At 41.7% G+C, this 72,089-nt stretch overlaps 1 non-coding gene across 1 annotated transcript; it reads right to left on the bottom strand.

Moving 5' to 3' along the window:
• Positions 1 to 21,869: 21,869 nt before the first annotated feature.
• On the bottom strand, positions 21,870 to 21,944 carry Trnat-ugu (transfer RNA threonine (anticodon UGU)). The gene has a single exon. It is a non-coding gene; the product is annotated as a tRNA-Thr (tRNA).
• Positions 21,945 to 72,089: the final 50,145 nt, after the last annotated feature.

Below are 72,089 nucleotides of genomic sequence, written 5' to 3'. Positions count from 1 at the left end.
AAAGAAGTCCGCCGTTCCCTTTCAAAGGAATCATCCCAGCATTTGCTTGGAGCGATTCAGGAAAGTTACGGAAAACGTATCAGGATGGCCGGATGCGGATTTAAACGTCATCCTCCCGAATGCGAGTCTAGTGTACTAGTTGACAGCTCGTCGTGTAGAAGCTAGCGTTGCTGGTGATGGGATTCCGGGTTCGATTCACGGCTGGGTTGCGTTCTCCGCCCGGGAAGTAGGTGTCTGTGATGCCATCATTTCATCATCATTCGTGAAGGTGGCGAAACTGGACTGTGTAAAGGTTGGGGCTTTGTACAGGCGCTGATAACCGTGCAGTTAAGCGCCCCAAAAACCAAACATCATCATCATCATCATCATCATCATCATACCATGTACTAACCACTGCGGCAGCTCGTTCGGTATACATTTAAATGAGCAGATTAAGTCAGCATTTTTAGTATTTACATTGACTTCGTTCTTCATAAATGAAAGCAGGAACTACGACAAGACAAAAGAATTGGGATAACGAATGAGAAATACCTGATTGTGCTTCTGTTTGTAGATGACATGATTCACGTTCACGAAATGACCTCCAAAGATCTATATACCACCTGAACGAAATATGCAATGAATACAACTTTAAAATTTCTAGTAATAAAACGAAAATAAATGCACTCCGAGGAAAATAGTCATTTTAAAACTAGTTTTGGATAATCCTGCTTTAGAACTGGTCTCTTAATCTTTCACTTAGGCTACGCTGTAAGATCTGATTTTTACTCTGATACTTAAAATAAATTACACAAATTCTAAGCTGTCTGTGACACTGTTATCTGAATATTGGGCAATAAAGTACAAAAAGATTGTTCCGAAATTCTATAACGTGGTCCCGGTTCCTGTATTATGCTATGAAAGCGAAAACATGGTTTAAAAAAAAGCAAAAAAAAATCACACGGCAGAGATGAGGTTCCTAAGAAATTCGAAGAGCTGCACAACAAGAAATGATTAGGAATGAAGATACTAGAGAAAAATTAAGTATTTTCAACAGAAACTAAAAAATTCAAAAATATCGTGAAGACTGGTGAGAATGCTACGTCCCAGACTTCCCCAAAATATTCTGAACTACAAACGGAATGGAAGACGTGATATTGAAAGGCCTCGGACGTGGGAGCAATTTCGTTTGAGAGACTATCCCGCACGGCGACTACTGAAGTACTTATACATTATAGAATTCTTAAGTTATACAAGCAAAATAAGTAAGTTTTAATGTAGTTTACGTTCACTGATGCAAAAAAAAAATATCTTGCTTTTTAAAGTGGGCTATGTTCTTTCTCAGAGTTCAAACTGTCTCCATGCCAAATTTGAACAATATCTGTTAAGCGGTTTGGACTCGAAAACGAAACAGACTGTGTTACAAAGCAGAAAAGCAACTGAGAGAAAGAAGCGGCGTCGGTTTCTGCAGGAGGCGGACATCATTTTGTAGGACAATGTTCGGGCACGCTCGATTCAAGTCGTGACTGATTTGATCGGTATATGGGGATGGGGAGCGCCGCATCACGCACCACACTCATCTACATCTACATTTATACTCCGCAAGCCACCCAACGGTGTGTGGCGGAGGGCACTTTACGTGCCACTGTCATTACCTCCCTTTCCTGTTCCAGTCGCGTATGGTTCGCGGGAGGAAAGACTGTCTGAAAGCCCCTGTGCTCTCTCTAATCTCTCTAATTTTACATTCGTAATCTCCTCGGGAGGTATAAGTAGGGGGAAGCAATATATTCGATACCTCATCCAGAAACGCACCCTCTCGAAATCTGGCGAGCAAGCTACACCGCGATGAAGAGCGGCTCTCTTGCAGAGTCTGGCACTTGAGTTTGTCAAACATCTCCGTAACGCTATCACGGTTACCAAATAACCCTGTGACGAAACGAGCCGCTCTTCTTTGAATCTTCTCTATCTCCTCCGCAAACCCGATCTGGTACGGATCCCACACCGATGAGCAATACTCAAGTATAGGTCCAACGAGTGTTTTGTAAGCCACCTCCTTTGTTGATGAACTACAGTTTCTAAGGACTCTCGCAATGGATCTCAACCTGGTACGCGCCTTACCAACAGTTAATTTTATATGATCATTCCACTTCAAAAAGTTCCGCACGCATACTCCGAGATATTTTACAAAAGTAACTGAGACCAGTGTTTGATCCGCTATCATATAATCATACAATAAAGGATCCTTCTTTCTATGTATTCGCAATACATTACATTTGTATATGTTAAGGGTCAGTTGCCACTCCCTGCACCAAGGGCCTATCCGCTGCAGATCTTCCGGCATTTCGCTACAATTTTCTAATGCTGCAACTTCTGTGTATGCTACAGAATCATCCGCGAAAAACCGCATGGAACTTCCGACACTATCTACTACATCATTTATATATATTGTGAAAAGTAATGGTCCCATAACACTCCCCTGTGGCACGCCAGAGATTATTTTAACGTCTGTAGACGTCTCTCCAGTGATAACAACATGCTGTGTTCTGTTTGTTAAAACTCTTCAATCCAGCCACAGAGCTTGTCTGATATTCCGTGGGCTCTTACTTTACTTATCAGGCGACAGTGCGGAACTGAATCTAACGCCTTCCGGAAGTCGAGAAAAATAGCATCTACCTGGGAGCCTGTATCTAATATTTTCTGGGTCTCATGAACAAATAAAGTGAGTTGGGTCTCACACGATGGATGTTTCCGGAATCCGTGTTGATTCCTACAGAGTAGATTCTGGGTTTCCAAAAACTACATGATACTCGAGCAAAAAACATGTTCTAAAATTCTACAACAGATCGACGTCAGAGATATAGGTCTATAGTTTTGCGCATCTGCTCTACGACCCTTCTTGCAGACTCGGACTACCTGTGCTCTTTTCCAATCATTTGGAGCCTTCCGTTCCCCTAGAGACTGGCGGTACACGGCTGTTAGAAGGGAGGGCAAGTTCTTTCTCGTACTGTGTAGAATCGAATTGGTACCCCGTCAGGTCCAGTGGACTTTCCTCTGTTGAGTGATTCCAGTTGCTTTTCTACTCCTTGGACACTTATTTCGATGTCAGCCATTTTCTCGTTTGTGCTAGGATTTAGAGAAGGAACTGCAGTGCGGTCTTCCTCTATGAAACATCTTTGGAAAAAGGTGTTTAGTATTTCAGCTTTACGCCTGTCATCCTCTGTTTCAATGCCATCATCACCCCGGAGTGTCTGGACATGCTGTTTCCAACCACTTACTGATTTAACGTGAGACCAGAACTTTCTAGGATATTCTGTCAAGTCGGTACATAGAATTTTACTTTCGAATTCACTGAACGCTTCACGCATAGCCCTCCTTACGCTAACTTTGACATCGTTTAGCTTCTGTTTGTCTGAGAGGTTTTGGCTGCGTTTATACTTGGAGTGAAGCTGTCTTTGCTTTCGCAGTAGTTTCCTAACTTTGTTGTTGAACCACGGTGGGTTTATCCCGTCCCTCACAGTTTTACTCTACACGTACCTGTCTAAAACGCATTTTACGATTGCCTTGAACTTTTTCCATAAATACGCAACATTGTCAGTGTCAGAACAGAAATTTTCGTTTTGATCTGTTAGGTAGACTGAAATCTGCCTTCTATTACTCTTGCTAAACACGTAAGCCTTCCTCCCTCTTTTTATATTCCTATTAACTTCCATATTCAGGGATGTTGCAACAGCCTTATGATCACTGATTCCCTGTTCTGCACATACAGAGTCGAAAAGTTCGGGTCTGTTTGTTATCAGTAGGTCCAAGATGTTATCTCCACGAGTCGGTTCTCTGTTTAATTGCTCGAGGTAATTTTCGAATAGCGCACTCAGTATAATGTCACTCGATGCTCTGTCCCTACGACCCATCCTAAACATCTGAGTGTCCCAGTCTATATCTGGTAAATTGAAATCTCTACCTAAGACTATAACTTGCTGAGAAAATTGATGTGAAATGTATTCCAAATTTTCTCTCAGTTGTTCTGCCACTAATGCTGCTGGATCGGGAGGTCGGTAAAAGGAGCCAATTATTAACCTAGCTCGGCTGTTGCGTGTAACCTCCACCCATAATAATTCACAGGAACTATCCACTTCTAATTCACTACAGGATAAACTTCTACTAACAGCGACTAACTCTCCACCACCGGTTGCATGCAATCTATCCTTTCTACCTGTCTGTACCTTTGTAAAAATTTCGGCAGAATTTCTCTCTGGTTTCAGCCAGCTTTCTGTACCTATAACGATTTCAGCTTCGGTACTTTCTATCAGCGCTTGAAGTTCCGGTACTTTACCAACGCAGCTTCGACAGTTTACCATTACAATACCGATTGCTGCTTGGTCCCCTCATGCCCTGCTTTGCCCCGAACTCGTTGAGGCTGCCGCCCTTTTTGTACTTGCCCAATGCCATCTAACCTAAAAAACCGCCCAGCCCACGCCACACAACCCCTGCTACCCGTGTAGCCGCTTGTTGCGTGTAGTTGACTCCTGACCTATCCAGCGGAACCCGAAACCCCACCACCCTATGACTCAAGTCGAGGAATCTGCAGCCCACACGGTCGCAGAACAATCTCAGCCTCTGATTCAGACCCTTTACTCAGCTCTTTACCAAAGGTCAGCAGTCAGTCCTATCGACGATGCTGCAGATGGTGAGCTCTGCTTTCATCCGGCTAGCGAGACTGGCAGTCTTCACCAAATCAGATAGCCAGGGAGGGTTTCCTCCGATCCATAGCGACACACATCATTGGTGCCGACATGAGCGACCACCTGCAAATGGGTGCAACCTGTACCCTTCATGGCATCCGGAAGGACCCTTTCCACATCTGGAATGACCCACCCCGGTATGCACACGGATTGCACATTGGTTTTCTTCGCCTCTCTTGCTGCCATATCCTTAAGGGGCCCCATTACGCGCCTGACGTTGGAGCTCCCAACTACCAGTAAGACCACCCTCTGCGACTGCTCGGATCTTGCAGACTGAGGGGCAACCCCTGGAACAGGACAAGCAGCCACGTCAGGCCGAAGATCAGTATCAGCCAGAGACAACCCCGGAGTTGCGCCCTTCTGAGCTCAGCTTGATTCCTGACGTGAAGGTAGCGTTCTCGCTTTCCGCGTCTGGGTTCCGGGGTTCGATTCACGGCGGGGTCAGGGATTTTGTCTGCCTCGTGATGGCTGGGTGTTGTGTGATGTCCTTAGGTTAGTTAGGTTTAAGTAGTTCTAAGTTCTAGGGGACTGATGACGATAGATGTTAAGACCCATAGTGCTCAGAGTCATTTGAACCATTTGTCGAACTTTGGGGTATTCGGTTCGGAGCTGTTATGGAGATACGTCAGACAATAGACCGCTCCATTCGAACTACCTATACAACTGCCGTAGTTAGGGGTATCTTGCTCTTTCGACATCACTGGCGATGGCTTATATACATGAGCTATTCAAAAAATATCCGACCTTTTTTAATTGTTGAAATCAACAATGGTATCAGGGCGCGCATGCGCTCATGTTTTCAGGCATATTTAGCACACATACCTGATTTTCTCCACTACTTTGGAACGCTTGCAAGTGGTACACGTTGGATTTAGTATTCTGAGCAAAATGACGTCTTTACATCACATTTGGCTCCAAGCTTGGCAATTCTCAAGTTGAAACCATCGTGTGTTTGTGGACAAAGTAATGGGTACTGCAGGGCTAAAGGAGTGGTACAACCATTTCAAAGGTAGCCGCTAATCAATGAAGACAGAAGGCAGTTAAGGTACGCCCGCAATATCCGCAAATCAGGTCGTTACTGATCCCGCAATATTGCTGGTGAAGCAGAATGGACGAATCACTATCAGAGAAGTTGCAGTCTAATCTAAAAGCCGTGAAGTCAACTAAATAACTAGGTGTTACAATAACTAACGTCCGCCCGCGGTAGCTGAGTGGTCAGCACGACAGACTGTCAATCCTAAAAGACCGGGTTAGATTCCCGGCTGGGTCGGAGATTTTCTCCGCTCAGGGACTGGGTGTTGTGTTGTACTAATCATCATTTCATCCCCATCGACGCGCAAGTCGCCGAAGTGGCGTCAAATCGAAAGACTTGCACCAGGCGAACGGGCTACCCGATGGGAGGCCCTCGTCACACGCCATTATTATTATACAATAACGAACAACTTAAATTGGAAAGAACACATAGAAAATGTTGCGGTTAAGGCTAACCAAAGACTGCGTTTTATTGGCACGACACTTATAAAACGTAACAGACCTACAAAGGAGACTGCCTACACTACGCTTCTCCGTCCTCTTTTAGAATACTGCTGGAAGATGTGGGATCCTTACAAGATAGGACTTACGGAGTAGATCGAAAAAGTCCAAAGAAAGGCAGCACGTTTTCTATTATCGCGAAATATGAGAGAGTGTGTCACACAAATGATACTGGATTTGGGCTGGACATCATTAAAAGAAAAGCGTTTTTCGTTGCGACAGTATCTTCTCACGAAATTCCAATCACCAACTTTTTCCTCCGAATGCGAAAATATTTTGTTGACACCGACCTACGTAGGTAGAAACGACCACAACGATAAAATAAGGGAAGTCAGAGCTCGTATGGAAAGACACAGGTGATCATTCTTTCCGGGTGCTATGCGACATTGGAATAATAGAGACTTGTGAAGGTGGTTCGATGATCAATCTGCCATGCACTTAAATGTGACTTGCAGAGTATCCATGTAGATGCAAGTATAGGTGGTCACATTTTTACTATCCCCTGTATGTGCATATCGCTTCACACAACCTTTGTTACCTCAATGTCGATATCGGCATCATTTTCGAAATATGTGAGCTTACTTATATTATCTGTAATGTTAATATACAACAGGAACAATAAGGCTCCCAACACACTTCCCTCTGGCACAAGTGGTTACTTTTACACGTATTGATGAACTCTCCATTTAGAATGAGATGATGTGTCCCCCCTACAAAAATATTTTATTGGCCGTACTTTATACGATGCAGGCAAACGGTCAACTACAATTGTTGTTTACTGTGCGGTAACCTCTAGCGTATCAGAAGCGGTGTAGGAAAATGTTTTCAAATGAGTATACGCACTCGTATTTCGGCAGGTGCACAGTTTTGCCATTTCAATTTTTGCACGTTTTTACAGATACCTTTTCGAAAATTTCGAGCAAAACAAATCGAAATCTTTATTACATCACGAAACAATGAAGAAGCAAATGCGGGTTTGTTCGCAAGCCCGAAGCATTATCTGGTACAAGAATCATTGATTTTAATAAAGTAGCTGTCGATAGGTTTTTTTCGTTGCTAACAAATGTAACTGACAATCACAAACTAATGACTTCTCAAATAACTAATTGTGATGAAACAGGCGTCTCGGTTAATGCTAAAAACCAATCGAACATCGCAGCTTGCAAAGGGAACCGTCCAGTGCGATCGTTAACCTCTGCAGAAAGGGGCGAAACTGCAACCATCCTCATTAGTACGTCAGCAAGCGGAGCTGACATTCCTCCTACGATTATTTTTCCACTAAAGAAGAAGCAGAAAGAATTTGAGTTAGGACTGACAGCAGGAGGTTGCGCTGAGGTCCACAGCACCGCATGGATGGCCACAGAGTCATTCTTTGTATGGTTTCCACAATTAGTGGTATTTTCTAAGACATCAAAGCACGTCCCAGTTCTCCTTATATCAGATGGCCACTCAGCTCATACCACGAACAATGACGTTATGGACTACGCGAGGGAGAGTGGCGTTTCTTCACCACCACATTGCTCTCACAGACTTCAGCCGCTTGATGTTTGTTTTATAAATCCTCGTTATAGTGATCAGCTTCGAAAATGGCTGCGAAGCCACGCAGGGAAAGTCGTAACTATCTTTCAAATTTCAACGCTTTTTGGTTCAGCTTTCGTCTATAGCGCAACAATGAAAACCGCTATTAAAGGTTTCGAAGCTACTGCAATATGGCCCACGGACCCATCCATATTCAAGACGCACACTTCCTATCGGCACACACAACTGACAGCGGACGTGATAGGCCGTCAGATGAAGGGGTTATTATATCTGAACAATTGGAATTGCCTCCAACTAGCACACCAGCTGAAAAAGACGACTCAAACGGGCTGGATAATCAAGGGGACGAGGTTTCAGCGAATTGTTACAATGAACTGCCGCCTAAGAATAACAAAGTTATTGGGGCTAATTGTTCTAATCTTGGGTGCTCTTGGATGACAACTGACAACACAACCTCCTCATTTCATATTTCACCTGAGATTCTGATTTTCTTGTCAAAAGTTAACGAAAGCAAGAAAAGAGCGAGACTGAAAATGGGGAAGTACGTTGTTTTAACTGATTCGCCGTACAAAAAAGAGTTAAAAGTCATTAATGGGAGAAATAGAAAAAAGAACTTTGACAAAGAAGAAAGAGCAAACAGAAAACTTTTTGCGAAAGAGAATAAAATTAAGAACTCAAAAACGAGAGAAAGAGCCTGAAGGTAAATGGAAGAAAGGAGTAAGAATACTATACTAACGAGAGTGATTATGAGGTAAGTTCTGACTGTCAGTGTGTATATTGTGGTGGGTTATATTCAAAAGCAGTTGGAGGTTGGGTCGCTTGTTCCACCTGCAAAAAACTGACACACGATTCTTGTGCAGGAATAGATAGCGAAGATGATGAGTGTCTCCCCGTGTGTGAATTTTGTAAACAGCCTCAAGAAAAGGATACGATTCATGAAAACTGTAGTTTGACATTAATACTCACTTTAAACTAAAAAAAATAACGAGCAAGCCAATATTTTCTGCATTTCCGATAATTTTATACGTTTTTGTAATCACTTGTATTTACCACCCCATTCTGCCGCGTGCAAATGATATAAATTTCTGTTTTTGAGTGAGAAAATATTGTTGTTTTATTTTATGGCAATGTTCTTATATTTTTGTGATTAATACATCATAATGTGTTCATATAAAAATTTGTAACTCTCTTATTTATCAATTTTGTACATTTAATCAAACTTTTCAACTGTGTACCCCATTATACCTTGGATTCCCCAACGTGTCGGATAAGAAAGATAAAAATACAATCACTACTCGTTTCTTCAACGACAATTTAAGCTGTGTTCTGTGGTTCCTCCCAGAGTTCATCACGATATATTCCAAAAAAAATCATAGTTAACGAACGTTATAAATTGCTCTAGAAACGAAGGCAATCCCAGTTAACATTTAATAAGGCCACTGGTATCCTTCGAAATGCAACTAATCAAAGTAATGCAGAACGTCGTGGGTCACAGCGGATGGGTGTAATCGAAATATGACATTTACCCACGATCGCTTCTTTTTGTCAATTTGTGCCATTAATTTCTCTGCTCCCTAATCTGATTTCGTATCTCCCCATCAGCTATTCGATCAAAACTTTTTTAGCATTCTTCTACACCACCACATTTCGGAAGTTTCTAGTCGTCTCCTGTTTGGGGAACCAGGCATGTTAACTGCTGATTCGCAATATATTTATTCCGAAAGGCAAAAGGAACCCCGAAAACAATGAAAATAATTTTGTTTATTGGTGACTGCACCAGTTTGATCTACACTTAGTGCGAATATGAAAGTATTTTATTCCAAATCCTTATTTGAAGGTACTAAAATGTCGGTTTAAATGGCAGCTTGCTATGTAAGACATGCCCACTTGTTTCTCTGTGCCATCTCTTCTTTGAGATGATAAGCCTAGGGACATTTTACCCGTAGTTTTTGAGCTTTCACCTATTGAATACATTTTTTCTTGTCTCGTAGTCAGTTGTTTGCTACAGTAATAACGTTTCTGAACAAAACAAATGCCAAGATCTACCCACAAAGTTTTCGAGAGAAGTTCTAGAAGACTTGCAAGAAATAAAAAAGTAAATATCATGAAACAAATGTTATGTTTTTGTACAGCATGCATACTATTGGAAAGTGAAAGAAACTATGAATTTAAATGAGTGCATGTACGACGTTAAGTGCAATGCAACTTTAAATTTTCCGTAACTTTTCTAACTAAATGTACCTTTCCTCTCAAACCATTTATCCCAGAACCATGGAATTCTAACGGTCAGTTTTCTTACTCGAGGGCATGAAGAGTCGAGGGATATGAAAGGGAAGCAGTGGTTGGGAAGGGAGTGAGACAGGGTTGTAGCCTATCTCCGATGTTATTCAATCTGTTTGCTGAGCAAGCAGTAAAGAAAACAAAAGAAAACTTCGGAGTAGGAATTAAAAACCATGGAGAAGTTGTATTATAATGAACACTATGGTCTTTTTATTTTTGAAATTTGCCTGCAAAACCTCTCTTTCAAAATTTTTCTAAAAATTTCAGTATTAATATATTATTCATGAAAAATTGTTAGCTTGTTGGAAAACAGTGGAAATGCATGTAAGTAATGTTTAGTGTTTTACCGTTAATATATCACAACTTAGAATAAGGATCATATAAATAGATCAGTTAACATGGTGGAGATGGAAGATACGTTCTCCCCGTGAATATTGTGTTTAAAAACAAATGAATATTTTCAAATCAACAGCTCATTTCATGAAGTCGTAAGTAGAAGTGAATAATCTCCACAAAAATTGGTAAGTTAATTACTTTGGTGCAAGAAAGTCTCCATCATTAAGGAGAACGATGTTTTCAATAACTTGCCGGCAGCCACAAAAAGCTTTACTACTGACAGATTTCAGTTTACGAGGAGCCTAAAGGATTTCTTGCTAACCATCTCTTCCGACACCATTAATGAATTGAATTATTTATTAGAACTAGCGCGCGCGCGCGATTGAGAGAGTGTGTGTGTGTGTGTGTGTGTGTGTGTGTGTGTGTGTGTGTGTGTGTGTGTGTGTGTGTGTGTGTTTTAGAGAGAGAGAGAGAGAGAGAGAGAGAGAGAGAGAGAGAGAGAGAGAGAGAGAGAGAGAGAGAGAGAGAGAGAGAGAGAGAGGGGGGGGGGGGTCAAATAATACGTGTACAATCAGAAGTGTGACTAAATTTTCATTCCTCGTTCATGATCAGTCCATTTGCGGTCTGTGGATAGTAAATTAGCATATTATTTTCCCATTGAGTATCTCCCCATTATGGATCAATTTCAATGGAAAGTACATATAATCTAATCCTCTTGTCTGCCCCACTTCTGTTGAAGGTTACACATCACACAAATACCTTGTTGTTGTTGTTGTTGTCTTCAGTCCACAGACTGGTTTGATGCAGCTCTCCATGCTATTGTATCGTCTGGAAGCTTCATCTCCCAGTACCCACTGCAACCTACATCCTTGTGAATCAACTTAGTGTATTCATCTCCTGGACTCCCTCCTCGATTTTTACCCTCCACGCTGCCCTCCAATATTAAATTCGTGATCCCTTAATGCCTCAGAACGTGTCCTACTATCCGACCCCATCTTCTAGTCAAGTTGTGCCACAAAGTTCTCTTCTCCCGTATCCTATTCATTACCTCCACATTAGTTATGTGATCTACCCATCTAATCTTCAGCATTCTTCAGTAGCACCACATTTCGAAAGCTTCTATTCCCTTCATGTTCAAACTATTTATTGTCCATTATTCACCTCCATACGTGGCTACACTGCATACAAATACTCGGAGAAAAGACTTCCTGATACCTAAAGCTATACTCGATGTTAGCAAATTTTTCTTCTTTAGAAACACTTTTCTTACCATTGACAGTCGACATTTTATATCCTCTCTACTTCGACCGTCATCAGTTATTTTGCTCCCTAAATAGCAAAACTCCTTTACTACTTTAAATGTCTCATTTCCTAATCTAATTCCCTCAGCATCACCCACCTTAATTCGACTACATTCCATTATCCTCGTTTTGCTTTTATTGATGCTGATCTTATATCATCCCTTCAGGACACTTCATTCTGTTCAGCTACTCTTCTAGGTTCTTTGCTGTCTCTGAATTACAAAGTCATCGGCAAACCTCAAGGTTTTAGTTTCTTATCCATGGATTTTAATTTCTACTCAGAATTTTTCTTTTGTTTCCTTTACTGCTTGCTCAATAAACAGATTGAATAACATTGGAGATAGTCTACAACCCTGTCTCATTCCCTTCCCAACCACTGCTTCAATTTCATATCCCTTGACTCTTATAACTGCCACCTGCTTTCTGTACAAATTGTAGATTGAATTCGCTCCCTGTATTTTACCCCTGCCACCTTAAGAATTTGAAAGAGAGTATTCCAGTCAACATTGTCAAAAGATTTCTCTAAGTCTACAAATGTTAGAAACGTAGGTTTGCCTTTCCTTAATCTACTTAATAAGGTAAGTCGTAGGGTCAGTATTGCCTCACATGATCCAGTATTTCTACGGAATCCTAACTGGTCTTCCCTGAGGTCGGCTTCTACCATTTTTTCCATTCGTCTGTAAAGAATTTGCGTTAGTATTTTGCAGCTGTGACTTATTAAACTGATAGTTCGCTAATTTTCACATCTGTCAACACCTGCTTTCTTTGAAATTGGAATTATTTCATTCTTCTTGAAGTCTGACGGTATTTCGGCTGTCTCATGCATCTTGCTCATCAGACGGTAACGTTCTGTCAGAGTTGGGTCTCCCAAGGCTGTCAGTAGTTCTAATGGAATGTTGCCTACTCCCGGGATCTTGTTTCGATTAAGGTCTTTCAGTGCTCTGTCAAACTCTTCACGCAGTATGTCATCTCCCATTTCATCTTCATCTACATTTTCTTCCATTTCCATTATATTGTCCTGAAGTACACTGCCCTTGTATAGATCCTCTATATACACCTTCCACCTTTCTGCATTCCCTTCTTTGCTGATAACAGGGTTTCCATCTGAGCTCTTGATATGCATACAAGTGAATCTCGTTTCTCTAAAGGTCTCTTTAATTTTCCTGTAGGCAGTATCTATCTTACCCCTAGTGATATGCGCCTCTACATCCTTACGTTTGTCCTCTAGATATCCCTGCTTAGCCATTTTGCACTTCCTGTCGATCTCATTTTGAGACATTAGTATTTCTTTTTGCCCGCTTAATTTACTGCATTTTTGTATTTTCTCCTTTCATAAATTAAATTCAATATATCTTCTGTTACCCTCTTTCTCTGCGCATGTCAAGTTCCGTAGGCCCAAATTGAGGAGCAAATCTTCAAGGTCATGGAACGTGTCAGTATCTACATCTACATCCGTACTCCGCAAGCCGCCTAACGGTGTGTGGCGGAGGGTATCCTGAGTACCTCTATCCGTTCTCCCTTCTATTCCAGTCTCGTATTGTACGTGGAAAGAAGGATTCTCGGTATGCTTCTGTGTGGGCTCTAATCTCTCTGATTTTATCCTCGTGGTCTCTTCGCGAAATATAAGTAGGAGGGAGCAATACACTGTTTGACTCTTCGGTGAAGGTATGTTCTCGAAACTTCAACAAAAGCCCATGCAAAGCTACGGAGCGTCTCTCCTGCAGAGTCTTCCACTGTAGGTTATCTATCATCTCCGTAACGCTTTCGCGATTACTAAATGATCCTGCAACGAAGCGCGCTGCTCTCCGTTGGATCTTCTCTATCTCTTCTATCAAACCTATCTGGTGTGGATCCCACACTGCTGAGCAGTATTCAAGCAGTGGGCGAACAAGCGTACTGTAACCTACTTCCTTTGTTGTCGGATTGCAGTTCCTTAGGATTCTTCCAATGAATCTCAGTCTGGCATCTGCTTTACCGACGATCAACTTTATATGAACATTCCATTTTAAATCACTCCTAATGCGTACTCCCAGATAATTTATGGAATTAACTGCTTCCAGTTGCTGACCTGCTATTTTGTAGCTAAATGATAAGGGACCTATCTTTCTATACATTCGCATCACATTACACTTGTCTACATTGAGATTCAATTGCCATTCCGTGCACCATGCGTCAGTTCGCTGCAGATCCTCCTGCATATCAGTACAATTTTCCATTGTTGCAACCTCTCGATACACCACAGCATCATCTGCAAAAAGCCTCAGAGACTTTCCGATGTCATCAACCAGGTCATTTATGAATATTGTGAATAGCAACGGTCCTATGACACTCCCCTGCGGCACACCTGAAATCACTCTTACTTCGGAAGACTTCTCTCCATTGAGAATGACATGCTGCGTTCTGTTATCTAGGAACTCCTCGATCCAAGCACACAACTGATCTGATAGTCCGTATGCTCTTACTTTGTTCATTAAACGACTGTGGGGAACTGTGTCAAACGCCTTGCGGAAGTCAAGAAACACGGCATCTATTTGTGAACCCGTGTCTAAGGCCCTCTGAGTCTCGTGGACGAATAGCGCGAGCTGGGTTTCACACGGCCGTCTTTTTCGAAACCCATGCTGATTCCTACAGAGTAGATTTCTAGTCTCCAGAAAAGGCATTATACTCGAACATAATACGTGTTCCAAAATTCTACAACTGATCGACGTTAGAGATATAGGTCTATAGTTCTGCACATCCGTTCGACGTCCCTTCTTGAAAACGGGGATGACCTGTGCCCTTTTCCAATCCTTTGGAACGCTTCGCTCTTCTAGAGACCTACGGTACACCGCTGCAAGAAGGGGGCAAGTTCCTTCGCGTATTCTGTGTAAAATCAAACTGGTATCCCATCAGGACCAGAGGCCTTTCCTCTTTTGAGCGATTTTAATTGTTTCTCTATCCCTCTGTCGTCTATTTCGATATCTACCATTTTGTCAACTGTGCGACTTCAAGAGAAGGAAGCACAGTGCAGTCTTCCTCTGTGAAACAGCTTTGGAAGAAGACATTTAGTATTTCGGCCTTTAGTCTGTCATCCTCTGTTTCAGTACCATTTTGGTCACAGAGTGTCTGGACATTTTGTTTTGATCCACCTACCGCTTTGACATAGGACCAAAATTTCTTAGGATTTTCTGCCAAGTCAGTACATAGAACTTTACTTTCGAATTCATTGAAAGCCTCTCGCATAGCCCTCCTTACACTACATTTCGCTTCGCGTAATTTTTGTTTGTCTGCAAGGCTTTGGCTATGTTTATGTTTGCTGTGAAGTTCCCTTTGCTTCCGCAGCAGTTTTCTAACTCGGTTGTTGTACCACGGTGGCTCTTTTCCATTTCTTACGATCTTCCTTGGCACATACTCATCTAACGCATATTGTTCGATGGTTTTGAACTTTGTCCACTGACCCTCAACACTATCTGTACTTGAGACAAAACTTTTGTGTTGAGCCGTCAGGTACTCTGTAATCTGCTTTTTGTCACTTTTGCTAAACAGAAAAATCTTATTACCTTTTTAATATTTCTATTTACGGCTGAAATCGTCGATGCAGTAACCGCTTTATGATCGCTGATTCCCTGTTCTGCATTAACTGATTCAAATAGTTCGGGTCTGTTTGTCACCAGAAGGTCTAATATATTATCGCCACGAGTCGGTTCTCTGTTTAACTGCTCAAGGTAGTTTTCAGATAAAGCACTTAAAAATATTTCAATGGATTCTTTGTCCCTGCCACCCGTTATGAACGTTTGAGTCTCCCAGTCTATATCCAGCAAAATTAAAATCTCCTCCCAGAACTATAACATTTCCCTAAGGGGCTCCATCACTAGCCTAACGTTGGAGCTCCCAATAACTAATAAACCCCTCCCCCCGTGTGCCTGCTCGGACCTTGCTGAAGGAGCAGCCACATGTCCATTCACAGGCAGAGCGGGCGATGCCACACGGCCAGCCTCCACATTGACCCTCCGCCTCGTGCGCCGCGAACGCCACTGAACCCGCCACTCCCCTTGGGGAGAGGGTGGCTCAACCGCGCCCGGTACCCGCGACGATCTCTCGACAGCAGGGACAGTGGGTGAAGCATCTAATACCTGGGGTGCACCATGCGACGCACCAGACTCCCCACTGCCGCTACACTCCGAGGCAGCAGCCTGAAGACGGCTGACCGCGGCCATCAACACGCTCAGCTGTTCGCGAAGAGTGGCCAGCGTCCGTACACAGCAGTCACACATCCTATCCATCCTAAGGAATCAATTTACCGAAGAGACTTAATCAACTTTTAAGTAGACTGCTAATTCACTAAAGGCGATTGATTACTGACTAAACTGTGATTGCTAACCACTTCTTGTGGAAAACAATGAAAATAGCACTACCTGTCTCTGGACTGTATTCAAAACAAACACTAGCACTACTGGCACTATGGCTGACTACAAGGACTCTCTCTGACTGTATTCAAAACAAACACGAAATCTATGTAACACTATTACTAGCACTCGACAATTAAAGCTTCCTAAAAGCAAAAACACACGGAAGAAGAAGTGACAAGTAAGAAAAATAGAGTTAATACTTAAATTAAGGTAGCTCGCTGCACAGCAGACGTGAAGCAGCCGGTGGTTAGGGCGACACATGAACTTACAACAAAAAAGTAATAACAGATAGAAATACATGTTCATGAACCTGAGAGAAAATCAGTCCATAAGTTTAAGCAAACGCTATCAGCAGTACAATGAGAATCAGCTTAATTTTTCAATTAACTCCTCGACAGAATAAAAGGAGTGACCCATGAGGAAACACTCCAGTTTCGATTTGAAAGCGCGTGGATTACTGCTAAGAGTTTTGAATTCGAGTGGCAGCTTATTGAAAATTGATGCAGCAGTATACTGCACACATTTTTGCACATGAGTTAAGGAAGTCCGATCCAAATGGAGGTTTGATTTCTGCCGAGTATTAACCGAGTGAAAGCTGCTTATTGTTGGAAATAAACTAATATTGGTAACAAGAAACGACAATAAGGAATATACATATTGAGAGGCCAATGTCAAAATACCCAGACTCCCTGAACAGAAGTCGACAAGAGGTTCGTGAACTCACACCACTTTTTGCCCGAACCTCCAGTTTCTGAGCCAAAAATATCCTTCTAGAATGGGAAGAGTTACCCAAAAACATAATACCATACGACATAAGTGAATGGAAATAAGCAAAGTAGACTAATTTACTTGTCGAAGTATCACTCACTTTCGGCACCGTTCCAATAGTGAAAATGGCAGTATTAAGTCTTTGAACAAGATCCTGAACGTGGGCTTTCCACGACATCTTACTATTTATTTGAACACCTAGGAATGTGAACCGTTCAGTTTCACCAATCATATGCCCATGCTGTGAAATTAAAACGTCAGGTTTTGTTGAATTGTGTGTTAGAAAATGTAAAAACTGAAGCTTACTGTGATTTAACGTTAGTTTACTTTCTACAAGCCATGGACTGAGGTCATGTACTGCACTACTTGAAACGGAGTCAATGTTGCACCCAACATCCTTTACTACCAAGCTAGTGTCATCAGCAAACAGAAATATTTTAGAGTTACCCGTAATACTTGAGGGCATATCATTTATATAAATAAGGAACTGGAGCGGCCCCAACACTGATCCCTGAGGAACCCCCTCCCCTTGACAGTACACCACTCAGATCCCTCATCACACTGTATTACTTTCCCCCATTCCCGTAGATCGTTCCCTAATGATCTTCCTGAAACACTCTACAACTTCTGATTCTGTCAGTTCTTTCAGGTCCCATCTCCTTAAATTCCCACCTTTTTCCAGTTTCTTCAGTTTAATCTACAGTTCATAATCAATATATTGTGATCAGAGTTCACATTTGCCCCTGGAAATGTCATACAATTTAAAATATGGTTCCTAAATCTCTGTCTTACCATTATATAATCTATATGAAATATTGCAGTATCTCCAGGTCTCTTCCACGTATACAACCTTCTTTCATGATTTTTAAACCAAGTGTTAGTTATGATTAAGTTATGCTCTGGGCAAAAGCCTACCAGGCGGCTTCCTCTTTCATTCTTTACCCCCATTCCATATTCACCTACTACGTTTCCTTTTCTTCCATTTCCTACTGTCGAATTCCAGTCACCCATTAATATTAAATTTTCATCTCCCATCACTATCTGAATGATTTCTTTTATCTCATCACACATTCCATCAATTTCTTCATCATCTGAGGACTACTTTTACGACTTTGGTAGGCGTGGGATTCGTGGCTATCTTGGCCACAACAATGCGTTCACTATGCTGTATGTAGTAGCTTACCCGCATTCCTATTTTTATTAATTATTAGACCTACTCATGCATTAGCTTCATATTAGCCTTCCTAATACTTAAATCTATATCCGATGTTAACAATGACGCCGGTGGATGGACTATCACGAAATTACTGACCGTCGAGAATGTCACAAATATAACCGACAAGCTAATGAGCCCTTCACAGGAAAAGGTTTTTTGCCAGAAAACGGGGAAAACTGAAACCCAGCAAATGAGTAAAAAAGTGTATATTCACTAACAAAAAAAATAGTGTACGCACACAACTTACACAACAATAGTCTGGGATTACTCTATTACGTAATACAGTTTTTGTGATTGTATCTTGCAGCTTTAGTTATTTTTAATTAAAAGAGGCTTTAAAAGGACAGAAAGAACGTGTTGGACTACGCTTGAGATCGTTCTGTTAGCACAGTCTTTACTTTGTAATCACTTTCGTTGACTTCGGCAACTCTCAACAGAAATCTCCAACCTAACCGAGACAATGTGCTACGATACAGCCGAGATCATGACAAGAGAATGGGCTACATCACACTCGAAGTAAATGTATATAGGTAAGGATCCCCATGACCTGTATACGTCTGTTATAAAAAATCTCCAAGCCACTCTCCTCAAATAGACCGCAATCTTCTCTTGACCTTCAACTGTTACTATTTCAGAATTAAAAACCAGATTCAAAGAAAATTTGGCTACAAGGCACAAAACTAGAAAAATAAAAATAATAAAAGTGAGAACGTGAAACATGTTAGCAATAACCATAAACAGGAGATTTACAGAAAATATAATTGAGAAAGGAAATCATTAATATTATCGACCGTTTAGGAACTCTAGGCTACGAAATGGATAAAACCACATATCGAATAAGTGGTGGAAGAGTTAGTGTGTTTTAAGATTAAATCCAAACAAGAATTAGAGAAAAATATATCGAAGCAAGGCCTCTATTACGAAAAATTGCTAAATCTCGAGACAAATTGTGTCCTTCTGTATTAGATGAAATGTTTTGGCCCCTAGTACGGATGAAACAGTATCTGCAGTATCAACAGGAACTTCGGATATGTGTTTCATATTTCATCCAAGCCTGCAGTCTATAAATATTTAAACAAAATACTAAAACAAAATACCACTACAGGGGAATTACTTACGAAGTAGTTCTTGGTAAAGAAACACAGGACACAATTACGTATGTAGGCTTAATACGAACTACAACTGTGTTTATAAATCGCTATAGTTGCCTTGGACTAACGACGAGCAAATATCAATATAACCTGTACGCTTTTCAAAGCTGTTATCCATGAAAAAGCCAAACTACGTATCGTGAACAAAATACAATTTAACACCGAAACAATGACATTAGCTGACAATGGGCACAGACTTTAGTCAATGGGCACTGTTGAAAATTTGTGCCAGACCAGGATTAGCACCCGAGTCCCCTGGTTACGAGGGAGAGGCAATGATCACTGTGTCCGAATTACACAGTGGTCAACAGAATAGCACGAACTGCCCGAGCATGCCGTTCTTTAGATCCAAATTCTCAATTTCTCCATAGACTGCTAATGCACTGCTCCTTGAACATAATCCTCCTCCCTTTAATTATACAGTACATGGCCAAAAAAACAGACACCAAATATATGCAAACTTGGCCTTACGAACATTGCAGACGTCGTCTATGTAACACACGTCAAACTTCAAAGAATTTACCAATTCGTTGCATTGTTTACTATAGACCACAAATCAAGTAACGTAAAAATAGCACTGCGTCTATTGAGATCATGATTCAGAGTTAAAAAAAACTAATAAGTCGCCTACATATTACAGTTGCTGCCGAAAGAGGAGAACCATTATTTTCCCACAAAAGGAAATATAGTTAAAATTACGCTTCTATTTCGGTTAGTTTATGCGGTTACTAAAATTTGCAGTGAAAGTTACATAGTGGACTCTACCCTCCCCCCACCAGAAACGTAGTTATCGTGGCTGTTGTGAGACTTTTGTACACAGTTAGAGAAAGTGTGTTAAATGTGGCGCGGACGGAAACGCTAGGCTACGCTACAGGGCAATCTGCTCGCACAACGTTTAGTCGGCATTCATAATCGTTGGCGTAAACAACTCTCAATCAAATTACCACCTTCCAACCTAACTTAGATCTCGGGCTACACTACCAATCGGCCTGTCATCACAACCAAAAATTCATTGAGGGGGGTGGGGGGATTTCCTGTAGCTCTCTCTAATGTATCTCTAGGCAAAACTGCCAGTTTTGTCAGACTCAACAGCAAGATTTAGCAATGGTAAACACTTTTGAGACGGCTCGTAATTTTAGAATAGTCCTCTTCGTCTTACTTGGCATAAATTGTTCGCTGGCGTCCCAGCAGCTAGCTCCCTCAGTGTCTGCTTCTGCCATCGCACCACGCTAGTCTGCTGTTGTCCTAGCAGACCGAACACACCGCACATCCGATACCTTCGGAACCACTCACTGGCCAGTTAGCAACTGAGCGGAACACTGTTTACATCGTGAAAGGAAAACGATGCAAAGATGTACACTTAAATGGCACGACTGAGTAGCACACACACAGTAATATCTGAGGAATGTCCTTCGACACGCGCAGAACGAAAGTCTTCTCGCGAACGTACAGCGTCTCTGAAAAAAAATCTCGTGACTATATTCCGGCGTTACGGCCAGGTTCTCATACAAATGAGCAAAAAAGGGTACATTTGAAATTCTTTTTGAGACAATGAAAATACATTCGAAAGATCTGTTTGGGAATTACGAGTGATAATACTATGAGCTTAATTTTAGATTTTCAATAAAAAATGGCGCCCGTAATTATGATTTGATCAAGGGCCTGCGAGACTGGAGTACGCAGAGCGCGTGCAGTGTGGCACCTCATATGTTACCTGAATTCAAAAATGGGTAACATCAGTTGATACTACATTATTCCTCTGAAATTGAAAATGGATAACATCAGTCGATAAAACATAAAATTTATGGGAGCGTATACCTAACCGCAATGAAACAACCTTAAATTTAACGATACAGTGCTAATTCGAACTTTGAGTTCGATTTTTGAGGGTTTGTTTCACTCCTTATGCCTACACAAAAATTAGTTAATATTAACAAATGTCATATTATAGCTATAAGTTCCTAAGAAAAGTGTTTACTTTTAGGGGTCAGAGGTAGATGTTAAGAGAACGAACCACTTTTAATTTATGCTGCATGCCGTTCTGAGAAAATAGTTACCCGAAAAAAATGTGTTCAAAGTTTAGGGAAAACATTTAGTTATATTATTACTTCGATTTGCATGAACTGAGTGTTACATATATATTTTTAATGTCGCTGAAAACGAATCTGAAGTCAGATTTTCAATATTCAAAACAGCTAATCCAATACGGAGGGCAACCGATTATGTTTTGACCAATTTTTACCAAAAATGTATTTTCGTTATTTACGTTTAGTCTGCAAGTCAAGGAGTATTTATCAACCCTTCCTCTACCTCTGATTGTTCCTAGGCAGCAACTTCCTGTTCTTCTTGGCAGGAAAAGCCGATCTGTCAAAGCTGGATATGCAGCACTCGGCAGCCTGCACTTGATATTCGTCCGTATTTTCGGTGAGTATGTTTGCATGCATTCTGCAGTATGAATCATTTTGAGCACGTGCGACACGGGACGAGTTATCATCTACATCTATATGGATACCCTGCAAAATACATTTAAGTGCCTGGCAAAGGGTTCATCGAATCACCTTCACAACTGATAATTAATTGAAACCCTCAGCTGCCGACAGGTGTTGTTGATATACTTCGATGGGGACAGCTGAAAAGTGTGCCCCTACTGGGACTCGAACCCAGAATCTCCTGCTTACAAGGCAGACGCTCAATCCATCTGAGCCATCGAGGGCACACATGAACAGCACGACTGCAGGAATTTATCCCTCGCACGCTTCCCGTGAGACTCACATCCCCAACCGTCCACAATCCGCATACGTAATGTACTTAATAGGTATTTGTCCATCCACTCATTACTGGCTCACACTAAGGTGACGATTCCCGTAAGAGTTCCGGCAACCTGTGCGCATTCGCACAGACGAAGGTCAATGGCTGGGTAACGTTTAACCATAGATATGAAGATAGTAACTGCTCTCGAAAGAACAGGCGCCACTGACGACCTTGCAACTCTTCTAGAATACATGATAGACCGGCCGATGTGGCCGAGCGGTTGTAGGCGCTTCAGTCGGGAGCCACGCGACCGCTACGGTCGCAGGTTCAAATCCTGCCTCGAGCATGGGTGTGTGTGATGTCCTTAATTTAGTTAGGTTTAAGTCGTTCTAAGTTCTAGGAAACTGATGACCTCAGATGTTAAGTCCCAAAGTGCTCAGAGCCATTTGAACCATCAGTCCCTATGTTTACACACTACTTACAGTAACTTATGCTAAGGACAACACACACACAACCATGCCCGAGGGAGGACTCGAACCTCCAACAGGGGGAGCCGCGCGAACCGTGACAAGGCGTTGGACACATGGCGGGTACCCCGCGCGGCTCATGGCAGCCGTGACACTGCTTCAAACAATGGACTGTAGAAACTTTTGTAAAGCACGGATTAAAAAAAAAAAACTTTCTGTTCCAAGAGTCTAGACAAGTACACCTTTAAAAAATGCAACTACAAAGAAATTGAATTTTCGAACGTTTTGAATGAGAACCTGTCCTTATGGAACACCGTTGATCAAATGTCACAGGGATTATATACTCAGGTTTCACATGTGGATTAACACTTTCTAATCAATATCCGGAATGAGCAGGGCTTAAAACTTTGAAGAGTTAAATTTCAAGGGCCGTTCTCTTGTATGCAAATAGTTTCACAGTAGAAATTTCTCTAGTTTTATTTATTAATTTATTTATTTATTTTTTACTGTAGGTAAAGAAGGATAGCATTGTGAGGAGGGGGAAGGGGGGGGGGAGGAATCTTGCATCTCCCACCTTGGAATTCTCAGTACAGAATTTTTATTCATTACGAGATTCTTAGCCACTTGCAGAAGTGATTTCGAGTGATTCTGCAAAACTTTTCCTTTAGCCAATCGTAGCAACTATAGGATTCCGTTCCTGCTGCATGACATGTCTCGGAACTTAAACTGACCAACTCATTTGCATAAAGAGCTAGCTTATCATCCGCTTCTTTACTTGCGTAGACCGTTCATGGTCTGCAAAGAATTTTTTTTCTTTAATCGTTTTTTTATGTCTTTTATAAACTGCAACACTTTCTAAACTTTCTAAACTTAGCGCCGTTGAAGCATGGTCTTTTACTGAATGATCAAAAAGCAATGCTGACAGCTGGAGTCCAAGGTTTTTGTTAATCAAGCCGTTTGTATTCTTGTGGTGATATCTCCGTACAGTCTTTCATTCCCTAACGCATATTTCTTTATATCTAATTGAGAAGTGAAATACCGGTTTTCATAGATGCAGATTTAAAATATTTTAATATAACGCAATAAATATTTCATTAAAATTTTCATCCCCTTATGCTCGAAGTTCCAAAACCAGAAAAACACGTAGTTTTTAAAAATTGTAACATATTAGCCGAATACGAATTGTCAGATATATTTAGCAATCCTTTCATAATGAACCATTTTCTGAAACATCTCACACCCTTTAGGGGTTGGGTTTTCAAAAACAATTAAACACGTATTCTTCTATTTAGAGCCGAGGAGGCAAATTCAAATCTTCATCCATTTAATTCTAAAAATGCTTTCATAGTGAAATATTTCATAAAACATTACATCCCCTATTTCACTCTATTAGTGAGTTAAATTTCCAAAAGCAACGAAACACATTTTTTTTACATCCAACCGAGATGTCAAATACCTATTTTCATAGATGTAGCTATAAAAATGCTTCAGTAGTTCTTTAATAATGATTTATTTTCAAAAAACCTTCACTAATTATTTTATCCCCCAATGGAAGAATTTCGGAAAATGCTAAAAACCTGTTTCTTTTTTGTATCTGACTGAGACACCAAATGTCAATTTTCATAGTTTTGTAGTTATAGCTTCAATAGGGACATAGGGACATATTTAAAAAAAAGACTTTCAACCCATGTTTCACCCACATAGGAGTGAAATTTCGAACAATCTCTTCTTAAATGATGCTTTCAGCGTAAGATTTACACCTTCATCAAATTTCAAGTCCGTATACTTTGCAGGTTGGGCTGGAAGGCTATGGGTCAGTGAAACCTGTGCCCCTATTGCACCTTCTTGGAGGTTGTAGTTCCAAAAACAGTGAAACACGTAGTTTTCAATAACACAATATTCATAGATTTCGCTTTAAAAACTCTTTCGCACTGAAATACTTTCATAAAACATTACATCCTATATTCCACCCTCTTAATCGTTGAATGTATCAAAAACAGGTTTTCATATATTTCATGAAACATTTCATCCTCTGTGATATGGGGTATGGTAGTGACACACCAAAATCACAATAGTAATCCGTTGTAGTTGCTACATATTTTATTACAATCAAAAGCATTATAAAATCACAAGGCCAGATCAGTTGGACAAATAATAAATAAATTTCGTTAAGTGGAACGAGACCCGTAAAACTTGAAATTTGAATATGACTAGGTATATATACTTAGGTAAAGCTTTACTTAAATAGCACAAATGTCCATAAAATTCATAGCAGAACTCTCACTACTTGCAATCAGGGGAGAAACAGATTAAGCGTAAAAATACAGATATTTAACGTTCGGCTTGCCAACTTTCCTAAACAAAACTGTATAAAAATGACTAAAACAATTAAGGGGGTCCTTTAATTTTGATTAAACGGACCTTCAAATTTACTTACTCAGTTGATTAATCAACAATATTCTTAGAATGATTACAACTAGAACATGACTATATGACAATACCCTTAAAATAAGGTTGCTTCAATATTTCGTGTGAATTGGCGATAGACGCGAGCAGACCAAGGATTCAAATCAATACAAGAGATCCACGAGGCAGAGAATGACATAGAAATATACTCAACATGGCAATGCAATTGAACTTTGGATGCTATAGTTCAGCACCGGAAAGATGGAATCACGCAAAAGTGACAACATAACCCAAGATGTAAAGGAGAGGACATGGCCTCAAATATCTCTCTGCCGCCGTGGTGCTCTGCTCCCAGTATGCTAGCGTCGACCGCTGCCAGTTATCTCTAACACAACACACATCAAGAGCAGACAATTTTCTGAGACATAAACTACACAACCTTATATGGAGAACAGGTGAGCAATACAACTGGACTGAAACCAATGAGCCTCCGTGAGTTACTTGGCCAGTGCCAGCCCTTAAACTTTGATTAATAAGATCGCTAAAAATCATACCGAAGTTAAGATGACGAGACTTATCTCCAGGTTCGCCATATTAGTGGCAGAGACAATGAATTGGCGACGCTCTTATCCGTATGTTCGCGGCAGAGTCTGGGGAAGGCAAGGGCCACGTGGAGCCGGATCTGGGGGTCAATTTCCTTCTCTCCGAGACACCCGGCTTCTTCTGCGACTTAGCCGGCAAACAGGCCGAGGACCCCGGGTGGGGACCGATTCGGCAGCAGTTGGCGGATGGCGAGGTCTTCGGGGTCTGGGGTGGGGGGGGGGGGGTGTCTTGTGTAAAGGGGAAGACAACCGTGGTGAAGGGAAGGTCTGTATTCCACAGGAACGAGTTAGCATGGCACTCAGATATTTCCACGATTCGGCGGTAGGGGATCATTTGGGGTTCTACAAGACCTTGAACAGAGTTCGGGAACACATGTTTTGGCCCAACCTATATGGCGATGGCATGCGATTTGTTGGCAACTGTGTCCAGTGTAAGCGCGGTAAGCCCGATGTTGGGCCGCACAGAGAACTACTACAGTCGGTTAGCGAGCAGTGCCCTCTGGACCGCGACTCAAAGATCGAAACATCGATCGACGGAAACTGGCGCCAGAAACGCACCAGCTCACTCTATTTCATCCCCTTAGGGGTTGAACTTCCAAAAACACGAAAATACGTATTTTCTTATTTGTAACCTTGAAGTCAAATACCAATTTTCGTAGATATAGCCTTAAAAATACTTCCATAGTCCTTCCATAATTTTTTATCTCAAGATAAAATGTTCACCTACTATTTCACCTCATAGAGGTTAAATTCCCAATAATACTGGAACACATATTTCTTTATTTCTGACCTAGAAACCAGATACAAATTTTCGTCTGCCTAGCTTCAAAATTACCTTAATAGCTACATGTTTCAAAAATCCTTTCATTTCCTGTGTATCCCCCTTAGAGGTGGAATTTCGAAATATGCAGTATAAGCGGTATAAGATCAACAACCTTTCCAAATCTCAAGGTTTATTTTCCTTGGCGGTCTGGACTGTGTGAATTTCATAGTAATGGCCTCCACACACACACACACACACACACGCACACACACACACACACACACACACACACACACACACACACACACCACTAACAATGCCACCACCACCTCCTGGGGAAATTTCTGCAGACGCCCTTGTTCCACTGCAGTCATATTTTGCCGACGACCTACATTTAGCAGCGTGGGAGGGATAGTGTTGTGCAACAGACAGTATACTCAGTAGACAACGAACTGTTCGTTGTGAAATCAGGGACATAGGAACCGAGACTGACACAGAAGGTGCTGAAGGTGAAGCACACTAGACTCGTGTCTACCACGGCTTCAAATAGTATCGATTTACTATGAACGGAAGTTCCGAAAAGTGAGCAAGTAATTTTACAGTAAATTCAGTACCGATGGTGAGGATATACAACGAAAAACATTTCTATAATATTTCAGAAATAATGAAACATTCCACTCAAGTCGCGCGGCAGAAAACGCAATGGATATGCTTGCACTTAAGACGGAAGGCCCCACGTGCTTACGCAGGCTTACGACAGATCGCAAAATTCGGCAGCAGGCGTAAGCCAACCTCTTGTGCTGCCATCTGTTATTGATGCCAGGCATCAAGGTCTCAGTAGTACGACCATCCACTGGAGAGTAGTTGCTTTATAAGTACTCCGTCTTCAGGCCACGAGTGACCTACTGGGACAGCACCATCCGACCGCCGTGTCATCATCCGTGGAGGATGTGAACAGGAGGGGCGGGGATCAGCACACTGTTCTCCCGGTCGTTATGATGGTTTTCTTTGACCGGAGCCGCTACTATTGTGTCGAGTAGCTCCTCGATTGGCATCATGAGGCGGCCTGGATGATTACCCATCCAAGTGCCTTCAACGCCCGACAACGCACTTAACTTCGGTGATCTCACGTGAACCGATGCAACCTCCGCGGCAAGTCCGTTGCTGCAGATATTTTAGAGTAGTTGTTACGTTTCATAATTATCTAGTTTACGGGGAAAATGTAAAAAAGGCGATTGTCACCGAAGCTACAACTAATCTGAATTTCTGGTTAGTTATCAAGTGGTCTTATGTGCAAGCCTGATTTTTTCATCCTTTGCGGTGGGAATGATTCAAACCCGTCATGTTCTTCTTATGAGGTGTTCTATTTATTTTGCACACAATGATCGTTTGTAGTTGTGTTGAGTTACCACCTTGATAAATTTTTGGATGGCGCACGTATCATAACTGAGATCTGCGCTTGCGCTTAATGGCTGAAGGTCAATTAGCGTAATGAGTAGTAGCGAATGTTATAGTAACATGTTTGTAAATTATTTCAGGTAAATTACCTTAGTAGTGTAATATTATCAGTATACCAGTACAGTATGTGGGCCAATTACGTTAGTCATGGAATACTATCCGTATAAGACTATGTCACCTTGATGTCCCGGAATTTGCTTCAATTTTGGAATCCACGAAAGAACTGGAAATTTTCCTTTACACAGCTTTCCATATAATTTCTATTACAGTGATTCAGTCTTGTCTGTCACTCGACTTTTCTGACTGTGAAATAAATTCTATCGCTCATGTGCTTATTACCTCTTCGTGTTTCCATTTGCCGATATTGCGCATAAACACATACATATCTCAACGTTGCTATGTACATTGATGGAACGACACACTTTTCTGTGGCGACACTGCAGTTTAGAGATAGAAAAACCGATCAGTTAAAACGACATGGGTATTTTAGTTCTGAATAACCGATGTCTTTCGGTATTTGTTTGCTCTCGGTTATAACAAGTATCTTTTTATATTTTCCTGATAACCACGTAAAAACAGATATACCAATTAGCCACAGTTGTCGTAGTAAAATTTTTAGTTTTCAAATAAACCTTTTTTAAAAAAGACGAGTAATTTTTATTCGTAAGATTTCCATAGCTCTGAGATACTGCGTTATTACAGAAAAAATGGGAAAAGTGATGTATGCCACTTTAATAACACTGCTGATAGAAACGAGCAACAAGTGAATTGGTCCAACATTGCCGAGACAATACTGTGCCTGTTATACAAGCAGTGCGTGAGAATGGACGCAGTTTCTCGCTGTTGTCGAACGACAGTTGTAACACAGAATGGCACCATCTGGAAGCCTGGAAGTATTTACGATATGCGGTACGAGTGAAGCACAATGGTCGATTTGGTCGACTTGCGACATCATACAAGGAAAAAAGTTAAAATTTTACAAATCATTCATAGTTCGGGATAAAAATAGAAAGTGCCTGATCTGCTGCCTGTGTCTACGTTATCTGCTTTTAGCCGTTAACAGAGAAATTAAAACGAAAAAGAGAGTTCTCCTGCCGCAGTTTTCACTCTTTATCGCTGGATTATACGTAATGCCCGCATAGTGCTGTGATAACCGATTTAAATATAATTTTTGAGCAGAGTTCTAAAAACTAAAATCAGTAGGATAATACTGGCAGCTTTCTGTGGTATAGAAGTACTCGCTATATTTTGAGAGAAACAGCGAACAGCGGACAAAGTTTTATTGGACCATTTAATTTAAAGAAATTAGAATTATATTAATACCGTCAGTTGCTCACGGGCGTTGATAAATATCAACGTGGACAAGTGAAAATGTGTGCCACGACCGGGACTCGAACCCGGGATCTCTTGCTAAAATGACAGACGCTCTATGCATCTAGGCCACCGAGGGCACAGTGTATGGTTCGACTGCAGGGACTATCTCGCGCACGCCTCCTGCGAGACTCACATTCTTACCTTGAATGTCCATACACTACAGTCGTAGAGTCCCACTCCAACACACTCATTCCTCGTGGAAGACATGTCCATATCTATATAAGTATATGGTTCTGGCAATACCAGCCATGACCTTCTTCTGTGAAGATGCACAAGTATTCCCCGAACTGTTACGGGACTTGGTAAGAATGTGTTCCACGAATAATGAATGTGTTGGTGTGGTACACTACGAATGTAGTGCGTGGACATGGAAGGTGAGAATGTGAGTCTCGCGGGAAGCGTGCGCGAGATAGTACCTGCAGTCACACTATCGTCTGTGCCCTCGGTGGCTCAGATGGGCAGAGAGCCTGCCATGTAAGCAGGAGATCCCGGGTTCGAGTCCCAGACAGGCACACATTGTCACCTGTCCCCGTTGATATATATCGACACCCGTGAGCAGCTGACGGTATTAATATAATTCTAATTTCGTTCTGGACGGCTGCAGGTCATCATAAATGTATTTGACGTTTTGATTCCATTTATCAAGAAACTGAGAAAGTAAAATTTTTTATCTTTGTTTGATTTCTACGTTTACAAGAGGAAATAATGTAAATAAAATACTGAAAATCGGTTATTACAAGAACTGGTATTGTGACGGGCTTTAACAATTAGGTTAAAGTGAGGCTGGGAAACTGATAAGAGCCGAAAACCAGTTGTTTGAGCGATAACCGACATTCCCACTGCTGTTGTGAGTGGTAAGATTGACGCGCAAGGACATCTAGAACAGTTTTTCAGAAAGGTTACTGCAACTCTGATGTTCTCAAAATGAACGGGCCAGCCATTGGCGTCCGCGAGGGGGAAGGGGAGGGGGAGGGGAGGAGGTGGGGAGGGGAGGATAGGCAAAAGGGCACTTTCACCCGTCGCCCCTAACCATCCTTGGAATCTGGAGTAAAGAGTTTTTATTCGTTACAGTATACTCATACTCTTCCAGATAAGAATTCTCCACAATACTGCTAAACCTTAGCTTTGACCAGTTGTAGCGCTTATAGAGTTAGGGTCTTGTAGCTTGATGCACCTCGTAACTGACCAGCTGATTTGTACACAGAGTGCCAGTCTCAGAATCATGCACTCCAGCCCCGACGCGCCTTCCCCCCTCCCCACCACTGGAAATATTTCTGCAGTCTCCAGTCTGCCACTGTGCATATATTTTGATAACATCCTGGTTTTAATAGCATCGAAGGAACAGCATTGTGGAGTAAAGGGTAGACCTAGCACAGACCACACCATTCACAATGAAACGCATCACTTAGTAGATGGTGAAGTACTTTGAAGCTAGCCAGATAGAAACAGAACCTCCTGGCACTGTATCTAACCCAAATTCTAATCTTACACTAATCTCTTGTATGTACCTACCACGCCCTCAAAGAGCCAACGATTTACTATTATCAAAAGTTCCGAAAAATGAGGAAGAAATTGACCCACACTTTTTTCCGTTGTTCATTATTTCGATTACCCCATAAAGGGAATGGACTTGTAGCCACAGGTTACACAAGCGATAAATGGTTTAAAATACATAAAAAGAGATGACAATAGGAAACGATTTTTAAAAACACAATGATGCGGCTTTTACGATTTTTACAGGAAAAAAAAATGGATGACAAAATAAAGGTTTTTCAAAAATATGCTGGTGGACAATATTGGGGATTTTTTATCTTTATAGATGACTAGCGGAAAAGCTTGGTGTTGACCAGGCATTTATTTACAGCTGTGCGTCCACGTCCGTACTATGCAGCGTCTGGCCTTGTCCTGAGTTTTTATGACGTATCTCCTGAAACATGTGTCGTACAATGATATAATTTTGTAGGTGCATTCAGCGTCATATGCGGATACTGTCTGCAAAATTTATTGCGAATATAGTAGCAAAGAAGTAACAAATTTAAATGTCACGAATGCTGTGATCCCCACACACTTGGGTGCAACCAATGTACACAAGATGCTTGGCTCGATCATTATGGCTACCATCACCGCTGGTCGAAATTGGACCAGCTGTGTCGACGTAGTGAAAATATAAATGTGCATAACATGGTAAACGTCCATTCTTTCTAGCCATCAGACCTGATCTACGATCAAAAATATCATGTAAAAGTGGTAGGGGCAACGGCCTTGCCGCAGTGGATACACCGGTTCCCGTCAGATCACTGAAGTTTAGCACTTTCGGGCGTGGTCGGCACTTGGATGGGTGACCATCCGGGCCGCTATGCGCTGTTTCCATTTTTCGGGTTGCACTCAGCCTTGCGATGCCAATTGAGGAACTACTCGACCGAATAGTAGCGGCTCGAGTCAAAGGAAACTACCACAACGAGTGGGAGAGCCAGCTCCTCCTCCACCCTCAGTGAGAATGACGTGGCGGTCGGATGGTCCTGATTGGCCACTTGTGGCCTGAACACGGAGTGCTTTCTTAAAGGAGTGCTCCCTACATAAAACTGACAGTCTTGACTCAGGGACTGTCCACGGTAAATGCTGCATTGGACCTACGAATACTATTAAAATAACGGTTTGAGTTCTCTTTAGTTGTCCAATCATCTGAAGTGAGTCCTTATTGAAGTAAGCTGAAAAATAGATTTTATGTTAATGGCGGATAAATTTTATGTTAATGGCGGCAAATTAACTTTACCCTAATGACACACAAGGTCAATGCCGTTCTATCACGTAAAGTATTCTCAGATCGAAATGTTTTGCATTACCAAATCTCCAATGTAGATCCATCATACCGCAATTATAATTCTCAAAATAATTTGGAGCTACGTTCAATGCATATTTAAATGCATCTTTCAAAACAATACCAGAATTCTCATTAGATCATCATTATCAGTGCCTAGAGTATTCCTATTATTTCGTCTACCAAAAACCGCGTCTCACTATGGCTTTTTCAGTACGCTGTTTTGTTTTCCACTGCTGACAATAGAAACGATCTGGTAGATGTGACATTGTAGATGTCCAGTATGCGTGTCTTAATGCAAATAAACCGTCTGGAACATTTACCCTTGAACCTCCCTAGAATGGGATTTCATGGAACGTTATTACTTTCCTGTGTCCATTTCTATCACACCAGCTGATCGCCACGACTGGGGAGAGTGAGGAGGGGGTGGGGTGAAAGTTGGCAGCACTTTGAGTGGCAGAAACCTCACGTTTCCGTCATTTGTTTTCATAATGACGTAGTGCCAATTCGTCACATTGGACGCTTTTCTCTCGGAAACGTTTACATTCATCGTCTGGATATCAATGTCGCCTTCTGAGGTATGCAGTCGCACCACTCTGTACGAAATAGGTTCTAAGCTGATGCAGTCGACAAGTAACGTCGAAATATATCGTCACCTCGAAATATATCGACACCTCGAAATAAATCCACACCCAGAAATAAATAGCCAACCCGAAATAAATCGCAACCTGGAAATAAATCGACACCATGAAAAAAATCGAAACTTCGAAATAAATCGACACCTCCAAAAGACAGCTACATCGAAATGATTCGATATCCCGAAATATATCGACATCTAGACGCATTTCAGCTTACCATATAGATCGATATCTCGAATCTCACGGACCTCTCGAGATAAATCGAGGTATAGAAATATATCGATATCTTGAAATATATTGGTACCTAGTAATATAAAGATATCTCTAGAAATACAATATCTAGAAATTTATGGATTACTTGAGATATAGAGGTTTCTTGAAATATATCGATATCTCGAAAGGAATCGATATCTGAAGTACACCGATACATGGAAATATATCGATAGCTCGAAATAAACAGACAACCCGATTTGTTTCGGTATATCAAACTAAATCGATATCTCGACATAAACGGATACTTCGAAATCAATTGATACCTCGAAATAAATGGATGCCTCAATATAGATAGATATCTCGAAATAAATCGACATCTCGATATAATGAGTGCTTTGACATAAGTCGATATATCGAAATGAATCGATAATGGGAAAGAATGGACGTCTTGAAAAAAATCTGTACCCCTAAGAAAACGATTCTCGAAATAAATAGGTATATCGAAATATATCGCTATCTCGATAAATACCGATATCTAGTGGTCGGATATATATTTCAAGTTGACTTGACATATCAGTATAGTTCGATATACATCAAAATACTTTGGATTTTCAATATACCGATAGATTTCTAGACCTCGGGGAAAAAATCGCCGATCCGACCTCAGTGCAAAAACGCAGACCTAGGGAAAAAACGCCGACCTCGGGGAAAAACGCAGACCTCGAGGGAAAAACGTCGACCTCGGGGTAAAACGCCGACCTCGTGGGAAAACGCCGACCTTCGGAAAACTGCCGACCTCAGGAAAAATCTAGTTCCATTAATTTACACAGACACTAATGTATGTCACCATTAGGTTCTCAAAATACAACCAAATTCCTGGTATTTATCACCTCACACAAAAAGTGGTCGTGACAGAAAAGTCTCGTTCTTTAGAAAGTTTAGAATGAGATGTTCTAAATATTGCAGTTTATCCATTTACAATAATCTACAAGCACTGCACAATGAGAAGAGACTGTCAACCACAGCACTTTGAAATAGTGGACAGCCAGGAAGAGAGAGGTTGCATTGCTGTTTCTAATCCTCTGGTGCTTGAGATTTAGAATCCAGGATTGCCTCGAATGAGAACAGCAATAATGGATGTCCTGCACCAGTGTAGAACTTACTCTGGAACTCCACAGAAAATCACAAGGCACAATTATATCACATCATTCTCAGCAAACTACAGAAGCCTCTAATGGACGTAACAACGTTGTCACCTCCTTCACCAGTGAAAGATCTTAGTAGCTATTGAGTCAAGAGTAGGTGGCCAATTAATAATTTGTTGTTCAAAGCCAACTTCAGTGTATATGGGAATACTCAGTGGACATCTTTAACCATCATATTTTACTGTCTAAGATATGTCAACTTCCCAGACTATAAGTATAAGCAGAGCTTGGTCTTTCCCAATCCGAGATTGTTTAGAATGGGTATCAAGGGAATCAGATCCACTGGGCATTTAGAGCAACCAGCTTTAAACAATATGAGCAGGCAGTAGACACAGACACAGAATTTGGAATTTCTCTGTGAAGTGGTTACCTTCATCGTCTGAAAACTTATGTTGTGTGCTGCGCTATGTGGAGGTACTAATAGCAACACAGTAAAACACAGAAGAAGCTTATAAGTTGATGTAATCAGCCAGTAAGAAGCAGTAAACTTTAAGTTTTAGTAATCGATTATTGACTTATTATCCGGCTTTGGTGCCTTGACATTACCGACGACCTTACGATTTTGCATGAAGAGAGGCCTAAAAGCCACGTTACACGAGATAATGTGAAAAGTGTTCATATGTAGTAAAAACCTAAGAAATAAGCCCGTTTTCGTCATTTGCTATCAAATCGACGTATTGCCAGAGCGTTACATTGGCAGCTTTTCTCTCTGAAACGGTTACATTTATCGTCTGCAAACTTATGTCGCGTGCTAAGGAATGCAGAGACACTAAAAACAACACAGTAGAACATAGAGGAAGCTTCTAGGTTGATGTAATTAGCCCGTAGGAAACAGTACAATTCAGGTTTTAGTTATCGATTAGTTGGGAGCTCCAATGTTAGGCGCGTAATGGGGCCCCTTAGGGATACGGCGGCTAAGGAGGGGAAGAAATCCAGTGTGCACTTCGTGTGCATTCCGGGAGGAGTCATTCCTGATGTGGAAAGGGTCCTTCCGGATGCCATGAAGAGCACAGGGTGCAGCCAGCTGCAGGTGGTGGCACATGTCGGCACTAATGACGTGTGTCGCTTTGGATCTGAGGAAATTCTCTCTGGATTCCAGCGGCTATCTGATTTGGTGAAGGCTGCCGGTCTTTCTTACGAGATGAAGGCAGAGCTGACCATCTGCAGCATCGTTGAGAAAACCGACTGCGGACCTTTGGTGCAGAGCCGGATGGAGGGTCTGAATCAGAGGCTCAGACGGTTTTGCAACCTTATTGGCTGCAGATTCATTGACTTGCGCCATAGGCTGGTGGGGTTTCGGGTTCCGCTGAATAGGTCAGGAGTTCACTACACTCAGCTGGCGGCTACACGGGTAGCGGAGGCTGTGTGGCGTGGACTGGGCGGTTTTTTAGGTTAGAAGGCCTCGGGAAAGTGCGGGATGGGCTGCAATGTCAAAGGGTGCTTGGCAATTACAGGACGTGCTTGGATCAAGGAACAGTCGGAATTATAGTTGTAAATTGTTGTAGTTGCGCTGGAAAAGTCCCTGAGCTTCAAGCGCTAATAGAAAGCACAGAAGCTGATATCGTTATAGGTACAGAAAGCTGGCTAAAGCCTGAAATAAGTTCTGCAGAAATTTTTACGAAGTCTCAGACGGTGTTCAGGAAAGATAGATTAGGCAGAATTGGTGGTGGAGTGTTTGTGTCTGTCAGTAGTGGTTTATCTTGTAGTGAAGTCGAAGTACATACTCCGTGTGAATTGGTGTGGGTGGAGGTTATACTTAAAAGCCGAATTAAGTTAATAATTAGCTCCTTCTACCGACCCCCAGACTCCGATGATACAGTTGCGGAACAGTTCAGAGAAAGTTTGAGTCTCGTAACAAATAAATACCCCACTCATACGGTTATAATTGGTGGGGACTTCAACCTACCCTCGGTATGTTGGCAAAAATACTTGTTCAAAACCGGTGGTAGGCACAAAACGTCTTCCGAGATTGTCCTAAATGCATTCTCCGAAAATTATTTCGAGCAGTTAGTCCACGAACCCACGCGAATTGTAAATGGTTGCGAAAACACACTTGACCTCTTGACCACAAACAATCCAGAGCTGATAGAGAGCATCATGACTGATACAGGGATTAGTGATCACAAGGTCATTGTAGCTAGGCTCAATACCATTTCTTCCAAATCCATCAGAAACAAACACAAAATAATTTTATTTAAAAAAGCGGATAAAGTGCCACTAGAAGCCTTCCTAAAAGACAATTTCCATTCCTTCCGAACTGACTATGCGAATGTAGACGAGATGTGGCTCAAATTCAAAGACATAGTAGCAACAGCAATTGAGATATTCATACCTCATAAATTGGTAAGAGATGGAACGGATCCCCCGTGGTACACAAAAAAAGTCCGAACGCTGTTGCAGAGGCAACGGAAAAAACATGCGAAGTTCAGAAGAACGCGAAATCCCGAAGATGGGCTAAAATTTACAGACGCGCGAAATTTGGCACGTACTTCGATGCGAGATGCCTTTAATAGGTTCCACAACGAAACATCGTCTCGAAATTTGGTAGAAAATCCGAAGAAATTCTGGTCGTATGTAAAGTAGACAAGCAGCAAGACGCAGTCAATACCTTCGCTGCGCAGTGCCGATGGTACTGTTATCGACGACTGTGCTGCTAAAGCGGAGTTATTGAACGCAGTTTTCCGAAATTCCTTCACCAGGGAAGACGAATGGAATATTCCAGAATTTGAAACACGAACATCTGCTAGCATGAGTTTCTTAGAAGTAGATACCTTAGGGGTTGCGAAGCAACTCAAATCGCTTGATACGGGCAAGTCTTCAGGTCCAGATTGTATACCGATTAGGTTCCTTTCATATTACGCTGATACTATAGCTCCCTACTTAGCACTCATATACAACCGCTCGCTCACCGATAGATCTATACCTACAGATTGGAAAATTGCGCAGGTCGCACCAGTGTTCAAGAAGGGTAGTAGGAGTAATCCATTTAACTACAGACCTATATCATTGACGTCGGTTTGCAGTAGGGTTTTGGAGCATATACTGTATTCAAACATTATGAATCACCTCGAAGGGAACGATCTATTGACACGTAATCAGCATGGCTTCAGAAAACATCGCTCTTGTGCAAACGCAGCTAGCTCTTTATTCGCACGAAGTAATGGCCGCTATCGACAGGGGATCTCAAGTTGATTCCGTATTTCTAGATTTCCGGAAAGCTTTTGACACCGTTCCCCACAAGCGACTTCTAATCAAGCTGCGGAGCTATGGGGTATCGTGTCAGTTGTGCGACTGGATTCGTGATTTCCTGTCAGGAAGGTCGCAGTTCGTAGTAATAGATGGCAAATCATCGAGTAAAACTAAAGTGATATCAGGTGTTCCCCAGGGAAGCGTCCTGGGACCTCTACTGTTCCTGATCTATATAAATGACCTGGGTGACAATCTGAGCAGTTCTCTTAGACTGTTCGCAGATGATGCTGTAATTTAACGTCTAGTAAGGTCATCCGAAGACCAGTATCAGCTGCAAAGCGATTTAGAAAAGATTGCTGTATGGTTTGTCAGGTGGCAGCTGACGCTAAATAACGGAAAGTGTGAGATGATCCACATGAGATCCAAAAGAAATCCGTTGGAATTCGATTACTCGATAAATAGTACAATTCTCAAGGCTGTCAATTCAACTAAGTACCTGGGTGTTAAAATTACGAACAACTTCAGTTGGAAGGACCACATAGATAATATTGTCGGGAGGGCCAGCCAAAGGTTGCGTTTCATTGGCAGGACACTTAGAAGATGCAAGAAGTCCACTAAAGAGACAGTTTACACTACACTCGTTCGTCCTCTGTTAGAATATTGCTGCGCGGTGTGGGATCCTTACCAGGTGGGATTGACGGAGGACATCGAAAGGGTACAAAAACGGGCAGCTCGTTTTGTATTATCGCGTTATAGGGGAGAGAGTGTGGCAGATATGATACACGAGTTGGGATGGAAGTCATTACAGCATAGACGTTTTTCGTCATGGCCAGACCTTTTTACGAAATTTCAGTCACCAACTTTCTCTTCCGAATGCGAAAATATTTTGTTGAGCCCAACCTACATAGGTAGGAATGATCATCAAAATAAAATAAGAGAAATCAGAGCTCGAACAGAAAGGTTTAGCTGTTCGTTTTTCCCGCTCGCTGTTCGGGAGTGGAACAGTAGGAGATAGTATGATTGTGGTTCGATGAACCCTCTGAAAAGCACTTAAATGTGAATTGCAGAGTAGTCATGTAGATGTAGATGTAGATGATTTATTAGACGGCTTTGGTGCCAGTGAAATAACCGACTACCTTAAGATTTGGCATTAAACAAGGTCTGGCAGCCACGTTACACGAGAGAATGTGAAAAGTGTTCATATGTACTAAAAACCAAGGAAATCCGCCCGTTTTCACATCTGCTTTCGAATCCACGTAATGCCAGATCGTCACATTGGCCGTTTCCTCTCTGAAACGGTTACATTTATTGTTTGCATAGCTATGTAGCGTGCTGCGGTTTGCGGAGACACTAAAAGCACCATAGTAAAACACAGAAGAAGCTTTTAATTTGGTGTAACAGCCAGTAAGAAGCAGTACAATTCAAGTTTTAGTTATCGATTATTGAATTTTTAGCCGGCTTTGGTGCCTTGGACATGAGCTAGGACCTTAAGATTTGGCATGAAGGGAGGTCTGGCAGCCACGTTGCACGGGAGAAAGTGAGAAGTTTTTATGTGCAGTAAAAACCTAAGAAATCCGCCCGTTTTCGTCATCTGCTTTCGAATCGACGTAATGCCAGATCGTCACATTGGCCGTTTTCCCTCTGAAACGGTTACATTTATCGTGTGCAAACTTATGTCGCGTGCTGCGGTATGCGGAGACACTAAAAGCACCATAGTAGAACACAGAAGAAGCTTCTAAGTTGATGTAATAGCCAGTAAGCAACTGTACAATTGAAGTATTAGTTATCGATTAGTGAATTTTTAGAAGGCTTTAGTGCATTCGACATGAGCTAGGACCTTACGATTTAGTATGAAGGGAGGTCTATGAGCCATATCGCACGGGAGAATGTGAAAAGTGTTCACATCTAGTAAAAACCTGAGAAATCCGCCCGTTATCGTCATTTGCTATCGAATCGAATTAATGCCAGATCGTCACATTTTCCGCTCTTCTTTCTGAAACGGTTACATTTATCGTGTGCCATGCTATGTCGCTTGCTGCGGTAGTCGGAGACACTAAAAGCACCATAGTAGAACAGAGAAGAAGCTTCTAAGTTGATCTAATAGCCAGTAGGCAGCTGTACAATTCAAGTATTAGTTACCGAGTATTGACTTCTTAGATGGCTTTAATGCATTGGACATGAGCTAGGACCTTACGTTTTAGTAAGAACGGAGATCTAGCAGCCACGTTGCACGGGAGAACGTGAAAAGTGTTCACATCTAGTAAAAACCTGAGAAATCCGCTCGTTTTCGTCATTTGCTATCCAATCGACTTAATTACAGATCGTCACATTGGCCGCTCTTCTCTCTGAAACGATTACATTTATCGTGTGCAAAGGTATGTCGCGTGCTGCAGTATGCGGAGACACTAAAAGCACCATAGTAGAACAGAGAAGAAGCTTCTAAGTTGATGTAATAGCAAGTAAGAAGCAGTACAATTCAAGTTTTAGTTGTCAGTTATAGACGTTTTAGATGGCTTCAGTGCATTGTACATGAGCTAGGACCTTAAGATTTAGTATGAAAGGAGGTCTAGCGGCCACGTTGCACGGGAGAACGTGAAAAGTGTTCATATCTAGTAATAACCTGAGAAATCCGACCGTTATAGTCATTTGCTATCGAATCGACTTAATGCCAGATCGTCACATTTTCCGCTCTTTTTTCTGAAACGGTTACATTTATCGTGTGCAAAGCTATGTCGCGTGCTGCGGTATGCGGAGACACTAAATACACCATAGTAGAACACAGAAGAAGCTTCTAAGTTCATGTAATACCCAGTAAAAAGGAGTACAATTCAAGTATTAGCTTTCGATTATTGACTTTTTAGCCGGCTTTGGTGCCTTGGACATGAGCTTGGACCTTAAGATTTTGCATGAAAGGAGGACTAGCAGAAGCGTTGCACGGGATAATGTGAAAAGTCTTCTTATGTAGTAAAAACCTGAGATATCAGTCCGTTTTCGTCATTTTTTATCAAATCGACTTTAAGCCAGATCGTTACATTGGCCGCTCTTCTCTCTGAAACGGTTACGTTTATCGTCTCCAAAGCAGTGTCACGTGCTGCGGTATGCGGAGACACTAAAAATACTATACTAGAACACATAGGAAACTTCCAAGTTGATGTAGTAGCCAGTAACACGTAGTACAATTCAAGTGTTTGTTATCGATTATTCACTTTTTAGCCGGCTTTGGTGCCTTGGACACGAGCTAGGACCTTAAGATTTTGCATGAAAGGAGGACTAGCAGCCGCGTTGCACGGGAGAATGTGAAAAGTGTTCTTATGTAGTTAAAACCTGAGATATCCGTCCGTTTTCGTCATTTGTTATCAAATCGACTTAAAGCCAGATTGTTACATTGGCCGCTCTTCTCTCTGAAACGGTTACATTTATCGTCTGCAAACTTATGTTGCGTGCTAAGGAATGCGGAGACACTAAAACAACACAGTAGAACACAGAAGACGCTTCTAGGTTGATGTAATTAGCCCTTAGGAAAGAGTACAATTCAGGTTTTAGTTATCGATTATAGATTTATTAGCCGGCTTTGGTGCCAGTGAAATGACCGACTACCGTAAAATTTGGCATTAATCAAGGTCTGATGAGCCACGTTACACGAGAGAATGTGAAAAGTGTTCATATGTACTAAAAACCTAAGAAATCCGCCCGTTTTCGTCATTTTTTATCGTATCGACTTAAAGCCAGATCGTCACATTGGCCGGTCTTCTCTCTAAAACGGTTACATTCATCGTGTGCAAAGCTATGTCGCGTGCTGCGGAATGCGGAGACACTAAAGCCACGATAGTAGAACACAGAAGAAGTTTCTAAGTTGACGTAATAACCAATAAGAAGCAGTCAAATTCAAGTTTTAGTTATTGATTAATGACTTTTTAGCCGGCATTGGTGCCTTGTACATGCGCTACAATCTTATGATTTTGCATGAAGGAAGGTCTATCAGCCACATCGCACAGGAGAATGTGGAAAGTGTTCACATCTAGCAAAAACCTGAGAAATTCGCCCGTTTTCGTCATTTGCAATCGAATCGACTTAATGCCAGATCGAATATTGGCAGCTCTTCTCTCTGAAACGGTTACATTTATCGTGTGCAAAGCTATGTCACGTGCTGCGGTATACGGAGACACTAAAAGCACCAAAATAGAGCACAGAAGAAGTTTCTAAGTTTATGTAATAGCTAGTAAGAAACAGTACAATTCAAGTTTTAGTTATTGATTATTTACCTTTTACCTTTCTTTGGTTCTTGCTTGATGGGAAGTCTGGCAGCCACGTTGCACGGGAGAATGTGAAAAGTGTTTATATGTAGTAAAAACCTGAGAAATCGGGCCGTTTTCGTTTTTTCTTATCGAATCGAATTAAAGCCAGATCGTCACACTGCCCGCTCTTCTCTCTGAAACGGTTACATTTATCGTCTACAAAGCTATGTCGCGTGCTGCGGTATGCGGAGACACTAACAGCAACATAGTAGAAAACAGATGAAACTTCTAAGTTGATGTAATAGCCAGTAAGAAGTAGTACAATAACGTTATCGATACCGATTATTGACATTTTTGCTGGCTTTGGGGTCTTGGACATGAGCTCGGACCTTAAGAATTTGCATCAACAGAGAACTAGCAGCTGCGTTGCAGGGGAGAATGTGAAAAGTGTTCATATGTAGTAAAAACCTGAGAAATCCGTCCGTTTTCGTCATTTCTTATCAAATCGACTTAAAGCCAGATCGTCACATTGGTCGCTCTTCTCTCTGAAACGGTTACATTTATCGTCTGCAAAGCTATGTCGCGTGCTGCGGTATGCGGAGACACTAACAGCACCATAGTAGAACACTGATGAAACTCCTAAGTTGATGTAATAGTCAGTAAGAAGTACTGCAATAACGTTTTAGATACCGATTATTGAATTTTTAGCTGGCTTTGGGGCCTTGGACATGAGCTAGGACCTTAAGATTTTGCATCAAAGGAGAACTAGATGCTCCGTTGCACGGGAGAATGTGAAAAGTGTTCATGTGTAGTAAAAACCTGAGAAATACGTCCGTTTTCGTCATTTCTTACCAAATCGACTTAAAGCAAGATCGTCACATTGGTTGCTCTTCTCTCTGAAACTGTTACATTTATCATGTGCAAAGCTATGTCGCGTGCTGCGGTTTGCGGATACTCTAACAGCACCATCGTAGAACACAGATGAAACTTCCAAGTTGATGTAATAGCCAGTAAGAAGTAGTACAATAACGTTTTAATTATCGATTATTGACTTTTTAGCTGGCTTTGGGGTCTTGGACATGAGCTAGGACCTTAAGACTTTGCATCAAAGGAGGACTAGCAGCTGCGTTGCACGGGAGAATGTGAAAAGTGTTCATATGTTGTAAAAACCTGAGAAATCCGTCCGTTTTCGTCATTTCTTATCAAATCGACTTAAAGCCAGGACGTCACATTGGTCGCTCTTCTCTCTGAAACGGTTACATTTATCGTCTGCAAAGCTATATCGCGTGCTGCGGTATGCAGAGACACTAACAGTACCATAGTAGAACACTGATGAAACTTCTAAGTTGATGTAATAGGCAGTAAGAAGTAGTGCAATAACGTTTCAGATATCGATTATTGACTTTTTAGCTGGCTTTGGGGTCTTTGAAATGAGCTAGGACCTTAAGACTTTGCATCAAAGGAGGACTAGCAGCTGCGTTGCACGGGAGAATGTGAAAAGTGTTCATATGAAGTAAAAACCTGAGAAATCCGTCCGTTTTCGTCATTTCTTATCAAATCAAATTAAAGCCAGAACGTTACATTGGCCACCCTTCTCTGTGAAACGGTACCATTTATCGCCTGCAAAGCTATGTCGCGTGCCGCGGTATGCCGAGACACTAACAGCACCATAGTAAAACAGAAGAAGCTTCTAAGTTGATGTAATTGCCAGTAAGAAGTAGTGCAATAACGTTTTAGATATCGATTATTGACTTTTTAGCTGGCATTGGGGCCTTGGACATGAGCTAGAACCTTAAAATTTTGCATCAAAGGAGGACTAGATGCTCCGTTGCACGGGAGAATGTGAAAAGTATTCATATGCAGTACAAACCTGAGAAATCCGTCCGTTTTCGTAATTTCTTATCAAATCGACTTAAAGCCAGGACATCACATTGGACGCTCTTCTCTCTGAAAAGGTTACATTACTCGTCTACAGAGCTATGTCGCGTGCTGCGGTATGCGGAGACACTAACAGCATCATAGTAGAACACAGATGAAATTTCTAAGTTGATGTAATAGCCAGTAAGAAGTAGCGCAAAAACGTTTTAGATATCGATTATTGACTTTTTAGCTGGCTTTGGGTACTTGGACATGAGCTAGGACCTTAAGATTTTGCATCAAAGGAGGACTAGCAGCTGCGTTGCACGGGAGAATGTGAAAAGTGTTCATATGTAGTAAAAACATGAGAAATCCGTCCGTTTTAGTCATTTCTTATCAAATCGACTTAAAGCCAGATCGTCACATTGGTCACTCTTCTCTCTGAAACGGTTACATTTATCGTATGTAAAGCTATGTCACGTGCTGCGGTATGCGGAGACACTAACAGCACCATAGAAGAACACAGATGAAACTTCTAAGTTGATGTAATAGCCAGTAAGAAGTAATACAATAACGTTTTAGATTTCGATTATTGACTTTTTAGCTGGCTTTGGTGTCTAGGACATGAGCTAGGACCTTAAGACTTTGCATCAAAGGAGGACTAGCAGCTGCGTTGCACGGGAGAATGTGAAAAGTGTTCATATGTAGTAAAAACATGAGAAATCCGTCCGTTTTCGTCATTTCTTATCAAATCGACTTAAAGCCAGATCGTCACATTGGTCGCTCTTCTCTCTGAAACGGTTACATTTATCGTCTGCAAAGCTATGTCGTGTGCTGCGGTATGCAGAGACACTAACAGCACCATAGTAGAAAACAGATGAAACTTCTAAGTTGATGTAATAGCCAGTAAGAAGTAGTACAATAACGTTATCGATACCGATTATTGACTTTTTAGCTGGCTTTGGGGTCTTGGACATGAGCTCGGACCTTAAGAATTTGCATCAAAAGAGAACTAGCAGCTGCGTTGCAGGGGAGAATGTGAAAAGTGTTCATATGTAGTAAAAACCTGAGAAATCCGTACGTTTTCGTCATTTCTTATCAAATCGACCTAAAGCCAGATCGTCACATTGGTCGCTCTTCTCTCTGAAACGGTTACATTTATCGTCTGCAAAGCTATGTCGCGTGCTGGGGTATGCGGAGACACTAACAGCACCATAGTAGAACACTGATGAAACTTCTAAGTTGATGTAATAGCAAGTAAGAAGTAGTACAATAACGTTTTAGATATCGATTATTGACTTTTTAGCTGGCTTTGGGGTCTTGGACATGAGCTAGGACCTAAAGACATTGCATGAAAGGAAGACTAGCAGCTGCGTTGCACGGGAGAATGTGAAAGTGTTCATGTGTAGTAAAAACCTGAGAAATCCGTCCGTTTTCGTCATTTCTTATCAAATCGACTTAAAGCCAGATCGTCACATTGGTCGCTCTTCTCTCTGAAACGGTTACATTTGTTACATTTATCGTCTGCAAAGCTATGTCGCGTGCTGCGGTATGCGGAGAGACTAACAACACCATAGTAGAAAACAGATGAAACTTCTAAGTTGATGTAATAGCCAGTAAGAAGTAGTACAATAACGTTTTAGATTTCGATTATTGACTTCTTAGCTGGCTTTGGGGCCTTGGACTTGAGCTAGTACCTTAAGATTTTGCATCAATGGAGAACTAGCAGCTGCGTTGCACGGGAGAATGTGAAAAGAGTTCATATGTAGTAAAAACATGAGAAATCCGTCCGTTTTCGTCATTTCTTATCAAATCGACTTAAAGCCAGATCGTCACATTGGTCGCTCTTCTCTCTGAAACGGTTACATTTATCGTCTGCAGAGCTATGTCGCGTGCTGCGGCATGCGGAGACACTAACAGCACCATAGTAGAACACTGATGAAACTTCTAAGTTGATGTAATAGCCAGTAAGAAGTAGTACAATAACGTTTTAGATATCGATTATTGACTTTTTAGCTGGCATTGGGGTCTTGAAAATGAGCTAGGACCTTAAGACCTTTCATCAAAGGAGGACTAGAAGCTGCGTTGCACGGGAGAATGTGAAAAGTGTTCATATGTAGTAAAAACCTGAGAAATCCGTCCGTTTTCGTCATTTCTTATCAAATCGACTTAAAGCCAGATCGTCACATTGGTCGCTCTTCTCTCTGAAACGGTTACATTTATCGTCTGCAAAGCTATGTCGCGTGCTGCGGTATGCGGAGACAGTAACAGCACCATAGTAGAAAACAGGTGAAACTTCTAAGTTGATGTAATAGCCAGTAAGAAGTAGTACAATAACGTTATCGATACCGATTATTGACTTTTTAGCCGCCTTTGGGGTCTTGGACATGAGCTCGGACCTTAAGAATTTGCATCAAAAGAGAACTAGCAGCTGCGTTGCAGGGGAGAATGTGAAAAGTGTTCATATGTAGTAAAAGCCTGAGAAATCCGTCCGTTTTCGTCATTTCTTATCAAATCGACTTAAAGCCAGAACGTCACATTGGCCGCTCTTCTCTCTGAAACGGTAACATTTATCGCCTACAAAGCTATGTCGCGTGCTGCGGTATGCCGAGACACTAACAGCACCATAGTAGAAAACAGATGAAACTTCTAAGTTGATGTAATAGCCAGTAAGAAGTAGTACAATAACGTTATCGATACCGATTATTGACTTTTTAGCCGGCTTTGGGGTCTTGGACATGAGCTCGGACCTTAAGAATTTGCATCAAAAGAGAACTAGCAGCTGCGTTGCAGGGGAGAATGTGAAAAGTGTTCATATGTAGTAAAAACCTGAGAAATCCGTCCGTTTTCGTCATTTCTTATCAAATCGACTTAAAGCCAGATCGTCACATTGGTCGCTCTTCTCTCTGAAACGGTTACATTTATCGTCTGCAAAGCTATGTCGCGTGCTGCGGTATGCGGAGACACTAACAGCACCATAGTAGAACACTGATGAAACTTCTAAGTTGATGTAATAGCAAGTAAGAAGTAGTACAATAACGTTTTAGATATCGATTATTGACTTTTTAGCTGGCTTTGGGGTCTTGGACATGAGCTAGGACCTTAAGACATTGCATCAAAGGAAGACTAGCAGCTGCGTTGCACGGGAGAATGTGAAAGTGTTCATGTGTAGTAAAAACCTGAGAAATCCGTCCGTTTTCGTCATTTCTTATCAAATCGACTTAAAGCCAGATCGTCACATTGGTCGCTCTTCTCTCTGAAACGGTTACATCTGTTACATTTATCGTCTGCAAAGCTATGTCGCGTGCTGCGGTATGCGGAGAGACTAACAGCACCATAGTAGAAAACAGATGAAACTTCTAAGTTGATGTAATAACCAGTAAGAAGTAGTACAATAACGTTTTAGATTTCGATTATTGACTTTTTAGCTGGCTTTGGGGCCTTGGACTTGAGCTAGTACCTTAAGATTTTGCATCAATGGAGAACTAGCAGCTGCGTTGCACGGGAGAATGTGAAAAGTGTTCATATGTAGTAAAAACATGAGAAATCCGTCCGTTTTCGTCATTTCTTATCAAATCGACTTAAAGCCAGATCGTCACATTGGTCGCTCTTCTCTCTGAAACGGTTACATTTATCGTCTGCAAAGCTATGTCGCGTGCTGCGGCATGCGGAGACACTAACAGCAACATAGTAGAACACTGATGAAACTTCTAAGTTGATGTAATAGCCAGTAAGAAGTAGTACAATAACGTTTTAGACATCGTTTATTGCCTTTTTAGCTGGCATTGGGGTCTTGAACATGAGCTAGGACCTTAAGACCTTTCATCAAAGGAGGACTAGCAGCTGCGTTGCACGGGAGAATGTGAAAAGTGTTCATATGTAGTAAAAACCTGAGAAATCCGTCCGTTTTCGTCATTTCTTATCAAATCGACTTAAAGCCAGATCGTCACATTGGTCGCTCTTCTCTCTGAAACGGTTACATTTATCGTCTGCAAAGCTATGTCGCGTGCTGCGGTATGCGGAGACAGTAACAGCACCATAGTAGAACACTGATGAAACTTCTAAGTTGATGTAATAGCCAGTAAGAAGTAGTACAATAACGTTTTAGATATCGATTATTGACTTTTTAGCTGGCTTTGGGGTCTTGGACATGAGCTAGGGCCTTAAGATTTTGCATCAAAGGAGGACTAGCATCTGCGTTGCACGGGAGAATGTGAAAAGTGTTCATATGTAGTAAAAACCTGCAAAATCCTTCAGGTGTCGTCATTTCTTATCAAATCGACTTAAAGCCGGATCGTCACATTGGTCTCTCTTCTCTCTCAAACTGTTACATTTATCATCTGCAAAGCTATGTCGCGTGCTGCGGTATGCGGAGACACTAACAGCACCATAGTGGAACACAGATGAAACTTCTAAGTTGATGTAATTGCCAGTAAGAAGTAGTAAAATAACGTTTTAGATATCGATTATTGACTTTTTAGCTGGCTTTGTTGTCTTGGACATGAGCTAGGACCTTAAGACATTGCATCAAAGGAGGACTAGCAGCTGCGTTGCACGGGAGAATGTGAAAAGTGTTCATATGTAGTAAAAACCTGAGAAATCCGTCAGTTTTCGTCATTTCTTATCAAATCGACTTCAAGGCAGAACGTCACATTGGCCGCTCTTCTCTCTGAAACAGTTACATTTATCGTCTGCAAAGCTATGTCGCGTGCTGCGGTATGCGGAGACACTAACAGTACCATAGTAGAACACAGATGAAACTTCTAAGTTGATGTGATAGCCAGTAATAAAGTAGTACAATAACGTTTTATATATCGATTATTGACTTTTTATTTGGCTTTGGGGCCTTGGACATGACCTAGGACCATAAGATATTGCATCAAAAAAGGACTAGCAGCTGCGTTGCACGGGAGAATGTGAAAAGTGTTCATATGTAGTAAAAACCTGAGAAATCCGTCCGTTTTCGTCATTTCTCATCAAATCGACTTAAAGCCAGATCGTCTCATTGGTCACTCTTCTCTCTGAAACGGTTACATTTATCGTCTGTAAAGCTATGTCACATGCTGCGGTATGCGGAGACACGAACAGCACCATAGTAGAAAACAGATGAAACTTCTAAGTTGATGTAATTGCCAGTATGAAGTAGTACAATAACGTTATAGATACCGATTATTGACTTTTTAGCTGGCTTTGGGGTATTGGACATGAGCTAGGACCTTAAGATTTTGCATCAAAAGAGAACTAGCAGCTCCGTTGCACGGGAGAATGTGAAAAGTGTTCATAAGTAGTAAAAGCCTTAGAAATCCGTCCGTTTTCGTCATTTCTTATCAAATCGACTTAAAGCCAGATCGTCACATTGGTCACTCTTCTCTCTGAAACGGTTACATTTATCGTCTGCAAAGCTATGTCGCGTACTGCGGTATGCGGAGAACTAACAGCACCATAGTAGAACAATGATGAAACTTCTAAGTTGATGTAATAGCCAGTAAAAAGTAGTACAATAACGTTTTAGATATCGATTATTGACTTTTTAGCTGGCATTGGGGTCTTGGACATGAGCTAGGACCTTAAGACTTTGCATCAAAGGAGGGCTAGCAGCTGCGTTGCACGGACGAATGTGAAAGGTGTTCATATGTAGTAAAAACCTGAAAATCCGTCTGTTTTCGTCATTTGTCATCGAATCGACTTAAAGCCAGATCGTCACATTATCCGCTCTTCTCTCTGAAACGAATACATTTATCGTCTGCAAAGCTATGTCACGCGCTACGTTATCCGGAGACACTAAAAGCATCATAGTAAAACACAGATGAACCTTCTAAGTTGATGTAATAGCCAGTAAAAAGTAGTACTATTCAAGTTTTTGTTATCGATTATTGACGTTTTACCATTCTTAGGTGCTTGGACATGAGCTAGCACCTTAAGATTTGGCATGAAGGGAAGTGTATTGGCCGCGTTGCAGGGGAGAAAGTGACAAGTGTTCATATGTAGTAAAAATCTGAGAAATTCGTCCGTTTTCGTCATTTGTTATCGAATCTACTTAAATCCAGATCGACACATTGGCCGCTCTTCTCTCTGAAACGATTACATTTATCGTCTGCAAAGCTATGTCCGGTGCTGCGGTATGCGGAGACATTAAAAGCACCATAATACAATACAGATGAACCTTCTAAGTTAATGTAATAGCCAGTAAGAGGTAGTACAATTCAAGTTTTAGTTATAGATTATTGAATTTTTAGCCGGCTTTGGTGCCTTTGACATGAAATAGGACCTTAAGGTTTTGCATGAAATTCAGGACTAGCAACCGCGTTGCACAGGGGAATGTGAAAAGTTTTCATATGTAGTAAAAACCTGAAAAATTGTCCGTTTTCGTCATTTGTTATCGTAACGAATTAAAGCCATATCGTCATATTAGCCGCTCTTCTCTCATAAACGGTTGCATTTATCGTCTGCAAAGCTCTGTCGCGTGCTGCGGTATACGGAGACACTAAAAGCAGCATTGCAGAGCACAGATGAAGCCTCTAAGTTGATGTAATAGCCAGTAAGAAGTAGTACAATTCAAGTTTTAGTTATCGATTACTGACTTTTTACCATTCTTTGGTGCTTCGACATGAGCTAGGAATTTAAGATTTTGCATGAAGGGAAGTCTAGTGGAAGCTTTGCAGGGGAGAATGTGAAAAGTGTTCATATGTAGTAAAAATCTGAGAAATTCGTCCGTTTTCGTCATTTGTTATAGGATCGACTTAATGCCAGATCGTCACATTGGCCGCTCTTCCCTCTGAAACGAATACATTTATCGTCTGCAAAGCTATGTCGCCTGCTACGTTATCCGGAGACACTAAAAGTACCATAGTAGAACACAGATGAAGCTTATAAGTTGATGTAATAGCCAGTAAGAAGTAGTACAATTCAAGTTTTTGTTACCGATTATTGACTTTTTACCCTTCTTTGGTGCTTGGACATGAGCTAGGACTTCAAGATTTTGCATGAAGGGAAGTCTAGTGGCCGCGTTACTGGGGAGAATGTGAAAAGTGTTCATATGTAGCAAAAAACTGAAAAATTTGTCCGTTTTCGTCATTTGTTATCGTATCGAATTAAAGCCATATCGTCAAATTAGCCGCACTTCTCTCATAAACGGTTACATTTATCGTCTGCAAAGCTATGTCGCGTGCTGCGGTATACGGAGACACTAAAAGCACCATAGTAGAACACAGATAAAGCTTCTAAGTTGATATAATTGCCAGTAAGAACTACTGCACTTCAAGTTTTAGTTTTCGATTATTGACCTTTTAGACTTTTTTGGTGCCTTGGACATGAGCTAGGACCTTAAGATTTTGCATGGAAGGAGGACTAGCAGCCGCCTTGCACGAGCGAATGTGAAAAGTGTTCATATGTAGTAAAAACCTGAGAAATCCGTCCGTTTTCGTCATTTGTTATCGAATCGACTTAAAGCCAGATCGATACATTGGGCGCTGCTCTCTCTGAAACGGTTACATTTATTGTCTGCAAAGCAATGTCTCGTGTTTCGGTATCCGGAGATACTAATAGCACCATAGTAGAACACAGATGAAACTTATAAGTTGATATTATAGCCAGTAAGAAGTAGTACAATTCAGGTTTTAGTTATCGATTATTGACTTTTTAGCAGGCTTAGGTGCCTTGGACATTTGCTAGGACCTTTGGATTTTGCATGAAAGGAGGACTAGCACCCGCGGTCCTCGGGCGAAAAAGTGTTCATATGTAGTAAGAGACTGAGAAATCCGTCCGTTTTCGTCATTTGTTATCGAATCGACTTAACACCAGATCGTCTTTTGGCCGCTCTTCTCTCTGAAACGGCTACATTTATCGTCTGCAAAGATATGTCGCGTGCTGTGGTATGCAGCGACACTAAAAGCACCATAGAAGAATACAGATCAAACTTCTAAGTTTATGTAATAGCCAGTAAGAAGTAGTAGAATTGAAGTTTTAGCTATCGATTATTGACTTTTTACCCTTCTTTGGCGCTTGGACATGAGTTAGGGCCTTAAGATATTTCATGATGGGAAGGCTAGTGGCCACGATTCACGGGAGAATGTGAAAAGTGTTCATATGTAGTAAAAATCTGAGAAATTCGTCCGTTTTCGTCATTTGTTATCGAATCGACTGAAATCCAGATCGACACATTTGCCGCTCTTCTCTCTGGAACGATTACATTTATCGTCTGCAAAGCTATGTTGCGTGCTGCGGTATGCGGAGACACTAAAACCATAATAGTAGTACACAGATGAAGCCTCTAAGTTGATGTAATAGCCAGTAAGAAGTAGTACATTTCAAGTTTTCGTTATAGATTATTACTTTTTAGCCGGCTTTGGTGCGATTGACATGAGCTAGGACCTTAAGATTTTGTATGAAAGGAGGACTAGCAGCCGCGTTGCACGAGCGAATGTGAAAAGTGTTCATATGTAGTAAAAACCTGAGAAATCCGTCCGGTTTCGTTATTTGTTATCGAATCGACTTAAAGCCAGATCGATACATTGGGGGCTCTTCTCTCTGAAACGGTTACATTTATCGTCTGCAAAGCAATGTCTCGTGTTTCGGTATCCGGAGATACTAATAGCACCATAGTAGAACACAGATGAAACTTATAAGTTGACGTAATAGCAAGTAAGAAGTAGTACATTTCAAATTTTAGTTATTGATTATTGACTTTTTAGCCGGCTTTGGTGCCTTGAACATGAGCTAGGACCTTAAGATTTTGCATAAAAGTATGATTAGCAGTCACGTTGCATGGGAGAATGTGAAAAGTGTTCATATGTAATAAAAACCTGAGAAAGTCGTATCGACTTAAATCCAGATCGTCACATTGGCCGCTCTTCTCTCTGAAACGGTTGTACTTATCGATTGCAAAGCTATGTCGCGTGCTGCGGTATGCGGAGACACTAAAAGCACCATAGTAGAACACAGATGAAGCTTCTAAGTTGATGTAATAGCCAGTAAGAAGTAGTACAATTCAAGTTTTAGGTATCGATTATTGACTTTTTAGCTGGCTTTGGTGCCTTGGACATGAGCCAGGACCTTTAGATTGTGCATGAAAGGATTACTAGCAGCCGAGTTGCACGGGAGAATGTGAAAAGTGTTCATACGTAGTAAAAACCTGAGAAATCCGTCCGTTTTCGTCATTAGTTATGGAATCGACTTAAAGCCAGATCGTCACATTGGCCGCTCTTCTCTCTCTAAAAGTTGTACTTATCGTCTGCAAAGCTATGTCGCGTGCTGCGGTATGCGGAGACACTAAAAGCACCATAGTAGAACACAGATGAAGCTTATAAGTTGATGTAATAGCCAGTAAGAAGTAGTACAATTCAAGTTTTAGGTATCGATTATTGACTTTTTAGCTGGCTTTGGTACCTTGGACATGAGCTAGGACCTTAAGATTCTGCATGAAAGGAGGACTAGCAGCCGAGTTGCACGGGAGAATGTGAAACATGTTCATATGTAGTAAAAATCTGAGACATCCGTCCGTTTACGTCATTTGTTATCGAATCTACTTAAAGCCAGATCGTCACATTGGCCGCTCTTCTCTCTGAAACGGTTGTACTTATCGTCTGCAAAGCTATGTCGCGTGCTGCGGTATGCGGAGACACTAAAAGCACCATAGTTGAACACAGATGAAGCTTCTAAGTTGATGTAATAGCCAGTAAGAAGTAGTACTATTCAAGTTTTAGGTATCGATTATTGACTTTTTAGCTGGCTTTGGCGCCTCTGACATGAGCTAGGACCTTAAGCTTCTGCATGAAAGGAGGATTAGCAGCGGAGTTGCACGGGAGAATGTGAAAAGTGTTCATATGTAGTAAAAACCTAGAAATCCGTCCGTTTTCGTCATTTGTTATCGAATCTTCTTCAAGCCAGATCGTCACATTGGCCGCTCTTCTCTCTGAAACGGTTGTACTTATCGTCTGCAAAGCTATGTGGCGTTCTGCGGTATGCGGAGACAGTAAAAGCACCATAGTAGAACACAGATGATGCTTCTAAGTTGATGTAATCGCCAGTAAGAAGTAGTACAATTCAAGTTTTAGGTATCGATTATTGACTTTTTAGCTGGCTTTGGTGCCTTGGACATGAGCGAGGACCTTAAGATTCTGCATGTAAGGAGGACTAGCAGCCGAGTTGCACGGGAGAATGTGAAAAGTGTTCATATGTAGTAAAAACCTGAGAAATCCGTCCGTTTTCGTCATTTGTTATCGAATCGACTTAAAGCCAGATCGTCACATTGGCCGCTCTTCTCTCTGAAACACTTGTACTTATCGTCTGCAAAGCTATGTCGCGTGCTGCGGTATGCGGAGACACTAAAAGCACCATAGTAGGACACAGATGAAGCTTCTAAGTTGATGTAATACAAAGGAAGAAGTAGTACAATTCAAGTTTTAGGTATCGATTATTGACTTTTTAGCTGGCTTTGGTGCCTTGGACATGAGCTAGGACCTTTAGATCCTGCATGAAAGGAGGACTAGCAGCCGAGTTGCACGGGAGAATGTGAAAAGTGTTCATACGTAGTAAAAACCTGAGAAATCCGTCCGTTTTCGTCATTAGTTATGGAATCGACTTAAAGCCAGATCGTCACATTGGCCGCTCTTCTCTCTGAAACGGTTGTACTTATCGATTGCAAAGCTATGTCGCGTGCTGCGGTATGCGGAGACACTAAAAGCACCATAGTAGAACACAGATGAAGCTTCTAAGTTGATGTAATAGCCAGTAAGAAGTAGTACAATTCAAGTTTTAGGTATCGATTATTGACTTTTTAGCTGGCTTTGGTGCCTTGGACATGAGCTAGTACCTTTAGATCCTGCATGAAAGGAGGACTAGCAGCCGAGTTGCACGGGAGAATGTGAAAAGTGTTCATACGTAGTAAAAACCTGAGAAATCCGTCCGTTTTCGTCATTAGTTATGGAATCGACTTAAAGCCAGATCGTCACATTGGCCGCTCTTCTCTCTCTAAAAGTTGTACTTATCGTCTGCAAAGCTATGTCGCGTGCTGCGGTATGCGGAAACAGGAAAAGCACCATAGTAGAACACAGATGAAGCTTCTAAGTTGATGTAATAGCCAGTAAGAAGTAGTACAATTCAAGTTTTAGGTATCGGTTATTGACTTTTTACCCTTCTTTGGTGCCTTGGGCATGAGCTAGGAACTTAAGATTTTGCATGATAGGAGGTCTAGCAGCCGAGGTGCACGGGAGAATGTGAAAAGTGTTCATACGTAGTAAAAACCTGAGAAATCCGTCCGGTTTCGTCATTTGTTATCGAATCGACTTCAAGCCAGATCGCCACATTGGCCGCTCTTCTCTCTGAAAAAGTTGTACTTATCGTCTGCAAAGCTATGTCGCGTGCTGCGGTATGCGGACACACTAAAACCACCATAGTAGAACACAGATGAAGCTTCTAAGTTGATGTAATAGCCAGTAAGAAGTAGTGCAATTAAAGTTTTAGGTACCGGTTATTGACTTTTTACCCTTCTTTGGTGCTTTGGACATGAGCTAGGAAATTAAGATTTTGCATGAAGGAGGGCTAGCAGCCGAGTTGCACGGGAGAGTGTGAAAAGTGTTCATATGTAGTAAAAACCTGAGAAATCCGTCCGTTTTCGTCATTTGTTATCGAATCGACTTAAAGCCAGATCGTCACATTGGCCGCTCTTCTCTCTGAAACGGTTGTACTTACCGTCTGCAAAGCTATGTCGCGTGCTGCGGTATGCGGAGACACTAAAAGCACCATAGTAGAACACAGATGAAGCTTCTAAGTTGATGTAATAGCCAGTAAGAAGTAGTACAATTCAAGTTTTAGGTATCGTTTATTGACCTTTTAGCTGGCTTTGGTGCCTTGGACATGAGCTAGGACCTTAAGATTCTGCATGAAAGTAGGACTAGAAGCCGAGTTGCACGGGAGAATGTGAAAAGTGTTCATATTTAGTAAAAACCTGAGAAATCCGTCCGTTTTCGTCATTTGTTATCGAATCGACTTAAAGCCAGATCGTCTCATTGGCCGCTCTTCTCTCTGAAACGGTTGAACTTATCGTCTGCGAAGCTATGTCGCGTATTGCGGTATGCGGAGACAGTAAAAGCACCACAGTAGAACACAGATGAAGCTTCTAAGTTGATGTAATAGCCAGTAAGAAGTAGTACAATTCTAGTTTTAGGTATCGCTTATTGACTTTTTACCCTTCTTTGGTGCCTTGGACATGAGCTAGGACCTTAAGCTTCTGCATGAACGGAGGATTAGCAGCGGAGTTGCACGGGAGAATATGAAAAGTGTTCATATGTAGTAGAAACCTAGAAATCCGTCCGTTTTCGTCATTTGTTATCGAATCTTCTTCAGCCAGATCGTCACATTGGCCGCTCTTCTCTCTGAAACGGTTGTACTTATCGTCTGCAAAGCTATGTCGCGTGCTGCGGTATTCTGAGACACTAAAAGCACCATAGTAGAACACAGATAAAGCTTCTAAGTTGATGTAATAGCCAGTAAGAAGTAGTACAATTCAAGTTTTAGGTATCGATTATTGACATTTTAGCTGGCTTTGGTGCCTTGGACATGAGCTAGGACCTTATGATTCTGCATGAAAGGAGGACTAGCAGCCGATTTGCACGGGAGAATGTGAAAAGTGTTCATACGTAGTAAAAACCTGAGAAATCCTTCCGTTTTCGTCATTTGTTATCGAATCGACGTAAAGCCAGATCGTCACATTGGCCGCTCTTCTCTCTGAAACGGTAGTACTTATCGTCTGCAAAGCTATGTCGCGTGCTGCCGTATGCGGAGACACTAAAAGCACCATAGTAGAACACAGATGAAGCTTCTAAGTTGATGTAATAGCCAGTAAGAAGTAGTACAATTCAAGTTTTAGGTATCGATTATTGACTTTTTAGCTGGCTTTGGTGCCTTGGACATGAGCTAGGACCTTAAGATTCTGCATGAAAGGAGGACTGGCAGCCGAGTTGCACGGGAGAATGTGAAAAGTGTTCATATGTAGTAAAAACCTGAGAAATCCGTCCGTTTTCGTCATTTGTTATCGAATCGACTTAAAGCCAGATCGTCACATTGGCCGGTCTTCTCTCTGAAACAGTTGTACTTATCGTCTGCAAAGCTATGTCGCATGCTGCGGTATGCGGAGACACTAAAAGCACCAAAGTAGAACACAGATGAAGCTTCTAAGTTGATGTAATAGCCAGGAAGAAGTAGTACAATTCAAGTTTTAGATATCGTTTATTGACTTTTTAGCTGGCTTTGGTGCCTTGGACATGAGCTAGGACCTTAACATTCTGCATGAAAGGAGGAGTAGCAGCCGATTTGCATGGGAGATTGTGAAAAGTGTTTATATGTAGTAAAAACCCGATAAATCCGTCCGTTTTCGTCATTTGTTATCGAATCGACTTAAAGCCAGATCGTCAAATTAGCTGCTCTTCTCTCTGAAACGGTTGAACTAATCGTTTGCAAAGCTATGTCGCGTGCTGCGGTATGCGGAGACACTAAAAGCACCATAGTAGAACACAGATGAAGCTTCTACGTTGATGTAATAGCCAGTAAGAAGTAGTACAGTTCAAGTTTTAGGTATCGATTATTGACTTTTTAGCTGGCTTTGGTGCCTTGGACATGAGCTAGTACCTTAAGCTTCTGCATGAAAGGGAGACGAGGAGCCAAGTTGCACGGGAGAATGTGAAAAGTGTTCATATGTAGTAAAAACCTGAGAAATCGGTCCGTTTTCGTCACTTGTTATCGAATCGACTTAAAGCCAGATCGTCTCATTGGTCGCTCTTCTCTCTGAAACGGTTGTACTTATCGTCTGCAAAGCTATGTCGCGTGCTGCGTTATGCGGAGACACTAAAATCACCATAGTAGAACACAGATGAAGCTTATAAGTTGATGTAATAGCCAGTAAGAAGTAGTACAATTCAAGTTTTAGGTATCGATTATTGACTTTTTAGGTGGCTTTGGTACCTTGGACATGAGCTAGGACCTTAAGATTCTGCATGAAAGGAGGACTAGCAGCCGAGTTGCACGGGAGAATGTGAAACATGTTCATATGTAGTAAAAATCTGAGACATCCGTCCGTTTACATCATTTGTTATCGAATCTACTTAAAGCCAGATCGTCACATTGGCCGCTCTTCTCTCTGAAACGGTTGTACTTATCGTCTGCAAAGCTATGTCGCGTGCTGCGGTATTCTGAGACACTAAAAGCACCATAGTAGAACACAGATAAAGCTTCTAAGTTGATGTAATAGCCAGTAAGAAGTAGTACAATTCAAGATTTAGGTATCGATTATTGACTTTTTAGCTGGCTTTGGTGCCTTGGACATGAGCTAGGACCTTATGATTCTGCATGAAAGGAGGACTAGCAGCCGATTTGCACGGGAGAATGTGAAAAGTGTTCATATGTAGTAAAAACCTGAGAAATCAGTCCGTTTTCGTCACTTGTTATCGAATCGACTTAAAGCCAGATCGTCTCATTGGTCGCTCTTCTCTCTGAAACGGTTGTACTTATCGTCTGCAAAGATATGTCGCGTGCTGCGTTATGCGGAGACACTAAAATCACCATAGTAGAACACAGATGAAGCTTATAAGTTGATGTAATAGCCAGTAAGAAGTAGTACAATTCAAGTTTTAGGTATCGATTATTGACTTTTTAGCTGGCTTTGGTACCTTGGACATGAGCTAGGACCTTAAGATTCTGCATGAAAGGAGGACTAGCAGCCGAGTTGCACGGGAGAATGTGAAACATGTTCATATGTAGTAAAAATCTGAGACATCCGTCCGTTTACGTCATTTGTAATCGAATCTACTTAAAGCCAGATCGTCACATTGGCCGCTCTTCTCTCTGAAACGGTTGTACTTATCGTCTGCAAAGCTATGTCGCGTGCTGCGGTATGCGGAGAGAGTAAAATCACCATAGTAGAACACAGATGAAGCCTCTACGTTGATGTAATAGCCAGTAAGAAGTAGTAGAATTCAAGTTTTAGGTATCGATTATTGACTTTTTAGCTGGCTTTGGTGCCTTGGACATGAGCTAGGACCTTAAGATTCTGCATGAAAGGAGGACTAGCAGCCGAGTTGCACGGGAGAATGTGAAAAGTGTTCATATGTAGTAAAAACCTGAGACATCCGTCCGTTTTCGTCATTTGTTATCGAATCGACTTAAAGCCAGATCGACACATTGGCCGCTCTTCTCTCTGAAACGGTTGTACTTATCGTCTGCAAAGCTATGTCGCGTGCTGCGGTATGCTGAGACACTAAAAGCACAATAGTAGAACACAGATCAAGCTTCTAAGTTGATGTAATAGCCAGTAAGAAGTAGTACAATTCAAGTTTTAGGTATCGATTATTGACTTTTTAGCTGGCTTTGGTGCCTTGGACATGAGCTAGGACCTTATGATTCTGCATGAAAGGAGGACTAGCAGCCGAGGTGCACGGGAGAATGTGAAAAGTGTTCATACGTAGTAAAAACCTGAGAAATCCGTCCGGTTTCGTCATTTGTTATCGAATCGACTTCAAGCCAGATCGCCACATTGGCCGCTCTTCTCTCTGAAAAAGTTGTACTTATCGTCTGCAAAGCTATGTCGCGTGCTGCGGTATGCGGACACACTAAAACCACCATAGTAGAACACAGATGAAGCTTCTAAGTTGATGTAATAGCCAGTAAGAAGTAGTACAATTAAAGTTTTAGGTATCGGTTATTGACTTTTTACCCTTCTTTGGTGCTTTGGACATGAGCTAGGAAATTAAGATTTTGCATGAAGGAGGACTAGCAGCCGAGTTGCACGGGAGAGTGTGAAAAGTGTTCATATGTAGTAAAAACCTGAGAAATCCGTCCGTTTTCGTCATTTGTTATCGAATCGACTTAAAGCCAGATCGTCACATTGGCCGCTCTTCTCTCTGAAACGGTTGTACTTACCGTCTGCAAAGCTATGTCGCGTGCTGCGGTATGCGGAGACACTAAAAGCACCATAGTAGAACACAGATGAAGCTTCTAAGTTGATGTAATAGCCAGTAAGAAGTAGTACAATTCAAGTTTTAGGTATCGTTTATTGACCTTTTAGCTGGCTTTGGTGCCTTGGACATGAGCTAGGACCTTAAGATTCTGCATGAAAGGAGGACTAGCAGCCGAGTTGCACGGGAGAATGTGAAAAGTGTTCATATTTAGTAAAAACCTGAGAAATCCGTCCGTTTTCGTCATTTGTTATCGAATCGACTTAAAGCCAGATCGTCTCATTGGCCGCTCTTCTCTCTGAAACGGTTGAACTTATCGTCTGCGAAGCTATGTCGCGTATTGCGGTATGCGGAGACAGTAAAAGCACCATAGTAGAACACAGATGAAGCTTCTAAGTTGATGTAATAGCCAGTAAGAAGTAGTACAATTCTAGTTTTAGGTATCGCTTATTGACTTTTTAGCTGGCTTTGGTGCCTTGGACATGAGCTAGGACCTTAAGCCTCTGCATGAACGGAGGATTAGCAGCGGAGTTGCACGGGAGAATATGAAAAGTGTTCATATGTAGTAAAAACCTAGAAATCCGTCCGTTTTCGTCATTTGTTATCGAATCTTCTTCAGCCAGATCGTCACATTGGCCGCTCTTCTCTCTGAAACGGTTGTACTTATCGTCTGCAAAGCTATGTCGCGTGCTGCGGTATTCTGAGACACTAAAAGCACCATAGTAGAACACAGATAAAGCTTCTAAGTTGATGTAATAGCCAGTAAGAAGTAGTACAATTCAAGTTTTAGGTATCGATTATTGACTTTTTAGCTGGCTTTGGTGCCTTGGACATGAGCTAGGACCTTATGATTCTGCATGAAAGGAGGACTAGCAGCCGATTTGCACGGGAGAATGTGAAAAGTGTTCATACGTAGTAAAAACCTGAGAAATCCTTCCGTTTTCGTCATTTGTTATCGAATCGACGTAAAGCCAGATCGTCACATTGGCCGCTCTTCTCTCTGAAACGGTAGTACTTATCGTCTGCAAAGCTATGTCGCGTGCTGCGGTATGCGGAGACACTAAAAGCACCATAGTAGAACACAGATGAAGCTTCTAAGTTGATGTAATAGCCAGTAAGAAGTAGTACAATTCAAGTTTTAGGTATCGATTATTGACTTTTTAGCTGGCTTTGGTGCCTTGGACATGAGCTAAGACCTTAAGATTCTGCATGAAAGGAGGACTGGCAGCCGAGTTGCACGGGAGAATGTGAAAAGTGTTCATATGTATTAAAAACCTGAGAAATCCGTCCGTTTTCGTCATTTCTTATCGAATCGACATAAAGCCAGATCGTCACATTGGCCGCTCTTCTCTCTGAAACAGTTGTACTTATCGTCTGCAAAGCTATGTCGCATGCTGCGGTATGCGGAGACACTAAAAGCACCAAAGTAGAACACAGATGAAGCTTCTAAGTTGATGTAATAGCCAGGAAGAAGTAGTACAATTCAAGTTTTAGATATCGTTTATTGACTTTTTAGCTGGCTTTGGTGCCTTGCACATGAGCTAGGACCTTAACATTCTGCATGAATGGAGGAGTAGCAGCCGATTTGCATGGGAGAATGTGAAAAGTGTTTATATGTAGTAAAAACCCGATAAATCCGTCCGTTTTCGTCATTTGTTATCGAATCGACTTAAAGCCAGATCGTCAAATTAGCTGCTCTTCTCTCTGAAACGGTTGTACTTATCGTTTGCAAAGCTATGTCGCGTGCTGCGGTATGCGGAGACACTAAAAGCACCATAGTAGAACACAGATGAAGCTTCTACGTTGATGTAATTGCCAGTAAGAAGTAGTACAGTTCAAGTTTTAAGTATCGATTATTGACTTTTTAGCTGTCTTTGGTGCCTTGGACATGAGCTAGGACCTTAAGATTCTGCATGAAAGGGAGACGAGGAGCCAAGTTGCACGGGAGAATGTGAAAAGTGTTCATATGTAGTAAAAACCTGAGAAATCGGTCCGTTTTCGTCACTTGTTATCGAATCGACTTAAGGCCAGATCGTCTCATTGGTCGCTCTTCTCTCTGAAACGGTTGTACTTATCTTCTGCAAAGCTATGTCGCGTGCTGCGGTATGCGGAGACACTAAAATCACCATAGTAGAACACAGATGAAGCTTATAAGTTGATGTAATAGCCAGTAAGAAGTAGTACAATTCAAGTTTTAGGTATCGATTATTGACTTTTTAGCTGGCTTTGGTACCTTGGACATGAGATAGGACCTTAAGATTCTGCATGAAAGGAGGACTAGCAGCCGAGTTGCACGGGAGAATGTGAAACATGTTCATATGTAGTAAAAATCTGAGACATCCGTCCGTTTACGTCATTTGTTATCGAATCTACTTAAAGCCAGATCGTCACATTGGCCGCTCTTCTCTCTGAAACGGTTGTACTTATCGTCTGCAAAGCTATGTCGCGTGCTGCGGTATGCGGAGACACTAAAAGCACCATAGTTGAACACAGATGAAGCTTCTAAGTTGATGTAATAGCCAGTAAGAAGTAGTACAATTCAAGTTTTAGGTATCGATTATTGACTTTTTAGCTGGCTTTGGTGCCTCTGACATGAGCTAGGACCTTAAGCTTCTGCATGAAAGGAGAATTAGCAGCGGAGTTGCACGGGAGAATATGAAAAGTGTTCATATGTAGTAAAAACCTAGAAATCCGTCCGTTTTCGTCATTTGTTATCGAATCTTCTTCAAGCCAGATCGTCACATTGGCCGCTCTTCTCTCTGAAACGGTTGTACTTATCGTCTGCAAAGCTATGTCGCGTGCTGCGGTATGCGGAGACAGTAAACGCTCCATAGTAGAACACAGATGAAGCTTCTAAGTTGATGTAATAGCTAGTAAGAAGTAGTACAATTCAAGTTTTAGGTATCGGTTATTGACTTTTTACCCTTCTTTGGTGCCTTGGGCATGAGCTAGGAACTTAAGATTTTGCATGATAGGAGGTCTAGCAGCCGAGGTGCACGGGAGAATGTGAAAAGTGTTCATACGTAGTAAAAACCTGAGAAATCCGTCCGGTTTCGTCATTTGTTATCGAATCGACTTCAAGCCAGACCGTCACATTGGCCGCTCTTCTCTCTAAAACGGTTGTACTTATCGTCTGCAAAGCTATGTGGCGTTCTGCGGTATGCGGACACACTAAAACCACCATAGTAGAACACAGATGAAGCTTCTAAGTTGATGTAATAGCCAGTAAGAAGTAGTACAATTAAAGTTTTAGGTATCGGTTATTGACTTTTTACCCTTCTTTGGTGCTTTAGACATGAGCTAGGAAATTAAGATTTTGCATGAAGGAGGACTAGCAGCCGAGTTGCACGGGAGAGTGTGAAAAGTGTTCATATGTAGTAAAAACCTGAGAAATCCGTCCGTTTTCGTCATTTGTTATCGAATCGACTTAAAGCCAGATCGTCACATTGGCCGCTCTTCTCTCTGAAACGGTTGTACTTATCGTCTGCAAAGCTATGTCGCGTGCTGCGGCATGCTGAGACACTAAAAGCACCATAGCAGAACACAGATGAAGCTTCTAAGTTGATGTAATACCCAGTAAGAAGTAGTACAATTCAAGTTTTAGGTATTGAATATTGACTTTTTAGCTGTCTTCTGTGCCTTGGACTTGAGCTAGGACCTTAAGATTCTGCATGAAAGGAGGACTAGCAGCCGAGTTGCACAGGAGAATGTGAAAAGTGTTCATATGTAGTAAAAACGTGAGAAATCCGTCCGTTTTCGTCATTTGTTATCGAATCGACTTAAAGCCAGATCGTCACATTGGCCGCTCTTCTCTCTGAAACGGTTGTACTTACCGTCTGCAAAGCTATGTCGCGTGCTGCGGTATGCGGAGACACTAAAAGCACCATAGTAGAACACAGATGAAGCTTCTAAGTTGATGTAATAGCCAGTAAGAAGTAGTACAATTCAAGTTTTAGGTATCGATTATTGACTTTTTAGCTGGCTTTGGTGCCTTGGACATGAGCTAGGACCTTAAGATTCTGCATGAAAGGAGGACTAGCAGCCGAGTTGCACGGGAGAATGTGAAATGTGTTCATAATTAGTAAAAACCTGAGAAATCCGTCCGTTTTCGTCATTTGTTATCGAATCGACTTAAAGCCAGATCGTCACATTGGCCGCTCTTCTCTCCAAAACACTTGTACTTATCGTCTGCAAAGCTATGTCGCGTGCTACGGTATGCTGATACACTAAAAGCACCATAGTAGAACACAGATGAAGCTTCTATGTTGATGTAATAGCCAGTAAGAAGTAGTACAATTCAAGTTTTAGGTATTGATTATTGACTTTTTAGCTGGATTTGGTGCCTTGGACATGAGCTAGGACCTTAAGATTCTGCATGAAAGGAGGACGAGGAGCCAAGTTGCACGGGAGAATGTGAAAAGTGTTCATATGTAGTAAAAACCTGATAAATCGGTCCGTTTTCGTCACTTGTTATCGAATCGACTTAAAGCCAGATCGTCTCATTGGTCTCTCTTCTCTCTGAAACGGTTGTACTTACCGTCTGCAAAGCTATGTCACGTGCTGCGGTATGCGGAGACACTAAAATCACCATAGTAGAACACAGATGAAGCTTATAAGTTGATGTAATAGCCAGTAAGAAGTAGTACAATTCAAGTTTTAGGTATCGGTTATTGACTTTTTACCCTTCTTTGGTGCCTTGGACATCAGCTAGGAAATTAAGATTTTGCATGAAGTAGGACTAGCTGCCGAGTTGCACGGGAGAATGTGAATAGTGTTCACATGTAGTAAAAACCTGAGACATCCGTCCGTTTTCGTCATTTGTTATCGAATCGACTTAAAGCCAGATCGTCACATTGGCCGCTCTTCTCTCTGAAACGGTTGTGCTTATCGTCTGCAAAGCTATGTGGCGTTCTGCGGTATGCGGAGACAGTAAAAGCACCATAGTAGAACACAGATGATGCTTCTAAGTTGATGTAATAGCCAGTAAGAAGTAGTACAATTCAAGTTTTAGGTATCGATTATTGCCTTTTTAGCTGGCTTTGGTGCCTTGGACATGAGCTAGGACCTTAAGATTCTGCATGTAAATAGGACTAGCAGCCGAGTTGCACGGGAGAATGTGAAATGTGTTCATATGTAGTAAAAACCTGAGAAATCCGTCCGTTTTCGTCATTTGTTATCGAATCGACTTAAAGCCAGATCGTCTCATTGGCCGCTCTTCTCTCTGAAACGGTTGTACTTATCGTCTGCGAAGCTATGTCGCGTGCTGCGGTATGCGGAGACACTAAAAGTACCATAGTAGAACACAGATTAAGCTTCTAAGTTGATGTAATACCCAGTAAGAAGTAGTACAATTCAAGTTTTAGTTATCGATTATTGACTTTTTAGCTGGCTTTGGTGCCTTGGACATGAGCTAGGACCTTAAGCTTCTGCATGAAAGGAGGATTAGCAGCGGAGTTGCACGGGAGAATGTGAAAAGTGTTCATATGTAGTAAAAACCTAGAAATCCGTCCGTTTTCGTCATTTGTTATCGAATCTTCTTCAAGCCAGGTCGTCACATTGGCCGCTCTTCTCTCTGAAACGGTTGTACTTATCGTCTGCAAAGCTATGTCGCGTGCTGCGGTATGCGGACACACTAAAAGCACCATAGTAGAACACAGATGAAGCTTCTAAGTTGATGTAATAGCCAGTAAGAAGTAGTACAATTCAAGTTTTAGGTATCGATTATTGACTTTTTACCCTTCTTTGGTGCCTTGGACATCAGCTAGGAAATTAAGATTTTGCATGAAGGAGGACTAGCAGCCGAGTTACACGGGAGAATGTGATTAGTGTTCATATGTAGTAAAAACCTGAGACATCCGTCCGTTTTCGTCATTTGTTATCGAATCGACTTAAAGCCAGATCGTCACATTGGCCGCTCTTCTCTCTGAAACGGTTGTACTTATCGTCTGCAAAGCTATGTGGCGTTCTGCGGTATGCGGAGACAGTAAAAGCACCATAGTAGAACACAGATGATGCTTCTAAGTTGATGTAATAGCCAGTAAGAAGTAGTACAATTCAAGTTTTAGGTATCGATTATTGACTTTTTAGCTGGCTTTGGTGCCTTGGACATAAGCTAGGACCTTAAGATTCTGCATGTAAGGAGGACTAGCAGCCGAGGTGCACGGGAGAATGTGAAAAGTGTTCATATGTAGTAAAAACCTGAGAAATCCGTCCGTTTTCGTCATTTGTTATCGAATCGACTTAAAGCCAGATCGTCACATTGGCCGCTCTTCTCTCTGAAACACTTGTACTTATCGTCTGCTAAGCTATGTCGCGTGCTGCGGTATGCGGAGACACTAAAAGCACCATAGTAGAACACAGATGAAGCTTCTAAGTTGATGTAATACAAAGGAAGAAGTAGTACAATTCAAGTTTTAGATATCGATTATTGACTTTTTAGCTGGCTTTGGTGCCTTGGACATGAGCTAGGACCTTAACATTCTGCATGAAAGGAGGACTAGCAGCCGATTTGCACGGGAGAATGTGAAAAGTCTTCACATGTAGTAAAAACCCGAGAAATCCGTCCGTATTCGTCATTTGTTATCGAATCGACTTAAAGCCAAATCGTCACATTGGCCGCTCTTCTCTCTGAAACGGTTGTACTTAACGATTGCAAAACTATGTCGCGTGCTGCGGTATGCGGAGACAGTAAAAGTACCATAGTAGAACACAGATGAAGCTTCTAAGTCGATGTAATAGCCAGTAAGAAGTAGTACAATTCAAGTTTTAGGTATCGGTTATTGACTTTTTACCCTTCTTTGGTGCCTTGGACATCAGCTAGGAAATTAAGATTTTGCATGAAGGAGGACTAGCAGCCGAGTTGCACGGGAGAATGTGAATAGTGTTCATATGTAGTAAAAACCTGAGACATCCGTCCGTTTTCGTCATTTGTTATCGAATCGACTTAAAGCCAGATCGTCACATTGGCCGCTCTTCTCTCTAAAACGGTTGTACTTATCGTCTGCAAAGCTATGTGGCGTTCTGCGGTATGCGGAGACAGTAAAAGCACCATAGTAGAACCCAGATGATGCTTCTAAGTTGATGTAATAGCCAGTAAGATATAGTACAATTCAAGTTTTAGGTATCGATTATTGACTTTTTAGCTGGCTTTGGTGCCTTGGACATGAGCTAGGACCTTAAGATTCAGCATGAAAGGAGGACTGGCAGCCGATTTGCACGGGGGAATGTGAAAAGTGTTCATATGTAGTAAAAACCTGAGAAATCCGTCCGTTTTCGTCATTTGTTATCGAATCTACTTAAAGCCAGATCGTCACATTGGCCGCTCTTCTCTCTGAAACGGTTGTACTTATCGATTGCAAAGCTATGTCGCGTGCTGCGGTATGCGGCGACACTAAAAGCACCATAGTAGAACACAGATGAAGCTTCTAAGTTGATGTAATAGCCAGTAAGAAGTAGTACAATTCAAGTTTTAGGTATCGATTATTGACTTTTTAGCTGGCTTTGGTGCCTTGGACATGAGCTAGGACCTTAAGATTCTGCATGAAAGGAGGACTAGCAGCCGAGTTGCACGGGAGAATGTGAAATGTGTTCATACGTAGTAAAAACCTGAGAAATCCGTCCGTTTTCGTCATTAGTTATCGAATCGACTTAAAGCCAGATCGTCACATTGGCCGCTCTTCTCTCTGAAAAAGTTGTACTTATCGTCTGCAAAGCTATGTCGCGTGCTGCGGTATGCGGAAACAGGAAAAGCACCGTAGTAGAACACAGATGAAGCTTCTAAGTTGATGTAATAGCCAGTAAGAAGTAGTACAATTCAAGTTTTAGGTATCGGTTATTGACTTTTTACCCTTCTTTGGTGCCTTGGACATCAGCTAGGAAATTAAGATTTTGCATGAAGGAGGACTAGCAGCCGAGTTGCACGGGAGAATGTGAAAAGTGTTCATATGTAGTAAAAACCTGAGAAATCCGTCCGTTTTCGTCATTTGTTATCGAATCGACTTAAAGCCAGATCGTCACATTGGCCGCTCTTCTCTCTGAAACACTTGTACTTATCGTTTGCTAAGCTATGTCGCGTGCTGCGGTATGCGGAGACACTAAAAGCACCATAGTAGAACACAGATGAAGCTTCTAAGTTGATGTAATACAAAGGAAGAAGTAGTACAATTCAAGTTTTAGATATCGATTATTGACTTTTTAGCTGGCTTTGGTGCCTTGGGCATGAGCTAGGACATTAAGATTCTGCATGTAAATAGGACTAGCAGCCGATTTGCACGGGAGAATGTGAAATGTGTTCATATGTAGTAAAAACCTGAGAAATCCGTCCGTTTTCGTCATTTGTTATCGAATCGACTTAAAGCCAGATCGTCTCATTGGCCGCTCTTCTCTCTGAAACGGTTGTACTTATCGTCTGCGAAGCTATGTCGCGTGCTGCGGTATGCGGAGACACTAAAAGTACCATAGTAGAACACAGATTAAGCTTCTAAGTTGATGTAATACCCAGTAAGAAGTAGTACAATTCAAGTTTTAGGTATCGATTATTGACTTTTTAGCTGGCTTTGGTGCCTTGGACATGAGCTAGGACCTTAAGCTTCTGCATGAAAGGAGGATTAGCAGCGGAGTTGCACGGGAGAATGTGAAAAGTGTTCATATGTAGTAAAAACCTAGAAATCCGTCCGTTTTCGTCATTTGTTATCGAATCTTCTTCAAGCCAGGTCGTCACATTGGCCGCTCTTCTCTCTGAAACGGTTGTACTTATCGTCTGCAAAGCTATGTCGCGTGCTGCGGTATGCGGACACACTAAAAGCACCATAGTAGAACACAGATGAAGCTTCTAAGTTGATGTAATAGCCAGTAAGAAGTAGTACAATTCAAGTTTTAGGTATCGGTTATTGACTTTTTACCCTTCTTTGGTGCCTTGGACATCAGCTAGGAAATTAAGATTTTGCATGAAGGAGGACTAGCAGCCGAGTTGCACGGGAGAATGTGAAAAGTGTTCATATGTAGTAAAAACCTGAGAAATCCGTCCGTTTTCGTCATTTGTTATCGAATCGACTTAAAGCCAGATCGTCACATTGGCCGCTCTTCTCTCTGAAACACTTGTACTTATCGTCTGCTAAGCTATGTCGCGTGCTGCGGTATGCGGAGACACTAAAAGCACCATAGTAGAACACAGATGAAGCTTCTAAGTTGATGTAATACAAAGGAAGAAGTAGTACAATTCAAGTTTTAGATATCGATTATTGACTTTTTAGCTGGCTTTGGTGCCTTGGAGATGAGCTAGGACCTTAACATTCTGCATGAAAGGAGGACTAGCAGCCGATTTGCACGGGAGAATGTGAAAAGTCTTCACATGTAGTAAAAACCCGAGTAATCCGTCCGTATTCGTCATTTGTTATCGAATCGACTTAAAGCCAGATCGTCACATTGGCCGCTCTTCTCTCTGAAACGGTTGTACTTAACGATTGCAAAACTATGTCGCGTGCTGCGGTATGCGGAGACAGTAAAAGCACCATAGTAGAACACAGATGAAGCTTCTAAGTCGATGTAATAGCCAGTAAGAAGTAGTACAATTCAAGTTTTAGGTATCGGTTATTGACTTTTTACCCTTCTTTGGTGCCTTGGACATCAGCTAGGAAATTAAGATTTTGCATGAAGGAGGACTAGCAGCCGAGTTGCACGGGAGAATGTGAATAGTGTTCATATGTAGTAAAAACCTGAGACATCCGTCCGTTTTCGTCATTTGTTATCGAATCGACTTAAAGCCAGATCGTCACATTGGCCGCTCTTCTCTCTAAAACGGTTGTACTTATCGTCTGCAAAGCTATGTGGCGTTCTGCGGTATGCGGAGACAGTAAAAGCACCATAGTAGAACACAGATGATGCTTCTAAGTTGATGTAATAGCCAGTAAGAAGTAGTACAATTCAAGTTTTAGGTATCGATTATTGACTTTTTAGCTGGCTTTGGTGCCTTGGACATAAGCTAGTACCTTAAGATTCTGCATGTAAGGAGGACTAGCAGCCGAGTTGCACGGGAGAATGTGAAAAGTGTTCATATGTAGTAAAAACCTGAGAAATCCGTCCGTTTTCGTCATTTGTTATCGAATCGACTTAAAGCCAGATCGTCACATTGGGCGCTCTTCTCTCTGAAACACTTGTACTTATCGTCTGCTAAGCTATGTCGCGTGCTGCGGTATGCGGAGACACTAAAAGCACCATAGTAGAACACAGATGAAGCTTCTAAGTTGATGTAATACCCAGTAAGAAGTAGTACAATTCAAGTTTTAGGTATTGAATATTGACTTTTTAGCTGGCTTTGGTGCCTTGGACTTGAGCTAGGACCTTAAGATTCTGCATGAAAGGAGGACTAGCAGCCGAGTTGCACGGGAGAATGTGAAAAGTGTTCATATGTAGTAAAAACCTGAGAAATCCGTCCGTTTTCGTCATTTGTTATCGAATCGACTTAAAGCCAGATCGTCACATTGGCCGCTCTTCTCTCTGAAACGGCTGTACTTACTGTCTGCAAAGCTATGTCGCGTGCTGCGGTATGCGGAGACACTAAAAGCACCATAGTAGAACACAGATGAAGCTTCTAAGTTGATGTAATAGCCAGTAAGAAGTAGTGCAATTCAAGTTTTAGGTATTGAATATTGACTTTTTAGCTGGCTTTGGTTCCTTGGACATGAGCTACTACCTTAAGATTCTGCATGAAAGGAGGACGAGGAGCCAAGTTGCACGGGAGAATGTGAAAAGTGTTCATATGTAGTAAAAACCTGAGAAATCGGTCCGTTTTCGTCACTTGTTATCGAATCGACTTAAAGCCAGATCGTCTCATTGGTCGCTCTTCTCTCTGAAACGGTTGTACTTATCGTCTGCAAAGCTATGTCGCGTGCTGCGGTATGCGGAGACACTAAAATCACCATAGTAGAACACAGATGAAGCTTACAAGTTGATGTAATAGCCAGTAAGAAGTAGTACAGTTCAAGTTTTAGGTATCGATTATTGACTTTTTAGCTGGCTTTGGTACCTTTGACATGAGCTAGGACCTTAAGATTCTGCATGAAAGGAGGACTAGCAGCCGAGTTGCACGGGAGAAGGTGAAACATGTTCATATGTAGTAAAAATCTGAGACATCCGTCCGTTTACGTCATTTGTTATCGAATCTACTTAAAGCCAGATCGTCACATTGGCCGCTCTTCTCTCTGAAACGGTTGTACTTATCGTCTGCAAAGCTATGTCGCGTGCTGCGGTATGCGGAGACACTAAAAGCACCATAGTAGAACACGGATGAAGCTTCTAAGTTGATGTAATAGCCAGTAAGAAGTAGTACAATTCAAGTTTTAGGTATCGGTTTTTGACTTTTCAGCTGGCTTTGGTACCTTGGACATGAGCTAGGAAATTAAGATTTTGCATGAAGGAGGACTAGCAGCCGAGTTGCACGGGAGAATGTGAATAGTGTTCACATGTAGTAAAAACCTGAGACATCCGTCCGTTTTCGTCATTTGTTATCGAATCGACTTAAAGCCAGATCGTCACATTGGCCGCTCTTCTATCTGAAACGGTTGTACTTATCGTCTGCAAAGCTATGTGGCGTTCTGCGGTATGCGGAGACAGTAAAAGCACCATAGTAGAACACAGATGATGCTTCTAAGTTGATGTAATAGCCAGTAAGAAGTAGTACAATTCAAGTTTTAGGTATCGATTATTGACTTTTTAGCTGGCTTTGGTGCCTTGGACATGAGCTAGGACCTTAAGATTCTGCATGTAAGGAGGACTAGCAGCCGAGTTGCACGGGAGAATGTGAAAAGTGTTCATATGTAGTAAAAACCTGAGAAATCCGTCCGTTTTCGTCATTTGTTATGGAATCGACTTAAAGCCAGATCGTCTCATTGGCCGCTCTTCTCTCTGAAACGGTTGTACTTATCGTCTGCGAAGCTATGTCGCGTGCTGCGGTATGCGGAGACACTAAAAGTACCATAGTAGAACACAGATTAAGCTTCTAAGTTGATGTAATACCCAGTAAGAAGTAGTACAATTCAAGTTTTAGGTATCAATTATTGACTTTTTAGCTGGCTTTGGTGCCTTGGACATGAGCTAGGACCTTAAGCTTCTGCATGAAAGGAGGATTAGCAGCGGAGTTGCACGGGAGAATATGAAAAGTGTTCATATGTAGTAAAAACCTAGAAATCCGTCCGTCTTCGTCATTTGTTATCGAATCTTCTTCAAGCCAGATCGTCACATTGGCCGCTCTTCTCTCTGAAACGGTTGTACTTATCGTCTGCAAAGCTATGTCGCGTGCTGCGGTATTCTGAGACACTAAAAGCACCATAGTAGAACACAGATAAAGCTTCTAAGTTGATGTAATAGCCAGTAAGAAGTAGTACAATTCAAGTTTTAGGTATCGATTATTGACTTTTTAGCTGGCTTTGGTGCCTTGGACATGAGCTAGGACCTTATGATTCTGCATGAAAGGAGGACTAGCAGCCGATTTGCACGGGAGAATGTGAAAAGTGTTCATATGTAGTAAAAACCTGAGAAATCCTTCCGTTTTCGTCATTTGTTATCGAATCGACGTAAAGCCAGATCGTCACATTGGCCGCTCTTCTCTCTGAAACGGTAGTACTTATCGTCTGCACAGCTATGTCGCGTGCTGCGGTATGCGGAGACACTAAAAGCACCATAGTAGAACACAGATGAAGCTTCTAAGTTGATGTAATAGCCAGTAAGAAGTAGTACATTTCAAGTTTTAGGTATCGATTATTGACTTTTTAGCTGGCTTTGGTGCCTTGGACATGAGCTAGGACCTTAAGATTCTGCATGAAAGGAGGACTGGCAGCCGAGTTGCACGGGAGAATGTGAAAAGTGTTCATATGTAGTAAAAACCTGAGAAATCCGTCCGTTTTCGTCATTTGTTATCGAATCGACTTAAAGCCAGATCGTCAC

Source organism: Schistocerca gregaria, unplaced genomic scaffold (assembly GCF_023897955.1).
Source record: "Schistocerca gregaria isolate iqSchGreg1 unplaced genomic scaffold, iqSchGreg1.2 ptg000526l, whole genome shotgun sequence".
NCBI classification, from domain to species: domain Eukaryota; kingdom Metazoa; phylum Arthropoda; class Insecta; order Orthoptera; family Acrididae; genus Schistocerca; species Schistocerca gregaria.
This window is presented reverse-complemented; position numbering and strand designations above follow the sequence as displayed.